We start from the raw sequence: 72,089 nt of genomic DNA, 5'->3' as shown, positions 1-72,089 counted from the left end.
AATTTATTTAACATTTCTCAATTTCCATTATGCGCTGATTAACTGAAGTCTATTTCATTATATTTTCATACAACCTTTTCCCACGTATTAAATAAGTTTTTTAATATTTATTTTATTATTTTATTACAGGTTTCTTTTTTGCATTTTATAACTAAATACAATAGCAAATATTCAATTACAAAACCTTCAAGGACCTTTTTCGTTTCTGAAATAAACAAAAGCACATTAAAATTTAGAAATTTCTTGGGTTCTTTAATATCGCCATTAAAAAAACTTGATTTAAAATTTCTGCGTTTCTGGAATACACATATAAGACATTATTACACACATATAAAAAAAGATTCAATTTTATAATCTTCTTTTAAAAAAAAATCAAAAAAAAAAATAGTTTGATCACTGAATTTCGCACAAAAATTTTCGAATTTAGAACATTCTCCTCTTATTAAATACAAAAAAATCATTACATTAATAGAACCTTCTGCGCTTCTGCAGTTGGAAACCATAAAATGACGTAAGCTACTTAAGTGCACGTGGCGAAAAGAATTCGATCTGTGACCCGCCCTTGATCGTCAACGCGATAGTCATCACCTTCGAAGCGTCTTTAACCGTAATAGGCTACGATGGGTTTTCAATGCATTCCACTATACGCTTTTTTAGCCTTTTACGTTCACTTATGATATTGAAAGTATCATAATTGTATTTGGTGCGGAGCTTATGACTTCAATTAGGCGGGGTAGATGTTTGTATTTCTAAAAATATCTGTTTCTGTTTAAGTGTATGTATGTCTTTGTGGTATGGTGCTTCCAAGAGTACGTGGAATTGTCGTTCTTTGTTGTCAGCATAGACACCTTATCTTTACTTTATAAAGCTGATTATCCGCCAACCCACGTTGACATAAGTGAAACATGAATACCTAACTTTACAATATATGAAACATTAGTACAAGAGGTAACAACATGCAATATTTTTATACATCCGTTTAGTTTCTTACAGTCTATTTCTAGATGCAAACCTTTTTTTTACGTGGGGAAAATCCTTCAAGGATACTCTCCAGCGCGGGGGTGCCAGAGGGTTATGTCAGACTCCTACTGACTAAAAACCATCACGTGTGAGCAGTCGTGCGCCTGGGTGAGGCGAGATGGGGTCGCGCTAGCATTCGCCAAAGGCGACATGCTAATTTACTGTGGCCATATTACGATATAAAGGCTAGTAGCTTTACAAGAAATAACTAACATTGACGTAATAGAGGCCAGAAACAAAGGCTTTAGTCTTCGTAATAAAATGAAATCAACTCAAAATATAGATATTTCATCAAATTTCAAAACATTCACAATCGATAGTTTAGTGATAAATTCAAAATAAATCTAATGTTGCCTTGTAAAGTTATTCTTCTATCTGAGATGTTCTGTAAAGATATTTTACGTTTAATATATTATTTTAAAACTAGCAACATCTGTGACTTCGCTTATTTTGACTTAATATAGTTTTGTTTTGCCCAATATTTGTTTCTTTCGAAATTTGAATTTTTGTTTTTTGTTTTATGTTTTAATAGATAAATTTGTTGATTTATTCGATAATTATATAAATCATGTCACGTTTTTTTTTCGTGGTTACTTTCCATACATTTTTTGAAAGTCGTTATTTATATTGTTTTAATTTTTTTTTCTTAGGTACTTTTTTGATTTTATTTGTATGCAATAAACGTCACAATTTTTTTACTGTTATGTAATTGTGTACAAAATAAGATAAAATTCTTATTATTTATTTTTGTGCCAGCCACACATTAGGGAATTATAAACATTTTCTAATATCATATCAAGAAAGAGTCGGAGACACAGGTTCGGTTCCCGCCCGAACCGTCGATTGTCGGTAGATATTAAGCAAAAAGTATTTAAGATAAAATTGCAATTTAAAAGTAATAAGATTCAAATGAGCCGATAACTTAAATTAGAAATGTACTCTATTTATGAACCCCTCTTTTTTCCCGCTGAGCACTACTTCAGTTTTATTAGTTTGATGTGACATATAAAAAATAAAGATGAATTTTGAACCTGTTCATTTTTAGAAGTCGGCTAGTAAATTATATGTAAGAATGGAATAGATTAAGTTTCAAAAATATTAATATACCTGTGCTTAACAAACAGACACCGCCTTAGTAATGTTTCATTGTAAGTGTTGACGTAATATGCTAATGGTTAGTGGCTCGCGGCGAGAAATGGTCGGCTTTGAATTAAACTCAAAAATAGCCGCGAGCGAAAATCTGAATTACAACCTGAGTTAAAGGATAACACTAGTTACATGCTACGACTTTGTTTGCTTACATTTTAACTGAAAGTTCAATGAATATATTTATTTGTGCGTATTAAAAAATATATGTGTAAGGAATGATATTTGTTACTGACAGTATAACGACGAAATGTCACGTACGAAGGTATTATAATATAAAAATGCATTTGCGAAAAACTAATGTAAATATTGTCAAGTCTGTTTCTATAATGTTAATTTTATTAATTGTCTTTTTAACCTTTTTTTAAAATTTTTTTTGTGTTAAAAATTAATGTTAGGAAGGTTAAATAAAAAAAAAAAAAAAACATTATATTTCTTATACTGATAATATTATGACTGTTTAAGGTTGTATGGTATTTTAGACCTAAAACTAAAAAAAAAAATTGTAAAAAAACACATAATTATTATCAACAACTTCGTCTTATTAGATCCAAAAAAAATTATATGTCTGATAAACTACTTGCTTTTGTAAATAAATATATGACAAGAAAAATCAAATGTTCATTTACAACTCAGCCAGATTTTTTTTTAATAATGATAATCATCATCACAACAGATTATTGCAGTCCACTGGACATAGGGCTCGACAAGTTCGCGCCAAAAATGGCATGAACTCATGGGTGTTGTTGATTTATATATTGAGCAGGAAATTTCTGCTGTGCCCTACCTCATTTAAAATACATATGTATGTATGGTATATACTAACTAATACAGTAATAATAAATATATTTTTTTATAAAATTATATTTGTAGTTTAAGCAATGATATTTAGTTCTGTGAAGGCGTTGATTTATATGAATTAAATTTAGGTTAAAATTATCTGCCAAATCAAGGCGGAGCACACGGTACATTTAATATAATGAGTGATTTATATATAATTGCATTAAATCTTTGCTTTATGATAGCTCATTAATGAAATCAATCCCCTATAAAAACATTGTGTTGAGTATACACTGGTAAATTTACCATTGTAAATTTTGAATGAGGGTTTTTATACAATTAGGTCGGCAAACGAACATATGGACTACCTGATGGTAAGCGGTCACTATAGACTACGAAACCTGCAACGCCAGAAGCATAGCATACGCGCGTTGCCTGGCCCTCTCTAGGAGCTCTGGCCACCTTTTTTTTATCAAATAAATGATGTTAGTCGCTTCGATTTATATACTACGTAGTCATAGTTAGCTTGATAACTTTGGAATCTATTTTTTTCTAATATTTACGCGAATTTTACTTATTATAATGAAACAACTTTTTCGGATTTTGATTTATTTTATCAACCGATTTCTAGCTTTACTAAAATTAGTCAAAAGTAATCATATTCTTAGTATCTCGTATGTGAGGTACATTCTAATCTCATACACTTTAGTCAATGATAAAATAAACATATTATTTTTCTGTAATCGGCTTGATAAATTTGATGAAAAGGGATTATCAACGCAAAGGTATGAATGAATTATATATTTTTAATACTGTGATATTTTGTGCATAATAAAATTTTTAAGATAATCCGGTGCAAGGTACTTTTTCAAGGTTATGAAGATATTTAAACTTAATACAGTATTAAATTGAAAAGATATCTGTAGTTGTAATATAAAGAAAAACAATTTGTTTTTTGTTTACTTGTTGTTATGTCGCATTCTTTTTAGTATCTTTTGAAGAGAAAACAATTCGATTTTTTTGCCGCTTTTTAATCACGATATTTCGGTCTCGCTAAGAATGTCTAAGTTAGGTAGTTTCAAATATCTTGCTTAAAATTTGGAATAGTCTAACTTGTGAAATACCTTGTCCTTACAGAATATAACAGTCAAATCATACTGGTCTAGTAAAGTAGCCAGAGCTGTAAGAAGCTCTGTATTGGCAGCGGGTGGTAGAGTCGGTAACGCACTTGTGATACTTCTGGTGTACAAGTGTCCACAGGCTGCGGTAACCGCTTGCACTGATTTAATATATAAAAAACTGTACTTAGAATTAAATTTTAAAAGCAGAACGGTAAGAAAAGAAATCGAAAAATATGCAGGTAAAACCTGATAGATTGTTTACAACTAATCAACAATGTCATACTGTAAATGGAGATTTTTTATTTTTGTAAAAGCTTTTACTATCGTGGCTTTTTTACATAATAAATAAAAAAATTTAAACCACATAAATTTTAAAATTTTAGAAGAAAAAAAAATACAAACTAACATTAATGTGTTCGCCATAGAGACGATACTTTAATTATATTTATTACCAAACATAATTACCTCATCAATTTTTTTGCCTAAAAAATGTACCCGGATTTTTCAACTCACGCCCGTCAAACATTCCGAGGATAATTTCAGTATATATGTTATATATTAAAAATGTAATATACTCATTATGTAATTTATGTAAATTATTCTAACAAAAAGATGAGTTGGTTATATTTAGGGTTCCCGCAAACTTATTATTTTGAATTTACTTGTATGGGACATAACAGACAATATATACAAGTATATAGTCATATACATATATACGAGTATAGAGCATCGTCTGCTACAAAGCACAAATGATGGCGCGTAATTGGAAATTTCAGCGGAAGATATGATGCACAAAACTATTGTTAGTAAGTTGGTAGCTTCTTCACTCTTTTTTAGCACATTTGGAAAGCGAAAACCGCCTTTTGTGTTTAAACTTTTTTTTAAAACTATCTTTTAAAGATGTAAAAGCAGAATGGAGCATGAAATATTTTGCTCAAATTCTGAATAAGTCTTATAGAAGATCACGACCAAATAAAACAATTCTCAAGAGTGTTTCTGTAAAGAGTGAGAAACTCTTCGTGTTGAAGACTTCCATTAACTAGGTTTATCATCTGGTGGTCTGTCCACTTGTTTTTCATCACTTATAGCTAAACAAAGAATGGAAAAGACATAAAAGAAACAGAGTAAAAAAGAAGATGAACCAATGTAAATATATCTTTTATCTAAGCTTTAGCTTAGGAATACACGCTTGACTGTATTTTTTTAACCAAAACCGGATATAATTAGCCTTATTTCTTATCTATATATAAAAAGAGACGTCTTTATATATGTGTGTGTTTTTTACACCATGATAATTATTATTACTCTGACGTAATTTTTGTCCTTTTTTTTTTAAATTAATCAGGTCCAATGTAACTTCATCGTCTATTATTCCGAATTCACTTCGATTTAAGGACAGTGGATTTCACAGTGTTTTTTTTTGGCAAAAACGTAAGTAATTGACGAATATAGCCTCGTTGTAATTGACTGTAATTTGGCTAATTGATCGTTAGGAAACATATTCTCACCAAAAATAACCGTGAAAAAGTTCTATATTATGCGGTCAGTTAAATAATTCGTTTTATCTCATCTTATCTTTTATCTACTATCAAATCTTTTATTTTATGTACTCTCAATAATGGTTTATCTGAAAATTTAATATAAATAAGTCGAGGTGCATTTGCAAAAGAATAAAAAAGGAGTGTGCTTTAGATTACACAACTGAAGTAAACTTCTTTAGATCCATAAGGCCTACACTGTGTCTTAGATTTACGAAACATAACTGGCTATGAAAGAAAAAGAAAAACTCTCTCTTGCCTTTAAAGTAATACACGAAACGTAACTCTCTATGTCTCTCTTTGTATCTTCACTATCTTATTTCTCTAGTCACGCATTAACCAGCTTACTCCCCAAGTCAAGCGCGGGTAAAGAGGTTTTACTTCAAAAATCTAAGCGCGGAATTTTAACTCAATGTTGGTTGCACTGAATGAAAGCCGCGATCAACGGTGACGATCTGTTAATTCGTTTTAGTAGAAGTTAGTATCATGATTTTTGAAATAAAATATGGCCTGATTCTAAATTGTTCATAAATAATATTTGTTAAAAATAATCTTTGACAGCAATGTTACTATCTACATATTTTAGTAAACTAGGTTTAACTTAAAATTACGTCAAAAACAATTGTTCAAATAATGAAATAACACTTTATCTACACGAAAGATAATTCACTAATAACTATAACTGGTAAAGCATAAAAAAATATTTCAAAATCTTAAGAGATTCTCACGAAATAAGTACACAGGGCTTGTTAACTCGTCGAGCTAATAATATTTTTAGTGTGTTTTTATTTATATTAACATTTATTGAATGCAAAAAATACATATGGAGTTAAAAATAAAATTTAAAATTCATATCAAAATATCATAATAAAAAAGTACTCTTAAATTAATCGAATTAAATTTCTAGATACGTTCTAAGGAGCTTTTGATCAGTACTGGATCAATTATCAATAGCTGCTATTATGATAATCCACATTAGAATTTGTTTAAATTCTCTTTTATTTAATCAAGAAAAATGGCCCCTGGTAGAATTTTTTTCTGTATCGAGGCCGGAAACATACACAATACTTAAGCACAAACGCCCATACCTCGATAGACATCTATATTGCACAATACAAATGTCTGTCGTGAGCCCCGCTCATCGAACCCGCGACCGCCAGCGCAACGGCCAGTGCTGTGACTTCTGTGTCAACAAGTCATCAAAAAAAAAAAGATAAATAGTAGCGCTAAATATTGTAATAGAATCATTATCATAATCTATCGATAGACGTGGCCTACGTGTTTGAACCTCAATGCTGAGTTATGCCCGTTTTGACACTGTCTTCTTCTCTTTTCTAATTATTGATTCAAGTCCAATATCCATAGATGAATAACGACCGGAATACTTCTATAATATCAAGTCAGTGTTTTGACCATTTTATCTAATATATAAAATTCTCGTGTCGCGGTGTTTGTAGTTAAACTCCTCCGAAACGGTTTGACCGATTCTCATGAATTTCTGTGTGAATATTGGGTAGGTCTGAGAATTGAACAACATCTATTTTTCATCCCTCTAAATGTTAAGGGTAGTCCACCCCTAAATTTTTTTGAATATTTAGATAAATTATTTATTTTTATTTTGTTATGATTTGGCCTTGAAAAATGCATACAATCCTAAATTTTCACCCTTCTACCACCAACCCCTATTTTTAAATAGCGTTTAGCGGCAAGATAACGTTTGCCGAGTCAGCTAGTAAGTATATAATTAAGTTTAATAGGAAGTAATTGAGGTAGGGCACAGCAGGAAATTTCCCACTCAAAATATGGAGCAGCCCGACTGGGGTAGTACCTCGAGCTTACAGAAGACCACAGCTAAATAACACTGTTTTCAAGCAGTATTGTGTTCCTGTTGGTGAATAAGGTGACCAGAGCTCCTGGGGGGAACTGGGGATGGGATCGGCAACGCGCTTGCGATGCTTCTGGTGCTGCAGACGTCTATAAGGTACGGTAATCGCTTACCATCAGGTGAGCCGTGCGCTTGTTTGCCGATCTAGCTACAAAAATAAGTATATGACAGCTGACAAAAGATGTTGCAGAATAAAATGTATCCAGCGTTATTACCTTTTATGTCAGTATATTCAAATAATTATTCCAATAACCATTTATCGTATATATTAAGATTATATAAATTACATTGAATTTGAAATAAAATGTGTAGTAAGTAAAGAAGTATTAGCTTTAAATTGATATCATAAAAAAGATTTGGTAGCTCATTTTATTGCAAGGCTTTGAGTAAATAGAAAGGTATTACAAACCATTTGTAAGAGTAGATTATAATCCTAAATGTTTCGAAATTCTGATTTTCTTTTGGCAGTTCAGTAACTACGCATATTTATTGACACGAAAAAGAATAATCAAGGCGTAATAAAAAACGTATTGACTGATTGATGAAAATCAAACATTTCTCACGCAGGATATATTAGGACTTGTTTAGGCACATAAGTCAAGATAACTGAGACGTTAATCTTTTAGCGTATTTTTAAAAACAAGAAATTAACGTACCGGTGCAATTTATAATTTATGACTAATCTATAAAAATTGGTTATTATCATTTCATATTCATACAAAGACTCTGTTTACTTAAATTGTTTTTCTGTTACTCGTATTTTAACTCGTATATTTAACATTTAATATCACTAAAAATTAAATCAGAAGTCTATTCATCTGTGAGATCAAGTTCATCTGTGAAATACAATGATTCTCGACTATTCTTGACAGCGCGATTTAACAGACGGCACAACGCCATCTATTAGTAAATGAAGGAACTATGTACATTAGTCTTTGACTCGAACGCACAACGCCATCTATTAGTAGATGAAGGAACTGAATACCTTATTCTTTATATCAAATCAACATTAATCTTTTACTCACTCTTAAATAATTCAAATCAAATCAAAATAACTTTATTCAAATAGGCTTTGCCAAAACCACTTTCGGATTTTCAAAAGTGATTATGATTATTATTTATACAAGTGAAGCTACCATCAATCCGGCATGTATATTCTGAGAGAAGAATCGGAAAGAATCTCCGCAGTTATTCTTTTGAAAATAATATATAAACTGTGTTTTAGTACAAAGTTAGTAATATCTTTCATGAAATACAGCGCCACAAGTCCACGCCGCTTAGTCCACATATCATTATCACATCTATAATCCTACAGGCTGCATTGAATAATAAGCTTGATCTATTAATTTCTTTTTAATAAACACTTTAAATAAATAATAATAAAGCTATTTCTATATTGTATATAAAAATATTTTTATGTAAATCTTTATATTACAAAATTAGTTCAAATCCTTTCCTCTAAATTAGGAAAATCTGTAAAGGACCAGTGTCAGTTACGACCTAAAGATTTTATATTGTACAAGTTCGGTTCGAATGAACCACGTTCCGTGTGTTTTCACTACAAGACTGGGTAATTACTGTCATCAGAACAACATAATAGATTATAATATTAACCGCATCTCCGCTGTTTCCTAATGTGAACTACTGATTGTTATGTGTTTATCTCATTTAAAAATAAATTAAAGGCAATTTAATTCTATAGGACGCCAAATTTTAACTTAATTATTAAATGAACAGAATTACTTGAAAAACGAAAATTTTGTGTACAATACTCCATAGCAGTTAATCTGTATATGTATTAATAAGAATGTTATGTTTCGGTATAATGACATTTATCATACAATTTTATTTATGTAACTAGCTGACCCGGCGAACTTCGTATCGCCTAACAGTCGATTCTTTAATTTTATTAATTTTTTTTTTGAATTTTTCTCTCCGTAAGAACCATCCTCGTACTTCAAGGAATATTTAAAAAAAAGAATTAGCGAAATCGGTCCAACCGTTCTCGAGTTTTGCGCTTAGCAACACATTCAGCGACTCATTTTTATATTATAGATTAATTACCTACTGTTAGAAATTATATAAATAAAATATTGTTTATTACACAAAGCTACTCTCCTGAAAATAGATTAGTATTATAGTTTTTGTCTTGCTATGATTACTTATGAAAAAGTATTTAAGAAAATTGTGAATTCGAAGATCTAAATAAATAAATAAATAAAATTTATTAGTGAAAAAAAATATTTATTTATCTACGTAAAATTACTGGTGTAGGCTGGGTGAGGATTGCGGAAAACCGGGATGTCTGGCGCGAACTTGGGGAGGCATATGTCCAGCAGTGGACTGCAATAGACTGAACTGACTGACTGAATTTGAAAAATCATTCCATATAATTATATGTATATGGATAATTTAAAGGTTCCCGTCCGATTCTGGACTTATAAACTTTCGCTATACCTAATCGACGTTCACTGGACCAACACAGATCTTTATAGATTGATTAATGGTGGGTTTTCTTCCTCGTAATTTTACTATATTGCATGAAATCGATATATACTAAATTACAAGTAAAGAGTCCATAATTTCGTATCTACATAAGAAGTCATATTTGTACTGAATTAAAATAATTTATTAATATCCCAATATCAAAAGTCTTTGGTCCGTTAAAGGGTACAATTAGAGCTTTCTTCCCTAAGCTACCTTAGTGTAAGCTTGCTCATAATGAGTTCCTTACCAATATTATTATTTAAAAAAAAGTTTGCACTTATGTACCTACGCACATAAGGAGCTATACTTTATTGGCTACGCAGTTTTACGTTGCTGACTTATTTTTCGTTGACTTCTCCAACTTCAAGGTGTCGGTTTTCGTGACGGTGTGCGTGTGCTTCGCAAAAATTTACTCTCATAATATTTCCCTAACGCACCAAAACAAATATAACTTCAATAAATTATTATTTTATTATTATTATTTTATACTTTATTGTACACCACAAATATATTACAAACAAAGCATAAAGATAGTTACAGACAGTGAAGTACAATGGGCGGACTTATGGCTAATATACCATTTCTTCCAGATAACCCAATAAACACCCCAGTTTTAAAGAAAATGGGCTAACTTTAATCGAACTAACTAAAATATGTACCATACACACTCTTCTACAACTCACCTACATGGACGAAAACGCCTATGCCCAGTAGAGGAATGTTACTGGCTGATTCAATCATACACGAGTGATAGCGATTAATTGGACGAGATACACAAATAGTCAGCTTTTACGTAAAAATAGACTTAGATGATCAGATTTTTATAACACTAGGAGTGTCTTAAACTACTGGTCTATCCTACCCAACTGTTAAAATATTGGTCTAGTGGATCTGGTTACCTTATCTACAGAAACACAACACTGTTATACTAAAGGAAGTCGAAAGGAGATCGCAACTTAGCGTCAAATCATTATGACTATGTTTAACGGCATTCAGCCTGTAATATCCCACTGCTGGGCATAAACATCTTTCTCCATGTAGGAAAAGGATTGGAGCTTAATCCACCACACTACACCATTGGGGGTGAGTATGTTTAAATGACGGATTTAAATTCTTCAAAGTAGTCCGCAATAAAATGTATTCTATTGCATTCTACTTAAGACCTATATTTTAAGACTGGTCAGTGCATTGGTCACAGCAACTGGTCACAAACATCTGTATCTTGAATTTCTGACTACTGAAACAGGATTCACCCCTTACTGGAGACTGTTGATTAAGCACATAATCTAATTTAATCTATACAAATATTATAAAGCTGAAAAGCTTGTTCGTTTGTTTAAACGCGTTATTTATAGATAGAAAGTACTGGGTCGAATTGAATAATTGTTATTGTGTTGGATAGCCCATCTTCTACCAAGGAAGGGGACTATTTTATTTTCTTCAAATTAGCGCGGGTAAGACAGCAAAGCCCGGCTACTTAGTTACATATTATGTATTGACCCCGCAAACGTTGTTTTCCTATATATGATATTAACCCCCTTAATCCCTCCTCCCTTATAACTTAGGGGTATGAAAAATAGATGTTGGCCGATTCTCAGACTTACCCAATATACACAGAAAATTTCATAAAAATCGGTCGAGCCGTTGCGGAGGAGTATGTTAACTAACATAACAAATTATTAACTAACACGAGAATTTTATATATAAGATATGGTAGTACTCTTATTTATTGTTTACTTTACTTAAATAAAGGAATCCTTATCTTAACGATCTGTGTTTATTCAAAAAGCCATTTTAACTTGAATCGAAGCCGCATAATACACATCCTTTTATACGTAAAACAATTTCAATTAATAAATGTTAATATCATACAAATATGTATTTAACTAGGATAAGAAACGAATTCAATCCAACAATACCGCATTCATACATTAAATTTTAATAAATGAAAATGTCGTTAATGTTTTAAAAGTTGTAAGGGTTATGTGCGAATTATTTTAATATCGCTTTTAAGTTACTGTTTACGCGGATTAACGGAAAAGGATTTTTATACCTTAAGAGTCGGGTTCGCCTCGATGGTTTAAGAATTTAATTTTATAACAAGGCTTTGCTTATGACTTCACTTGCGTATTATTTTTCACTTTGACATTTATGGTGGATAATGAACTAAGCTAAAAGCTAAACTAACTACTTACAGTGCAACGGTAGAGCAAAGTGGCGTATGAAGCTTTAAGTCTTGTCTTTTAAGGCGTTGTTGTTGTTGATATTGTTGTTGGATTAGCGATAGTGGCTTTTTTTATATACAAATAGATTGGCAAACAAGCGTATGGCTTACCTCATGGTAAGCGTTTACTACAACACCAGAAGCATTGCAAGCGTGTTGCCTCCGATATTCGTGAACCAGGATCTCCGGGATCTATCTACTTTACTTAATACATGAAAACATCATTCATTACTTGAGAGCGATATTATTAAACTGTCGTCTTCTATAACTTATTTGACTAGCCCGTTGGTGCAGTTTGTAGTGGCCATGCTTTCTGTGCCGCGGGTTGCGGGTTCGATTCCCGCCTGAGTCTGGGTGTAATATTTGTATTTATATATTTATTATTTATATTTATAAATAAAATATATAACTATAACAGTCGGCTGTTACCTGTAGCTTACTTTAGGAACAGATGACCGTGTGTGTATAATATAAGTTATTTAATTTATTTATTTATAAGGTTTAGATAATTCCTCTGATACTGCAGTGCCTCATCTCATAAAATTTTTCAATTTTATAGTCCTTACCTTTTTTTAATAAACTAGACTTCGTAGAACACAACAATAGTTTGACTGCAAAATCTATTGTAACAACAAATAAAACGTTAAAACACACAAAGATTACGATTACTCCACAAGTTTACGCCAAAAATAGCGTGAACTTACGTGTTTTGCCCATAGTCACCACGCTGGGCAGGCAGGCGGGTTGGTGACCGCAGGGCTGGCTTTGTCGCACCGAAGACGCTGCTGCCCGTCTTCGACCTGTGTATTTCAAAGCCAGCAGTTATTACTTATATTATTCATATATAATTCATCTAGAATTAATGTTTTACTTAAATACATTTATAAATAACACTATTTGTGCCCTGCGGCTTCACACGCTTTAATTTGAGGGAAAAATAGTTCATGGCCTTTCTCGGCAAATGGGCCATCGGACCCAAAAAGTTAGCGCATCCATCCTGTTCAAATGAAAGTATAAAAAATAAAGTTAAATACATGAAAGAAGTTTTATTATGATCTTTATGTGATTAAAGAAAAGTGTTAATGGGCATTGCTTGAAATTCAGTTTAAATTTCATCTAACTCATATATAAAAAATAACTCTATTTGTATAGGCTTTAGAAGCGCTTATAATTCCTCATTTTACTGTAATAAACATCCTTAAAATTTTATAAGTTATATCAAAAGATTTATAGAGCATATTTCAATAAATAATAAATAAAAAAAATATTTTTGTTTTGTAATTATACCTAGAAATGGAGATTAATTTGTTTAAATCGGAAAACGAACTGATTCGAATTATCGCAACGTAACAATATACCTATTTAGGTGTGTAAAATTTAACTGCTCACATACACAATAAATTTTATTTTTTAAATAATTGCCATGATTTCTATAATATTAATATATAAGTATATAATATAAAATGATTAACGCTTTTGTGTATAGTATTTCAATACAAAACTCTTATTTTTTTATTCAAACAACTGTTCTACATTAAATAAAGTATCAAGATCAAACATTCAAACGTAGCATCTTCATACTATGACCTTTTAGGACGAAGCAATAAAAAGAAATCAACAATTAAAATGCAACGAGAACAAAAATGACAGATGCTACGTCCCTTACAATCTAAGGGAGACCTTACCGTCGTGATGCGCATGCGCATACATGACCGTGATACCATTTTCAGTAAGCATTCTAAGGCAAGGAGGTATATAACCATCAGATCATCAAAGCAGAGCACAGTTCATCGCAAACCTTCCGAGACGCATCATTGGAAATAATATTGCAATATGAAACTGGTGAGTGACGGTGTAATTTCTCTTAACTAAGAAATTTACTATTCAATGAATATCTTTGATTTTTGAGGTTAAGTCATTTCGGTTATTTTTGTACTTTTACGAATTATTTTTTGCTATATAATATATTATTTTTTAAATATTATATATTCCTGTAGGAATACCCTTTATATCTAGTCGGGAAAATGTCCAATATTTTGAATATCATACCTAACTAATATACATAACTAATAACTATATCCAGTATATTATCGAATACTGATTTTACCAACCCCATTTAAACATACAATAAGTCCCCTTGTAAAATTTTTAATGAATAGCAACACCCCAACAACGTAACTTCCGTGAAAATCATGTAAATATATCCAAGTTTTAAGCATATTTGCAAAAAAAGTTGGTTAACGTTTCGTTAAGCTATTTTATATCACTTCAACACCTACTATTAGTGCTATGATTTATATGTAAACTTATTCCAACCCTTCATAAATAGATAATTAATATCCGAATTCATCCCCTCAACTACAATGAAACTCTTAAACACTTCCCGCTTTTATGCGAATTTATGGAAAAACTTTGACCAGTTTATTTTAAATCACTTACAGATCTAGTCTAAGACGTTTGAACTTGTAACAAATTGTAACAATTTCTCTAATTGCCTTTCATTCTAAAATTCTAAATCTAATCACAGAGACTTCTTGTCTCTTCTTCTGTCAGTGAATCTTTATTCAAAGGTACATCCATAACTTAATTGCATAATTAAAATATGCAACGCTTTTAGCATCTGCTACCATTGCATTATAAATGAACATTTTAATGTGTAACTCACGCCTCTAAAGCTTTCTTTAGCAAAATGACTAGAATTGGAAGCCTTTGTCGGGAGTATTTCATAATCCAACGTTATTATTACTTCTTTACCCATTTTAAATTTCAACAAAAGCACGTCGAGTTGTTCGAAATTTCTAAAATGATTCTTTTGTATTTACGTTTAATAGTTTTGAATATGATATTACAAACTTTAAGATTCAAATGATACAATTTTGCCCCATAGCCATTGTACTAAATACGAACAACGGAAAACCAAAAATGTTACAAGTTTAACATTTAAACTTATTGGCATTTGTGGTTCTCGACCTTTTGTTTGAAACGGTTTCAATTTATTATGTAACTAAATTTTAAAACAGAATTATTAGGTATTATTACATATATATATACAGTATGTGAAAATAGGTATTTCACCCTTCTTTCCTTAAGTATACTTTTTTTATATATAACTAGGTCGATAAACAAGCGCAAAGCTCACCTGATTGTAAGCGATTACCCTAGCTTATAGACGTCTGCAACACCAGAAGCATCGCAAGTGCGTTGATGACCCTATCTCTATCCCTAAGCCCCCCCGGGCGCTCTGGTCACCTTACTCACCAAAAGGAACACAACACTGCTTGAAAGCAGTATTATTAGCTGTGATCTTCTGTAAGGTCGAGGTACTACTCCAGTCGAACTGCTCGATATTTTGAGCGGGAAATTTCCTATTGTGGCCTACCTTAGTTAAATAATATACTTCTATAAACATTGATGTAGGTAGGATGTACCATGGTATTATGTCCATCTATGGGAAAATCGTAATTGTTTTCTATTATTAATACATTTTCTTAATAAAACAATTCCATTACAGTTAGTAGTTGCTGCTATCCTCGGAGCCTGCTCAGCAGCCCGCCTTGACAATGCCTACCTCCCTCCTAGAGGAGGCGCAGGTGCAGGATATGGCGCCGGATCTGGAGCGTCTGGCGGTTTTGGATCTGGATTCGGCAGAGGTGGTGCTGGAGGAGCCGGTTTTGGTGGTGCCAATTCTGGAGGATTCGGAGGTGCCGGTAGTTACAACGGCGCCGGTGCTGGTGCCTTCGGAAGTAACGCTGGAGCATTCGGAAATGGCGGTGGTTTCGGCCAAGGAACTGGCGCTGTAGCTGGTGGCTTTGGAGGAAGGAGCAACTCCGCTGATGCTAACGCCCAAATCCTGAGATTGAACAACGAAGTCACAGCCGAAGGATTCTCATACGATTTCGAAACCTCTAACGGTATCAGAGCTGATGCGTCCGGTGTCGCTACCAACGGCGTCCAATCTCAAGGCAGCTTCGCGTACAAGGGTGATGATGGTCAAGACTACAGCATCACATACACCGCTGACGAGAACGGCTACCAGCCCCGTGGTGCCCATCTGCCCACTCCCCCTCCCATCCCAGAGGCTATTTTGAAAGCTCTGGAACAGAACGCCCGTGATGAAGCCGCTGGCATCGTTGATGATGGTAAGTCATTCATCATTCTAAATCTATTAGACAAACGCAAATATTTACGTCACAGTACATCAAAGGTTTTATAGCTGTCTGTCAACACTCTAGAACATAAATCATAAATGTCCATAATAATATGCATAAAGTAATCATAGCACGTGTATTAATATCTTCACGAATATATCCAAAGTTAATTTTATGCGACTTAAGTTCGGCTGCTATTAAATTAATCAATCGATCTTCTGTTCTAGTTTTTTAACCCTTAAAAAACTCACAATTTGAAAAAATCATAAAATACTTGTTCAGTTAAAGAAAAAAAAAAACTAATATACTTGCCAGTATTATTATCTTATTCAAAATATGACACATAATTACGATGCTCTTAAGTCTATTAAAAATCTTCATACAGTTCTAAAACAAGTTATTTCATATCGATAAATTGAGAAATATTAATAGCACGGCGTGATAATAATTTTGCCCGTTCATTATGTAATTGAATCGATACTTATGAAACACTCATACAAGGTTTTTTTTTGGATCCACAAAACATAAGCACCTGTTTGATGATACAAAAAATTAATAAGTCTTGTCTAATGTGTTCAAATCACTCTACGATACTTGACTCTACAAAAACAACTAAGCATTAGACGCGTCGTGATTATGAAGATCGGTGTAATTTCAACTAAATATGGCAAATAACCGTAACCTTGCAATAGTTATAAGTAATATTGATAATAAATTTTGTCTGTGGTTATAAATGCCATTAGATTAGGTATTTACTTATAATACTCATTATAATAAATAGCTAAAATTAAAACTTCTAAAGACAAAAACATTTGATATAAAGAAATAGGTCAATGATATCGTTTTTAATGTTGCAGATAATTTTATAATATTTTCATGGTTACCCTAATAATACATATTATAGATAACAGTGTATATTTCAAATTGCAAAATCATGATTGTTAGAAAATGAACTGGGGCAGGTAGGGCAGAGGTCAGCCTTTAATTGTCTAAGTAAAACCGCAACTGCTAATCACTGAGATAAGTTTAGATATTTTAATTTAACTTTGAAATCATAACGAAACGTCTTTGAAACTTTCACATATTTCTTAACTTAATTTTTTTTAAACAAAATAATTGTATCTGTTATCAAAAGATAAATTAGATTTATATAAACAAGTATTACGTATCCGAAAAGTAGTAAATTTAATACGCTTTGTTATAACTTAAAAAGAATACTAATACATGTCAAAAATCGCCCGAAACTTCTTCGTTTTTTTAACTTGGTTAAAAATGCTAAAATTAAAATTGTAAATATCAAAAAAGCACATTTGAATATTGTAAATATTACGTCAGTCACCAATATCATACAAAAATTGTTCGAATATTGGCGTCGTGACCACTAGCCGTGTTCGAGGCGTGGCGAACGGTACCAACGATGTGTTCACATCCTTTAAAAAGGTTAGCCCTTTAAGTGAAGGTATAGGAGCGTTTGACGATCTATTTGTATTTTCCAATAACAAAATATGTGAGACAATATTATTTGTATCAAGAAACCTTCCCTCTCTTCCAATTATTAAAATAGTTTAAATAGTTAAATAATATGCTTGAATGAGGTGTTAATGTTACATCTAAATGCAAAATAATACTTTTCAAAACAATCACAAGAAACAAAGTATTGTTTTAGTTACCTATAGATATACTATTAAACGAAGTACTGGATGTGTTAGAATGTATTTGACAGTATTTTTAAAATTGTGATATTTGTAAAAAATGAAAATGATGAAAAAAGGCATTGAGAGCCATAAATAATTGAAAAATATCTTATAAAATCTTGTCAAAGATTCTAAACTCGAATGTCTCGTACTAACAAATAACGACGGCTTACATTACTTTCAAAGTTATTCTGAGCATAAAATATAGGTAATAAGAGTAGGTAAGTTTCCACTTTACACCCCTGTTTAATACAAGTCAAATTTTGACTCATCTTTTAGTAATCCTCAAATTTAAAAAAGTAACCGTCGGAATTTCTCATCTCTAACTCTAATAGCTTCATCTCTGCGTTGTTGAATCAATCAAATCTTTAATATACATTTACGAAAGATAAATAGCGTATCTCATAGAAATACAAGATTATTAGATGCGTAATATGATATTACTTCATCTTAATCGAGAGTTCAATGCAGTCACGTCACTAAACACACTATCTATGAATAAATCCTAACATCTCAGTTCAAGAATCATTGAATGTATGCGAATAGTATTAAACAAAGACACATTTCACAATAAATACGTCTTCAAATTAAGGGCTGGAACAGTAATTCTAATATAAGCTCTTGCATGAGAATTCGCATGATGACTGTTTGCGAAACGATGCTCTGCCTTATTTCGCAACACTGCATTTACTTTATACGTATTATCTGCAAAAGGAAAAAATGGCTGCGATAATCCTAAAATCGTATTTAAACTTAATAGTTTATACGATAAATTAGCGAGGACATTATTACTTCCATAATTTCTGCTAAATTATATATATCATAAGCTGTAAAATGCATTGTTTTGTCTTAAATAAGCAAAAAGTTAAACAAAAAAGTATTTTTACTGTCCTTGCATCTTTCGACTAGGATAACAAATTAATATTTAGTAATTAGACGATCGTAAAGTACTACAAAATATTAATTTGTTTAAATGAAAAAAATATCAAAACGATCTGATAAATTCAACAAAATTTTTAAATCTCATGTACTCATTTTTGTTATAAAACAAAATCGCATCATTTAACACACAATTGAACTGAAAACGTTTCGACACGTCCGTTTTGTTAATCCGAGATGCAATCATTTCGTGACAAAATTGTTCAACTCACACACAAGGGAGGTATGGGAACAGCGACACAGTGTAATGGCTATCTCAAGCTTCGTATGTAAAATCTTTCACTTAAACATGTTTCTCACATTTGTTGAGATCGTTGCATGACTTAATACGTGTTAGGAAAGCATTTCTGGACAGATATTTTTGAATAACCATTCCTTCTTACTATAACAAAGCTTTTTCGTATAAGGTTTAGTTTTAAAGAATTCTCAATAAGACAGATTCCTTTAAATGAGAACATCACAATAAATGTAAAAAAAAAACAAATGATTGCTATATAGGTAAGTTAACGAAATTGAAAATTAATAAATCGTTGTTATATATTTTAATTGCTACAAATATTGCATATAAATATGACTAAATCTTTTTATTATTAAAATATCCAGTCAAGGCATTTAGTGTACAAATTTTCGGAATGTAATTCACACGATATTTAAAAATGCTTATAATTAAAATTTATTTCAAGTAAAATTAATTTATTTAAATGTTCAATTAAGCATTGCAATAGACAGTAGAGTCTTACAATTTTTAACCGGGTCAAATCCTTTATGTAATTCTCTCATCCATTGCAGAAATCTCCATCTAGTGCACTATTAAGATTATATAATATTTAATTAAAATGGCTTAGTACAAAATATTTTACAAAAAATTAATTGTTTTAGTGGAATATACAGGTTTTCTTAATATTCGGATTATTGCTGATACTTACGGCTGATTTTTTTTAATAGTTAGACATTTCGATTTTAATGCAAGAACTGTTTTTATTTTGTATCGAAATAGTGGATGGTGTTAGACTGAGATCAATGCGATTAACAAAACCGCCAAAATACTCGCAATTAAGCCTTCGTAATTAGTAAAAAAAAATGATATTCTTGAAGTATATACTAGGGAAAATATTAGCATTTTTTTGATATGACGGCAACATTATAAAAAGAAGGTTAAATTTAAAAAAAAAAGATAAGCTTTTAAAATGCGTGATCGAGGCTTCTTTTAATGATACAGTCTTATTTTTGCTAAGACCACGTATATTGCAAGATAATCGGTTGTTAAATTGCACATGGATATATGATTTGTCTAATTTATAAGGCGCTGTCATCCTATTTAGTACATGTAATAAGGAAGACAATCTCATCGAATTGTTACAACATCGTTTGGAACAATTTACACGTATAACTTGTTTATCGTAAATACATATTATAACAATTGTTTGCATTCTCTTTTATTATTATATTTGAATTACGATATAAGATTACAAGATTTGTATTTCAAATTATTCTTTGATTTAAAAGTTATATTTCGATTTCGTCATTTATTTTATGTGTAATATTTGTGGTGTCATATTTGGGAAGAATTATTTTTAATTCAAATTAAAATGAAAAAAATACTTTATTCAAATAGGCTTCAGAAGCACATTTTAAGCGTAATTTTAAAGTCATAATGATATTTATAGAAATGGATAACTAGGAGACTAGTTCATTTAAGAGCATTCCTATAAGAAGTTCCTTTTTTCCATTCCTTTTTTTTATAACTAGAATTTTCGAAATGATAATTTATTTTATATACTATTCTTGATTCATCATTTCAGCCCATTGCAGTCCACTGCTGGACATAGGCCTCCACAAGTTCGCGCCAAAAATGCTTGAACTTATGTGTGTTGCCCATAGTCACCACGCTGGGCAGGCGGATTGGTGACCGCAGGGCTGGCTTTGTCGCACCTTAGACGCTGCTGCCCGTCTTCGGCCTGTGTCTTTCAAAGCCAGCGTTTAGATGGTTATCCCCCATCGGCCGGCTTCTTAAGTTCCAAGGTGGTAGTGGAACCTTGTTATCCCTTAGTCGCCTCTTACGACACCCACGGGAAGAGAGGGGGTGGCTATATTCTTTGGTACCGTAGCCACACAGCACATCTCTTGATTACTTAGATCTAAAAAAAAATTTGCATACATGCTTACAATTATATCCAAGTTCGTTTTAAGTTTCTAAGGAACTACTATTTTGCTTAAAATAAGTAATACCAAGATAGGATTAAAGTTCCTTTAAAGGACACTATAAAATATTTACACTGCTCTATATAAAGTAAGTAAAAGGTGTGAATTCTGTAAAGGTTACTAAGTTGTGCATCCTATTCGTTTCCGAACGCAACCTTGAATGCTTTCGGAAGAGACTGTGTGTACGGGCCACTAAAATAACGTATTGAAATGAATATATATATATTTTTTTTCATATAGCCTTTACTAATTTATATTATTTTTGAGACTATAATTTTGTGAATATTTTTTTAATAATTGCAATTAATGACCCGCCAATCATTTATTTCAAATATGTTTCTTATTCTAAAGACTAAGATGAAACATACATGTAGCTTCGAAAGAATTAGAGAGAGGTCTTATGTCTATCAATGATCTAATTTGAATAACTTCTATAAAACTTATCATATTAAATATTAATACATATAAAAAGCCTCACAATTACTCCAAATAAATTATTTATGTGATTTTATAGATAATTAATTGCTAGCTCTACCGGCATTCACGATAAAAAAAAAATGTAAATTAAATAATTATTAAAATTACATATATGACGGCTTTAATTTTAAAACAGAGTCAACATGATTGACGGTCGGTAATTTTTTTTAACTGTAAATTGATCGATAATGAAAATAAATTTGAACAAAACTTTATATAATCTTAAATCGCTGGTTTAGGAGCTCCAAAGTAATCATCATAACGATTATACGTATACCTGTGTAACGTGCGTGTGATGCATCGAGAGTAAAATAGACGTGGCGCAATTGAAAATGCTCCAGCCTCGTTATTATTACAACTATTCAAAATGTACTTTAAATGTCGTTTTTGTATTTAACGATGAACTTGACACAATTATTTTTAACAATACAGAATAAGCAAAGAATTTGTTAGTGAATACGTGAAAAATTCAATCCTTTAAAAATAATTTTATTTTTATTTTATTGCAGATTTAATATTAAGTTTTTATTCTGAAACGAAGTCAGCAAATAACTATAAGTAGTTAATTTTAAGTAAATTAATTAAGAGTAAAGTTAATAAAATAAAGTTAAGTTAATAAAATAAAGTTAGTTAATAAATTAAGAGTAAAGTTTAGCTACTTATATTTTTATAGTTGTTGTATCATAGGTTTTATTCTTGAACAATATTATATTTTACTAAAAGTAACTCTCAGCTTGACCCCGCTTCAGGGTCTTATTAACATAAGAGATTTAGTGGAAGTCAAGTTGGCAATACGGACTTTCAACCATCTACATACAAATTTTGACCATAAACATTTTAACACACTCTATGTTTTGGTTTAATATCATTAAACATCTTTTCCAGGCTCTTACCGCGGTGAAGGCGCTGGTTCCGGCGCTGGTAGCTACTCAGGTCAAGGCGGTTACTCCGGTCAAGGTGGATACTCCGGTCAAGGCGGATACTCTGGACCCTCAAACCAATACGGCGCTCCTTCCCGCGGCTTCGGTGGCGCAGCTAATGGCGCATCTGGTTTCGGTGGCTCCGGTGCTGGTTCATCCGGTTTCGGTGGATCCAGTTCTGGTTCATCCGGTTTTGGTGGATCCAGTTCTGGTTCATCCGGTTTCGGTGGCGCTGCCTCTCGTCAATACCTCGCCCCCAATGCTGGCCCCCGAGGCTCTGGCAATGGCAATTTCAACTCTCAAACCGGATACCGTTACTGAGCGAGGGAAAACGAAAGATAATTAGCCACCGTTTTTGTTTAAATCAACATTTGGTATATTCGAAAAGTCCACCGATATTTCGATTTATAATATAAATATATTTTTTTGTGATATCTTTATAGCACACAAAAACTGCTAATTTTGCATAAATATTAATTGATTGTATATATAAGATCAACGCCCTCTGTTGGTTATGAAAAACAACGAATTAAGCTGTGAACTGTTATTGTGATGCCCTGTGAACAAGGCAGTATCAAAGAACTCGGCTTTGCACTGCCGCGTCGACTCAATACTCATTTGTCTATTTACAAAGTCTTTCCGATTTCATCTTCATTAATGATCTCATAACATTTCTATTCCCTTAAATTTTCATTTCTCATTAATTAATATCTGTAGGTATAAGTTCTAGATTTTTAAAGGCTATGTAAATGGACAGTATTAGGCTTAAGACGAAAAAAAAATTAAAAAAAAATGTGTATGTATGTGTAATAATAGTTTATAACGATTGTAAATATGATATGTAATGAATAAAAGTTATAAAGCAATTTATTTTTTTATTTATTAAAAGCTTAGAATTAAAAAGACATCCCTAATTAGTTGTAATGATGGCAGAAATTCCATATACGAGTAATATCAAAAATTCTACGATTTTTCTTTGTTTTTCAAATATGCACTGCCAGAAAATAAAATGACCTTTTCATTCCGTTTGTTTCTGAATTACAGTACCAGTAAATTGAGAATAAGAGCGAATATGCATGTTCTAGGTGTGTGTGCTTCAATTTAGGCTGTATTACATACTCAATGTGTTTTAGTATGAACTAGCTGTGTCGCTACTTCGTTCGCATGGAATTGAACATAAAAGTTATAAAGTTATTGTTCAGTTTGCCGAGTTATAAAATAAATAAATTTATAGAATAAAAGTAGTCTAAATTACTCCTTGCTACATCAGCTATCTGCCAAGTCCCGTCAACATCGGTCCAGTCGTTTCAAAGATTGGCCGGAACAAACAGACAGACAGACAGGCAAAAATTGTAAAAAATGTTATTTTGGTATATGAACCGTGTATCCATATGCATTTACTAAAAAGCGTTTATTACAAAAAGACACTCCAATTTTATTTATTTTATATATTATTATGATGCTTACAAAACGTAATGACAAATGTGTGATGGTTACAAAACGTAATTATCCATATTTTATACGATAATTATGTTTCTTATCATACATAATCATATTATTATTCATACAAGAGTAACAGTAGCTTCAGTTGAAAACTAATAATATTTCCTTTATAATCAATCAATTTAATATACTAAAATCCTATCTAAAATTAACAAATATAAAAAAAAAATTATTGTTCCAAATATACCTTTAATATGAACTTGATCAAGTTTTTTTAACAAACAAAACAATTTTGTTTTACGATACTAAACTATTACTAGAATATTAATTACTTGACTGTAGTTATAAATTAATATTTATTGAAAAGGCAACACGAATTACCTTTAACTAGATAGATATGAATGGGTAAGCTTAGTGACGACATATTTGTTTTTCATTTGTAACATAGATATCAAACAAACTTCAGAAATTAGGTAGCCATAATTATTTTATTTCTAAATACTTTTCAAAAATTGGTATTAAAACATATGATTGAAATAGATAGCTATATAGATCTAGAAAAACACGTAGACTAGAATCGCTTAGTAAATAGTTAAAATATTCAAGAGTTTAGGAAATTAGCGAGAAAAATCCGCGGGGCAGAAACAATGAGACAAATATATATATATATATATATATATATATATATATATATATATATATATATATATATATATATATATTTATATATATATATATTCTGAAATTGTTCTAGTCATTATACAAAATAAATTTATGTAACTAGATTAGCAAACAAGCGTACGGCTCACCTGATGGTAAGCGATTACCGTAGCTTATAGACGTCTGCAACACCAGAAGCATCGCAAGCACGTTGCCGACCCCATCCCCAGTTTCCCCCAAGAGCTCTGGTCACCTTACCCACCGACAGGAACACAACACTGCTTTAAAACAGTGTTATTTAGCTGTGATTATCTGTAAGGTCGAGGTTCTACCCCAGTCAGGCTGTTCCATATTTTGAGCAGGAAATTTCCTGCCGTGTCCCACCCAAGTTAAAGCTCATTATCATTAAGCTCCATTCATATGGGCGGACAAAATTATAATATTAAATCTACCTTAGGCTATAAAATACAGTCTCAATTGCAAGCTGGTGTAACTTTATGAATTAAATAATTTAGAAACATGAAAATCTTTCAACAATAACTTGAATTAAAGCACTACATAATTCACAAGTGCTTGTTCTATTTCCAACATGCGACCTTTTACGAAAACCCACTCGTTTCAACTACTGAATATGTTGGCAACAATGTAAAATAATTATTGGTGTCAATCAAGTCCAAGTGGAGAGCTGGTAGGCTATAATTGACACCTATTTTGTAGAGTTATTGTGTTGTGTCCCATAAACGCTGTTGTCTATTTTAATTTAAGGACGTTAGTTTACTTATAAAGCAATTTATTTATTTAACATTTGGGAAACAAACAGATATACATAATAAAAAATATTAACACAAATTAATTTTACAAAATGCAGCAAAGTTTCCACCAATTATTATTTCATAAAAGCACTCCAAAGTAATGATAAGCTATAATAAATTAATCAACATCAAAAAGTCAAAAAAAAAAGGCCAAATCATCGATATAAAATTCATTCTACATTAAATTGTTTTAATGAAATTCGACAACTGCTTTCTATATTCAGGTAAAGATAAATGAAATAAATCAAAATTCTCAAAATGCTCATTGTATTCACGACAAGCTCTGATCAAAAACGAATTAGCGTTATAGGATGTACGACAAGTTGGAGTATGAAAACACCTCGGATGACGTGAACCAGATATAAATATACAGTTAAAATAATTTAAAAATATTCTGAAATAAAAACGCCTTTGCGCATTTTGGTTCAAGATTTGGTTCAGTATACATACTGCACAAGTTGTGCAGTAAAATCTTGAACAAATTAATATAAAGACGATTAATTACTATCAGGTAGCAAATACGAGAATGTATATTGAACATTATCAGATTGCTGCTATTACGAATTATATTATTTTTATCCTAAGGATTCGCTGCAAAACCTAAATTGAAGCCACATTTTGGATTAAGCTCTATCTCCTTCATAGATACAGCATAAAATGCTATAAAACTCACGATTTTATTCTGCTAAGCATTTAATTGTTATGAAACTATTAAAAAAATCAATTAATTTAACTAGGAAATATTATATAAAATAAAAATAAAAATCAAACACGAATTCAGGTTTTGTTTAAGATGAAAAAAAAATATATACATAACTAGGTCGCCATTCACGCGTCAAGGTCACCTAATGGTAAGCGATTACCATAGATTATAGACGCTTGTAACACCAGAAGCATCGCAAGCGCGTTGATGACTCTACCCCTAGTAGCCCCCAGAAGCTCTGGTCACCTTACTCACGAGAGGCACACAACAACTTGAAAGCAGTATTATTTAGCTGTGATCTTCTGTAGTGTCAAGGTAATTCCGTAGTCGGGTTATTACGGGATATTTCGTACTGTACCCTACCTCAGAGAAATGTATAAACAACATTGCCAATTTTTAGGCTATTTTTTTTTTGTTTTTGTAAGACTTTTTAGTCAAATTAATCTTCTTTAGTCATTTGTGTAAAATAATATTCAAATTTGTCTAGACATGATGAATATTCGTAATGATAATGAACATAACTCACACTAATTTAGATTTAGACAAATTGTACTTAAGGTCATTTTGCTACGCTGTTGCTGTAATTACGCCTAATTCCATTGCCGCTAGGAAGCACGAGTGCCGAAATAGTAAATTATAGTATTTATTATACACAGTAATGAAATGGAATGTTTTAATGTTTTCTCGAAGTTTAATTTTAAGACACTTAACAACTACACACTAATATTATGTAAAATTAATTATTTAAAAAGTAAATTTTTATGATTTTTTTATCTTGCTGAAATAGATATGTTTATTTTTTTTTAATTTTAATTCATCCACTGCTCTAAAATTTCATGAATGTAGTAAATAGAAGAAACACAACACAGATACAATACAGATTATATAGGAGAAAAAAATGTATGACTTATTTGTTCCATTAGAATCATATTTATTACAAAGGGTTTGCAGAATCGAAAAAAATTGAACTAAATAGAGATATTAAAGGGTACTTAATGGGTCTAATTTTTATATTTTTATTTTACAACAACTGTTATAAAATTAACATTTCAGAAAACCCATTGATAATGTCATAATTGTTATTATATGCATTATTATATCATTGTCGAAATTATTTTAAAAAATGTATACAAGATGAAATATTCTATAGATTTTTTCACAAGTGAAGTGAAAGATAAGATGGCGATGATACAGAGTCAGAAAACATTGGCATGGATGGTCGAAATCAGTGTTTCAGTAACCTGCGTGTTTTTTTTTTTGTATTTAAATGTAAATTTGTAGACATATATGACTTGATATCTACTCGCGTTAAATATTTGTTTAATTTTTGTGAACATTAATATCTAGAGGAGGAGGAGTGTCCTCCCGTGACCATGGTTGCTGTAAAGTATCCGAAACGTCGGGAATCAAAAGTTAATAATAAACCGCGATGAAATCCGAAAAAAGTTGTTTCATTAAATGAGTAAAATTCGCGTAAACATTAGAAAACATTAATATCTTTTATATACATATCCTCCACATGTACATATATAGAACTATTCGATTAATAAATTCGAAGTTCACTTCTGTTATATCTATTCTAATATTATTGAGCTGATAAGTTTGTTTATTTGAACCCAAAACCTACTGGAACTCAAAACCTACTGATTCGAATTGAAAAATTGTTATTGTGTTAAATAGCCCATTTACCAAAGAAGGCTATGGCTTTTTTTCCCTCAAATGAACGCGTATAAAACCGCTGGCCCAGGTAGTCGTAATATAAGACACAAGTACAAACATTGTTATGGTTATACCACTTTCATAAAATTATTGTTCTATGTTGACTAACTGAGTCATTATTATAATAATGTTAAATCATACCTAATGATGATATAACGTATGAGTGTACTAATGTCTCTATTTATAATAGAGCTTATAAATGCGTATGTACATCCGTTTAATCATTTAAATAGCTCCATTCATGTGAAATTTTTTAAGAATATTGTTCATACAAAGAACGAGTATACTTCAGACCACACGACCGAAGTAAAGCTCCTTTAGCAATAGGCCTGCACTGTGTTTTAGATATACGAAACAAAACTGGCTATAAGAGAAAGAGAGAAAGAAAATGTGTGGTCGCACCTCTCTCCTGCTCTCTTGTTCCGTTCGCCTCGTTCAGTCACACTTTTTGTAACGCTCTCGTAAGGCATTCATCAGCTTCCGCTTCAAAAAAGTTGAGTTTATATTCTAAATACATATGTGGTTTATATTTCCCATATATTTAACTAAACATATATATATATATATATATATATATATATTATTACTTTTAAAAGAAACGTTTAACTTAGAAACGTTTCTATCACTTTAAAATGGCGCATCTATATTGTTTATTAGGATTAAATAACTAAAAGAGAAACCAAAAACTCGACTTGCCCTTTTTTCGAAACCCTAATAAATACGCTCTTGAAATTTTTACTTCATGTATATTACGGGTATGGTTGCCATAATGAGAAAAATAACCATATATCCCATACTTAAAATATTTTTTGACTCTATTAAAAATTTATTTTTGACTCTATTGAAAAAAATTGTGCATTTTCAAATATTATATTGGTTCAGCAGCTTTTTTTATATAACTAGGTCGGCAAACAAGCGCCCGGGTCACCTGGCGGTAAGAGATTACGCGTTGCCGAGCCCATTCCCAATTCCCCCCAGGAGCTCTGGTCACCTTACTGACCAACAGGAACACAACATTGCTTGAAAATATTATTTTTTAGCTGTGATCAGATGAGGTGTCATTATGATAAGGTCGAAGTACTACCCCAGTCGGGCTGCTCCATATTTGAGCAGAAAATTTCCTGCTTTGCTCTGCCTCATTTATAAAGCTACCAAGGATGCGGACGATGTGGACGAATTCGACGATTTTTCAAGAAAGCATTATATGAATTATATGTTAGAGGCAATCATAATATATGTACTCGTATAACAAAGTTACAATGTCATCTGATTAAAATGCCACAAATGGTAATAAGATTCCAATGCACATCCTTGCCATAAACAGTTATTAGGGATTACATAATCTATCTAGTTCATACCGATCTGGAGGAAGATTCGTGTGACCTCAGTCATCTAGATGTATATGGTACTGACCAAGTTTGGTATGAAATGTAATTACGTAAATGGTATGAAGATGATCGTGGGAGGTTTTACATTTGTACGCGTGTATTCGGACGATTGTTTTGGGGTTAGAGTTGGATATAAGGTGGGCTAACTTCATTCGCATTTCAGCCCTGACGCACACATGGTTTTTTACTATTGTTTAATACGATGTTATTATTAAACTTGCTGATTTTGTTATGACAAAGATGATATAATAGTGAGATGTTATGTAAATAAATCGTATATTATTTACTTAATAAATAAGGCGTAGAATATAAAACAGCTTAAGCGAGGAAAAATAAAGAACTACTTTTTTTCAACCAATTATTATCAACTTGGGAAATAAGATGAAGACTTTTATGATATATGACTTTTTTTTAATGTTTTGACACTCTTAGATTTTTTTTAGATTTGAATCATCATCATCATTCTCATTTCAGCCTATTGCAGTCCACTGCTAGGCATAGGCCTCCACGAGTTCACGCCAAAAATGGCGTGAACTCATGGGTGTTACCCATAGTCACACCACGCTGGGCAAGCGGGTTGGTGACCGCGGGGCTGGCTTTATCGCACCTAAGAAGCTGCTGCCCGTTTTCAGCCTGTGTATTTCAAAGCCAGTAGTTGGATGGTTATCCCGCCATCAGTCGTCCTTATAAGTTCCAAGGTGGTAGAGGAACTGTGTTATCCCTTAGTCACCACTTACGACACCCACGGGAAGAGAGGGAGTGGCTATATTCTTTGATGCCGTAGCCACACAGCTTAGTACTAAATTTCAAATAGTAACGTAAAGAAATAATTTTTATATTTATTGTATTAATTATAGCTGTCGAGTTTTGAATACTGGATGTACCGCCATTGTACATAATTGTCTTTTTTTGTAAGTATTGTAAATCATCAAAAACTTAAATCGAAGAAATAGAATTGACACCCTGCAATTTAAAAAACTTCCATTTCACAATCCAATGATTCGTTGGCGCCGCGGTCCCAGTACTTGTAAACATTTGTATACGCCATACAGTTTTGTGTGTAGGTAGTACGTGTGTTTGCCGTGGTCTGATCGTTTATGCTTGTGTGTTGTGTGTGTTTCTAAACCCATAACGCAGGAGTATTCCTAGTGGGGACTGTTAAGCGTTTAATATTATTATAATTTAAATTTTAAAAATAATATGCGCGAGACTATACATTTTTTATTTATTTAAACGTAAAACAGCACATTTACCGTATTTTTAGTTGGTAATATTTTGTAAATCATATTTTGATAATGCAATACAATACAAAAAAATAACACTATAAGCACCATAGTTACCGTTGCGCTGTGATTAACAACAAACATACATATCCGACGACACGCTAGCGCAACCATAACATCGCTTTATTCCGCACATGGTATACGAGTATATTTGTATTGGTCATTCAGATGTTTACTGTGATGTTTGAGAGCGTTTACTATTATTGTTTTTTTTTATTATCCCATTTATTAAAGCTTAGAAACATACAAGGTACAAAAGTACTTAAAAGTACTTATATTTATAACAAAATTATTATTTTATAGTATTTCCTTACTGGAATGTAACTTTTTCATTGAAAAATAAAAACTCTTAATACAATTTGCACTTTAGTAATATGAATTTTTCGTAATAATATTTTGAAAAAAAATATTAAATAAAAAAATATAGTGAAGAAAAAAAATTTTAATATAATTTCATTATAAATGCGAGTGATTACGATAAAGTGTGTGTACTACCTAACTGTGAAGATGTAGTAAGTCGTCACGAACGCACATTAAGTCTCGAGAAACTGAGAAAATTGCCCGTCGGCTCTTTTAATTGGAAATACATTATTTATAAGATTATTTTATACAAATATAACGTTTTTATTAGACACTTTATCGGTTAAGGATTTAGTGATATGTCGATATAAGTCCATTTTATAAGTATGATATTAATGTTAGTAGCGAAATATCTAATATATAAAATTCTCGTGTTGCCGTGTTTGTATTTAAACTCCTCCGAAGCGGCTTGACCGATTCTCATCAAATTTTGTGTGCATATTGGGTAGGTCTGAGAATCGAACAACATCTATTTTTCATCCTCCTAAATGTTAAGGGTAGTCCACCCCTAAATTTTTTTTTACTTTTTAGATAGATTATTTATTTTTTATTTTATTATGATTTGGCATCAAAAAATATATATAATCCTAAATTTTCACCCTTTTACCACCAACCCCTATTTTTGAATATCTTTATAAATTATAAACAACGTTTGCCGTGTCAGCTAGGCTATTTATAAAATTACTGTACAATACAAAATTTGAACAATAAAATTTCAATCACCTATTTCAGAGTTTATCGCTACCATCACGTATTTATCTATTCGGTTTACGATTAGTATTCGGTCTGTAACATCACACTGGGCATAAGCCTCTTTCTCCATGTAGGAGAAGGAATGGAGCATAATCGACCACGCTGCTCCACTGTAGGTTCAAGGATATATTTAATACTATGAGTAACGATCGCTATCAGCTATTTATGAGAACAGCCGGAATCGACAGCTTAAGCATCCTAAGCACCGACCCACAAGAACAGACATATAAACCGGAAGGAATTATTTGTAGAAATAAAAATATTCATTCGATACAAATATCCATCGAACCCGCGAACCGTCGGTGTTTCAGACGCCTACACGCACAACTATACCTTTGGCTTATAAAAATCAAACTTATATTCTTTTAGTACTTTTATAAAACAATTTTCAACTTGCTTCATTTAAATTGAAGTCATAGCAACAATTCCATCTTAAGTGATCAGTACATCTAAGGTGCGATTAAAATTCCATACCTTGAAAGCAACAATCTAAGACTTCAGTCTTTATTACGCATCGTAAAACAATATTTACATATTTGCACGCAAAATATATTAAACTACATTTTAGTTCATTAGCCCACGTATTGTATGAATTCTTATTTATGTATTCCATATTTTATTTCACATGACAAAACGTTTAAAAATACTATAAACCCAAGGTCTATATATTCAGGAGTGGATCAAGCTTTGGCTCCGGGGGTGTTCACATAGTCGTTGTCAACTCACAAGAAGTTAGAATTTAATTTTGATAATAATAAATACACGTAAAAAGTAAATTAATAAAATAAAAATATTTATAATGTGACAAAAAAAATATATAAAAATATAATGTTTGACAATTTTCATTAGTTGTCCACCTAGGTCGTGGATCCAGCCCAGGGGAAGGTCATGACACCCATGCCCCCTGGATCCACCCTTGACATTATCAATAAATTTAGTTGGCTTACAAGCGATAATAAGTGTAAGGCTTAAGTGTGTAAGGCTTTTTAATAAATGTCAAACTATTCTGTCATATCACAGTATAAACAATGAATATATCATAATGAATGTCATAATAAAACATTTACTTGAGTTTCTGATGTTAATACAAATTGACAGATAAAAAATATTTATCTCTCGATAAGTAATCAGAAACAATATTTAGCTTAGTACATAAAAGAAGTCCTCTAAGACTTGAATGTTTGTATTTCATGCATAACCAATAAATATAAACTGGGTTTAAGACGCAGGCAGAAGTTCTTAAACAATGTTTAGCACCATCCCCCATTAAGTAGATGTAGTCTCATGCCTGTCATAAACGCCTAGTAAATTATATAAATATGCATAATCTAATATATAAAATTCTCGTGTCGCGGTGTTTGTAGTTGAACTCCTCCGAAACGGCTGGACCGATTCTCATGAAATTTTGTGTGCATATTGGGTAGGTCTGACAATCGAACAAAATCTATTTTTCATCGCCCTAAATGTTAAGGGTAATCCACCCCTATTTTTTTTTAATTTTTAGATATTTTTTTTTATAATACAACATTAAAAAATATATACAACCATAAATTTTCAACCCTCTAGATCAACCCCTATTTTTAAATAGCGTTTAGCGGCAAGACAACTTTTGCCGAGTCAGCTAGTATTTTTATATAATAAAAGGTGGGTAAGAAGCGACCAGTCCGAATGATAGCGTCGCCTATAGACACTTGAAACACTAGCATTGTAAGCGCGTTCTTGACCTTAAACCCTTTACTCTTCCCCGTAGCTTTGGCTATTTTACTCACCACAGGAACACAATACTACTCAAGGGTCTCTTAGGGTACTCGATATCCCATTTCACTATTTGCTTATAAAACCCAGAGAACAAACCTCGGTTATTATTCCCTCATCCTTAGACTGAGAAAGCTCTACAGAGGATTTACAGTTAAAAACGAGTCATTAGACATCTTTGCAGATAACCTAGCTGTATTTAAAAAGAAACTATTAGTCATATGATTCCTCAAATCAAAAGCTATGTAGCACTAATATTAATTTACATTAATTTATAATAGTAATAGTTATGTATTTAGTTCTTTATTTTGTATGTATTTTTAAGAGGAATTATATTTATATAGTAGCTGACCCCGCAAACGTTGTTTTGCCATCACACAAAATTTCAAATATTTTTCTCAATTTGATCGCAGCACTAACTGTCGGGACAAACTGAAATTAAAATAGAATAATTTTTAATATTTGATGCTGCGATGGTAGCGCAGTCTACCGAATCCAATGTAAAACATTCCAAAATTAACAACTACTTATAAATGAAAATTTATTTAAATAAACATTTTCCAGTGGACCAAATTGTGAATCTAAACCATCCTCGAATCCATTGAACTCACACAAAAAATTTCATCAAAACCGGTCCAGCCGTCTAGGAGGGGTTCAGTGACATACACACGCACACAAGAAATATATATATATATATATATATATATATATATATAAAGATTTAATACCTTAACTGATTGTAATTTTTTTAACATGTAATTTTGTTGATGGTTCTTACTAAATGAATAAATAAGGGTGTATTATTTAGCTGTGATTAACAAGAACATAAGATTCCGTATGGTTGAGGTCCTTCTCCAGTCGGGCTGCTCCAATTTTATTCTGCTGTGCTCGACCACAATAAATTATTTCGATCGTTAGCGAATATCAAATTTAAAATCTGTAAATAGAAAATGCAATTGTATAGACAATCATGCGGTAGGTTAGTATCAGATTTTTTTAAATCTTTAATTATTAAGTATTTTATTATTATGTTGTATGAATTATAACTATTATCTTTTTCTGCTTTTAAGATATACGCTTCAGCCCGTAATATCCCACTACTGGGCATAGGCCTCTTTCCCCGCGTAGGAGATCAGAGCTTAATCCACCACGCTGCTCCAATGCGGGTCGCTATCAGGTGTACATGATAACAACCGGGACCGACGGCTTAACGTGCTCTCCGAGGCACGGTGGGGAGACCCACAAGGCCTGCACAAACACCCAGACCACGGCAAACACTTGTATGGCCAATACAAACGTTTGTCATGAGCGGGGATCGAACCCGCAACCGCCAGCGCAACAGGTACAATCCATGGCTGTAACCGTTGCGCCAACGCGGCGTCTTTTAAGATATAAGTGGTACAAATTTGTAGTTAACGCTTTTAATTAGGCACTTGAAACTGTTATTTGTTTCTAAATGTTTGTGTGTGTATTAGTTAACTATTCGAGAAAAAAATATACCAAAGTATCATAATATAATATTCTCGGGAAATTTTGTTTAAAGACTATACAAATTTTAATTATGCATAATATACATGAAATTATGCGACATATGTAGAAATTTAAGCACCTTTACATATTAATTCTTCTCTTTTCTTTCACTTTCAATGCCGTGTGGTGTCAGCCGAGTAGAATAGCACCACCCCCTTTCTTCCCGTGGAGGTCGTAAAAGGCAACCGATGGATAAATCTAGCTCAAAATCATCACGGTCCTGGAGAAGGAAAATTTCATTTGAAACCCGGAATGGGGTCTCTGAGGTCGAGAGGGTAGCGCAGAGCTTAGGCAACTCTGCGTTTTTCTTGAAGAGTGTCCTAGGCGACACAGTGTCTGTCTGAGATTGTCTAAATCGTCAGTCGAAATCGAAGATAAGCCTAGATATTTTGCGATAATTCTGAATAGCTGCTTCTCCTTGATTCGTGTTAAAAAAAAAGAGATATTTTTCGAGAGATATTTTCCATTTTTTTAAAACTATTTAAAAAAAATCGGTGTGGAAATTTACATTTTAGTATAATGTAATAGTACTATTTCAGACTTTATGCTTGCCAATTAAATTTCTGTTTTTTTTTTTTTCGTGATTCGTTAAACCACTAAACACCAGTAAATGCTTCACCGTGTTTAGCAATGTCAGCCAACGTACCATATGTATCAATAAAAACAATTCATTAATGGCCAATTGCCCAGATAATTCGTGATCACTTACATGTAACCAGTTCCGTTTCCCACAAATACACGTTGAAAAGGTCAAAACTAATAAAACATACAATTTTAGGCTGGTCGCGGACGAACATAATAAATGTGTTACCAAACTTGTAACTACCGACACTTATGTGAAATATCTACTCAGTAAGATTTAAGCTATTATTATTTCTAAGAAAATATTTGTATAAATCACACGGTCAGGTTATATGACTTCAGTGTGTATTTAGCCTGTTTACTGTGCAGTCATTATTTCGCTACCTCGAGTCTTACCATAATGCTTTATGATACTTGAAGGATACAATTACAATGATAAGTGGGATGTAGGTACCTTTTAGTGATTACGGCTAGTTAAGGTAAGGATATCGAGTTGTAAGATTTTAATTGAGGTGGGGCACAACAGGAGATTTCCTGCTCGAAAAACGGAGCAGCTCGACTGGGGTAGTACCTCGATCTTACAGAAGATCAGAGCTAAATGATACTGCTTGGTGAGTAATGTGACCAGAGCTTTAGGGTGATTTGGGGGTAGGTTGGCGACGCGCTTGCGATGCTTCTGGTCTTGCAGACGTCTATAAGCTACGGTAATCGCTTACCATCAGATGAACCGTACGCTTGTTTGCCGACATAATTATATATTAAAAATATTATGTTCTTTCAGCAGGAAAAGATTGTTATCTTTGTCTGTCCTGTTGCACTGGGGAAGCATATGTGGAGCAGCACGACTGGGAAAGTACCTTAACCTAACATTAAGCAGCTAAATAATACTGCTTTCAAATAATGTTGTCTTCCTCTGCTGAATAAGGTACCCAGAACTCATTGTCGGGGTTACATTTTCAATCGTAAAATATTTGACGATGGATTTAAAAATATACGTATCTTTCTTTATGTATATATTTCTAGTAACAAAAACTATTGAACTGTGTCATTCGTAACTTGAATCATTATTTAAAAATAATTATATACAATATAAGTAATTATATTAGATTCTATTTCTAATCATAGTTTACAACCAGCCTTATGTAACTAAATATCAAATCACGTTTTAATTGATTTTTACCAGTGCTATTAAATGTTTTAACAAGGAACAGACGACCGAAGCTTGTATGGGACGATACCTTTTTTCTTTAATCACGGAATCGACATAATTACATCGGTAGTAAAACTCGTGACGTAGGGTTTCATGATTGACGGATATTTAAGAGGTATCGAAAAAAACATCATTAAGGTATTTAAATCAATATTGTATTTAGATATAATAATATAAGTATAGTGGTAAGAAATTTGTTTAGTAAAATAAATAAATAAACCATGCAAAGCTACTGGCTTTTGGCTACGGCAGTACAGAATTTTTTTTTTTTATATGTCACTAGGTCGGCAAACAAGCATACGGCTCACCTGATGGTAAGCGATTACCGTAGCTTATAGACGCTTGCAACACCAGAAGCATCGCAAGCGCGTTGCCGACCAAATCCCCAATCCCCCCAGGAGCTCTGGTCACCTTACTCACCAACAGGAACACAATACTGCTTGAAAACAGTATTGTTTTGCTGTGATCGAGTACTTCTGTAAGGTCGAGGTACTACCCCAGTCGGGCTGCTCCATATTTTGAGCAGGAAATTCCTGCTGTGCCCTACCTCAGTTAAAGGAATATAGCCGCCACCCCCTCTCTTCCCGTGGCTGTCGTAAGAGGCGACTCAGGGATAACACAGTTCCACTACTACCTTGAAACAAAAATAGCCGATCGATGGCGGGATAACCATCCAACGGCTGGCTTTGAAATATACATGTCAAAGACGGGCAGCAGCGTCTTCGGTGCGACAAAGCCAGCCCCGCGGTTACTCTAGTACAATGCTATTTTATCTGCGTATATGGGTATTGGAGGATTATCGAACTATCTATGAGCAATAGTAATGTTATGACCTTATCCAGAATCAACAAATTATATCTGAAATCGGGTTATTAACTCAATACAATAGATTTTTAACAAACAAAATAACATTATCATCTATTTAGAGTTCCTAGATCACAATAAACGTCTCGCTTAAAAGGTTTTTAACGGACTAGTTTTAATCAGGCGCTATAGATTTGGTCTTTTATTCAAAACTAGCTATTGCCCGCGGCTTTGTTCGCGTAGACTTTGATTATATTTACTAAGAAGTGCTAAAGAAGTACCTAGTTATTCATCATCATCATCATTTCAGCCTATCGCAGTCCACTGCTGGACATAGTCCTCCACAAGTGCCTTCCAAAAATAGTGTGTACTCGTGTGTGTTGTCCATAGTCATCACGCTGGGCAGTCGGGCTGGCGACCGCAGGGCTGGCTTTGTCGCATCAAAGGCGTAGCTCTTTATGTCTACGAGGATTGTTCAAGTCTCCATAATAGGTTTATATGCTTTTACACAATTAAAAGAAAATTTTGAACTTTTTGAAGGGAACATATAAATAAATCTCTTAAAATGTAAGTTGAACTCGCTCTTAACCGTGTTTTTAATTGCCCAATTTTAATGGCAAATGTGAGAATTTAACTTGTTCCGGTATCGGTAACCGCACTTCCAATGTCAAGGCAAGCCCTTAGCCCTGCTGTAGTTAAAATTACTGTTAATAAAATTTTATGTCTTTTACAAATAATTATTACAAATAAACTTAATGAAAAATTAAGAAATAATTTTTGTTTCTAATGTTTACGCTACTTTAACTGATTATAATGAAACAAACTTTTTTACATGCCCGACGTTACGGGTACTTTACAGCGACCATGGTCACGGGAGGACAAAACCTAATAAACCGCGATAAATTCCAAAAAAGGTCGTTTCATTATAAGAATTAATTTTTATTCACAAACGTTCTTTGTTCAGGATCTGCTCCGATTCTAAAATTATTGTTGTATTTGAATGCATTTTCCACCAATTCACTGTAGAATAGATTGGATTGAGTTTCAGACCTTCTCGTATAAATGAAAAAGTCTATAAGTTCCGATAGCTTCGTGCAATTCAACTTTAATATAGTATCCACTAATAATGGAATATCTGTTTTTCGGTTGAATCAGGTATTTAATATAGGCATTAATGTTTTGCATTTCTTAGATAGAATAATCCTTAAATGTTTTATTTATTTATTTATTCAGCTGATGTCTGTACTTTAGTACCGAAATATTTCTTAAAAAGTACATTTTATTTGCCAACCCTTGGAGAGCAGCGTCGTGGACTAAGCTCTGAGCCTACTCCTACATAGAGAAAGAGTCCAAAGACCAGGCCTTGGATGTGTGTAGGTAGGCATGATACAGGCGGAATTGAAGTACATTTTACGTGAATCGAATTATTTGAATATTTTCAATAACAACATCCTTTATTTTCCCAATTTAAGGGCAAAAATTTAAAAAATCATTGAATCAAGAATTAATTGTCTTCTAAGTTAAGTTATCAAGGACGTGTTATGTCAACAAGTATTAATAGAAGATTAGTTCATATAAAAACATCGAGCAAATAAGATATCCGTTTAAGTTATAGATACAATAAAAATTATTGAGAAAAAAATAAATAATAAAAAAAATGAATATGAACGAATTGTAAAAACTTTTTAGATAATGTTTTTCTTGGAATATAATCTCAGTATAAAAACTATTTCTAAAGTCTAGCCTAGTAAGTTAGAAAAAACTCAATTGATTTTTAAATAATATATAAATATAGAAAAATCAATTAACAAATCATTGGTCATGGACGATGATTGAAATATACACATCGTAATTGAGTTGTATCGGCTTTTTTTGAAGTTTTTTGTATGAACTTGTTGAACTAATGAAGACTTGTACAATTTAAAGTCTAAATACTTTACGGATTTCGAGTTTCGTTAACTTTAAAATTATTCTTTTGAGGTGAAACAGACTACAGTTGATTTCTCTGTAATTTTCTCAGTGTTTATTTTAGTTAGCGCATCTCTACTATTTAGTTCATAATGATGGCCAATCAATTTGAAATAAATAAGAAATATATACAACATACATACACGGTCATCTGTTCATAAAGTAACTTAGTACTTGTGTTATAGGTAACAGCCGATTGGCATAGACTTTACTCCAATTTTTTTTTCAATAAACATATATATTATACTAGCGGACCCAGCAGACGTTGTCCTGCCCGGAAAACAGCTACAAAATTTGATAGGTTACACATACATACCGATAGCAGCGCCACCTAACGGGTCCAATTGAGATAAAAACTAGCATATCTTCTAAGTTAGACAAAATTACATATGCTTACAAAATTTGATAAAAATTGATTCAGTAGTTTCAGAGTTACATACCGATAGCAGCGCCACCTAACGGGTTCAATTGAGATAAAAACTAACATATCTTCCAAGTTAGACAAAATTACATATGCTTACAAAATTTGATAAAAATTGATTCAGTAGTTTTGGAGTTACATACTGATAACAGCGCCACCTACCAGGTGCGATTGAGATAAAAAACTACCCTGTCTCTCAAGTTGGACCAAATTATAAATGCTTAAAAAATTTGATAAAAATTAGTTCAGTAGTTTCGGAGTTACATACATTTAAAATTTTCATTGTTAGCACCCACTCCCGTAATCCTTATTGCGCATGAGTTATCCTGTAATCCGCTCATCGATCATTTCTACATCACATATAGGAGATCGTATCAAATTTGGAATCGATGGTTTAAAAACGGGAATTTTCCATTGTTAACGCCCCCACAACAATTTAATAGGTAATGTGAAATAGCTATTTAATACCATTTTTACTGTATGTAAATAAAATTAAATGTGGTCTATGAATAAGATCAATTTAATCATTAATAACTTACGTAAAATGCGCCCTAATATATTATTTAACATGAACTTTATTGAATAGCAGTAAAGTTCAAATTGACTCTACATTTTAGTTAGAAAACGTTTGTATGGGAAAAAGAAAAGGGCAGTTTTTAGGGTTTTCGCGGAAATTATTCAAATTTTTCTCGCTGTAAAAAGCATCCTTGGACTTCAACGAACATTTTGAAAAAAGAATTGGTAAAATTGGTCTAGGCGTTTTTAAGTTATACGTTTACGAACACATTTTACGATTCATTTTTATATATAAGAAGATTATACTTTTAATCCCTATTTCATCCCCTTATTAATCTACCCTAGATTGTGCACTAATGTATATTTGTAACATGCATATTTATTTATTTTTAATCAAAAGTGCAACAAAAAATTTACATGCCCCTAACCTAGGGGCATGTAAATTTTTTGGCAACCGCCTGGAAGAGATCGCTTTTCAGCGATAAGGCCGCCCTTTGTACCTGATGATACTCTGTTTAAGTCCATTATATGTATTGTTATGTTGTTATGTTATGCTTCTAATTAAAAAAAAAAACTGATGGCCAGATTGTATGACAAACTTTGAACTCCTATATGACGCCCTTGTAAGTATAATTTTTCAAAATTTTGTAGCACGAAAAATAAACAACCTTTGTAAAAATTTCTTCGAGTCTTTAGACAACCTTAATCCAGTATTGTTAAAAAATTCGCTCTTATCGAATGTTTACTAACTATTAACAACCTCTATGGCAAGCTTGTAGCACTTCCCCTAGACTACATTGAACCGGTCCCAAAATCTGTTCATAGCAGATTTTTACTAACTTTAAACTACATCTGAGACTTTTCAAACTTGAAGTACAAAAATTGAAAGACTTTCATACAAACTTCTGACAGCCCTCGCGCTTCATGCGCTTCAGGCTGTAATATCCCTCTGCTGAGCATAGGCCTCTTTTCCCATGTAGGAGAAGGATCAGAAATCTATCCACCACGCTGTTCCAATGCGGGTTGGAGGATATATTCCCTACTATGCGTAACGACGGCTACTAGGCGTACATGGTAACAACCGGGACCGACGGCTTCGACGACGAGGACAGCACAAACACCTAGAATAAGGCAAACATGTGTATGGCCAATACGAATGTTGCCATGTACGGGGATCGAATTCGCAACCGCCATCGCAATAGCCACAAACCAGTCCTATGACAGTTGGTCCAACGCGTCGTTGATAGCCCTTACATAACTTTAATCCGCTCCCAGCGAAAAAACCGTTTTTAGCGAAATTTTTCTAACTATAGACTAAATCTAAGTTAAATTTCAGTTTGTAGAATAAAAATTAAGGACTTTGATAAAATCTTTCGGGGCCTCAGACCTTCGTAATGCGGCTCTGACACAAAATTCATTTTTAGTGGACTTTTTTAATAATTATTAACAACCTATTTTCCAAGTTTCAAGCTTCTAGTAATAAAAATATAGTATTTTATAAAAATTGTCGACAGCCCTTAGACATTATTAATGTGGCCCTTTACAAAGTATGAACTATCTCTTTGCCAAATTTCATGTTTATAGCATAAAAAATAAGGATTTTATAAAAAACTTTCGACAGTCCACCATTATTGTCGTGAAATCCATTTTTAGAGAACGTCTTAGAACCATTACATATCTCTCTGCTTCTCTGCATGCTGCCTTAAAATGACTTTAATGTGGTCCTGTCATAAAATCCGTTCATAACGACGTCTACTAACTATAAACTACCTTTGTATCCAAGTTCAAGTTAGCAGCACAAAGAATTAGGAACTTCTATAAAATCTTTCGAGAGTCCTTAGACCTTCTTAATATGACGCTGTTGCAAAATTAGTTCTTAATAGACCTTTATTAACTATAAACTACCTGCTTGTTCGTCTGACGTCTACTAGCCATTACATATATCTTTGCTTCTCTGCATGAGCCTTAAGACGACTTTAATGCGGTTCTGCCCTAAAATCCATTCATAACGAAGTCTACTAACTATAAACTACTTTTGTATCCAAGTTCAACTTTTTAACACAAATAATTATAAATATCTAAATAAATAATTTTCGTGATGAGTTATTGGCCTAAAGATATTGTGTATATAGAAGATATATAACTAATGCTTGCTTCTGTCTATTACATATATTAAAGCATATGAATAGTAAAGACATTGTTTAATAGAACTCAACAAAGCTCATAAATAATTAAAAATTTCTTTCATAAAAATAACCCTAACCTACTTTTGTACAATTACAATGAGAATTAAAAATTCAATTGAATCATATACTATATATATTATATCATATACTTATACTCCAAGCAGACGTACAGGCACACGAATCTCTTTCAAGTTCCCCGTTGTGGCTCAAACTATAGCAGGAATTCAATAAGATGTCGACTGTCACGACAGTATAACAAGTTGTTTTCTGAGATTGACCGTTTTTCCACATCTAGAAGTTCCTTTAAAAGGGCTGTAATAGAGAAACTTGCTAGCACATATGAATAATCTAGACAGTCACTTATCCATACCCACACCCACTTACATACAAATACACAGGCATACACACTCACAAAATTACATACACGTCTACGCATTATTGACCATGGATATTTTACATTTTATATATTTCTCATTTTTATTGTAACTGTGTTTTACTACCTCAACTCAACTTTGTCTATCTTAACTGTGTAACTTAAATAATGTAAATCCGAAATTAGCTTTTGTTTGGATGCTCTGTATTGCTTCAATAAACATAAAATGTAGCTGTGGATTTTTGTAAAAATAAATAAATAAATAAATCTGTTAGCGATTGATTCAAATTTTCGTTACTTTTTTGCATGTACAATTTGAAACGTGATGTTTCATAGCATTTTCTAAGCAAATTACCATATCTCATTTATTATTATTTTTATTGGAAATTTATTGAAAGCTTCTACAGTAAACGTCTGCTGATTAATTATCTAAATTGTATATCTAAATTGTTATCACAGTTTGGAAACGTAACGTATACCACGTTTCCAAACTCATTAATTTGGTTTATGGACAAAAAAAATACACGTAATGTCTAGGAATATAAGGTTTATGGTTAAGCCTTTAGGTAAATTAACTTATTGTGCTTAATTATATTTGATAAGGACATTTTTTTATACTTTCAGATTTTTTAGACAGTGTTAGTATTACTTATAACAGAAAAGCAGTGGAGATGATTTTTAACTATTTTTTGTTTGTAATAAGTCTAAAAGTACCGAATTCAGTTAAACATAGGCTGTAAACATTTACATTACCGATTAATCCGTAAATACCCCAAAGTGTGTTTTATTACCATTACTGAAATAAATACATCATCGAATCTTGGAAAAAAAACTATTAAAACGGTTTGAATAAAGAGACTAAGTATAGTAGATATTTTTTAATTTTAATTTATGTTACGTTATTCTCATTAACTAGTGATCTAAAAAATACGTATACGTGACCCACCACGCATCTACAACTCGCTAGCAATCCGCAACTTATAAGCATAAAAAAATTCTTGCAAAATTCAACAAAAGATTCAATTCACGATTTTAATAATGTTCTTCTATTCACGAACATTAACTTAAGCACGTTCGAGATCGTAGCCAACAATGCGATAAGGCCTAAGACAGCTTTCATAATGAAATTGATTATTACGATTAACTAAAATTCATTAATCCATACCCTTGAATCATTTTGACAGACGAGGTCATTTGAAAATATTGTCGGCTAATTACTCGTCCATGCATATCATATCATGGAGATGTTTTATTATCTTCGGCACAGAATATTACGTCAGTATACGAGCGAGATCTTCAGGATTAGGATCAGGTCAAATGGTATATAATAGGTCAGTTTGTCTCGTAGCATCACAGTTCAGTGTGAGCTTCACATTTGGCAGTACATACACCGACCAAAAATGAAACTGGTAAAATATTATATGTTACATAAAACCATTTGTTTTAAGCGATATGTATTTTATTATAACATTCTATTTATTCCTTGATATTTGAGTAAATCACACAGATTTTAAAAGAATTTTATTGAGGTCGATTCTAGTAAATGTCTATCAAAAACATTAATTCTTCAATCCTTAGATTTAAAGATATTATTTTTCACACTAAAAAATTAATGTTATTTTTTTTATAGTTTGTTGTTGCTGCTTTGATTGCTGTAGCCTCTGCTGCCCGCCTGGAGCATCTCGAGCGTTCCTACTTGCCACCTGACAACAACAACTACAGCGGCTTCAATTCTAACGGAGCTAAAGGATTCGGAGCTAGCGCTGGTACACAAAATGGTTTTGGTGCGATTGGCTCTCCAAAAAACGGTTTCGGCAACGGTCATAGCTCTGCCAGAAATGGATTTAGTGGCGCCAGCAATAATGGTTTCAGCAACGGCCAGAACTCTGGCAGCAACGGTTTTGGTCTGAATGGACACAGTTCCAACGGCTTTGGTCCTTCCAGTGGTTCCAGTGGATTTGGTGCTAATGGCCATAGTTCCAATGGATTTGGTTCTTCTCAAGGCTCAAACGGTTTTGGCGCTAATGGACACAGCTCTAATGGATTTGGTTCTTCTCAAGGTTCAAATGGATTTGGTATTAACGCTGGAGCCGCCGGTAAAAACAGCGCTTTCCCTGGTGCCACATCCAACCAGTACCTTCCTCCTGATCACGGACCCTCTTCTGCTATATCCAACGGTTTCAATGGAAACGGATTTTCATCCCAATGTAAGAATATCTCTTTATCTATTTATAACCGTTTTTAAGTCTCATTTTGCCCGGTACAAGCCCTACATTTATATCAAATATGAGTTGAAACTTAATTTACTTACACTGATCAACTGCAGGTTGGCGCGTATATATGATCAGATTTTTTTCTATTCAAATTATTTCTTAAGGTTTACGCCGAACACATTATAGATGCATCAGACACATTTACATTTCAAATACAGCATTAGTAAATTTAAAAATGCAAGCCCGGATTTCATCTAACTACCATCCTTTACCACTTTTCTATTTTTAAACATAAAACACACATGCGTAATGTAAGAATTACAACTAATATTAATGAATTTTACTTTTTTGTTCACATTTGTATTTTGTTTTATAGCTTCATCAGGTCGCTTCCCTAGCCAGCAGTACAGCCTTAACTCCGCTGGCTCCAGCTTCGGTTCATCCCATGGATCTGCCGGATCTGGATCATTCGGATCTGCCGAATCTGGATCATTTGGCTCTGTCGGATCTGGATCATTCGGATCTCAAGCACCTTTCGGTTCTCAGCCGCAGTTCGGAGCAGCCAGCCGTCAATACCTGGCCCCTAAGTCATCATCCTTCCAGAACATTCCTCAACAGTCTTTCGATGAGCAAACCGGCTACCACTACTGAAAAGTCAAACAATTTGCTTAGTTCATGATTGTGTTCAAACATGTAATTCATATGTAATAAATGATATAATTGTATTTTATATAATCGTTTCATTTCTCAAAAAATAGTTTAGTTTATATAAATTATAAAATAATTATATAAAACAACTAAGTTAGAATGCACATGCATCATATTTGAGATATGGTCTTGAGTATTTATGACAAAAACCTCGAATAGTTCTTAATGTTATTAGAAGCAGATGTTCAAATTATTTTGCTATAAACTAAATTAAACCAGTTTCAAACAATGATCCATGTCGAATTATTTATAACCGTGATTAATCTTGATTGTAAGATGATGTAAAATATTTTTTCTCGTATTATTTTACTCAAAATAAAATAAATAGTATTTTTCCTAAGTCTAGGAAAAATAGTGTAATTTTCATCATGTGTGTGTCGCCATTACAGTATTTTTAAAGTTATTTATTTGTTACTGTAATAGTATATGCTTCATTATGAAGTTATTATGTCGTCAAATCATGCCATTGATTGGTATGGATGATAATGTAACCATCAAATAATTAAATTTATTTTGATGTTTTTTTTTTAAATTAATTCATCTTTTATTATAAGACACTGCGTTGGCGCAACGGTCACAGCTATGGATTGTGCCTGTTGTGCTGGCGGTTGCGGGTTCGATCCCCGCATATGACAAGCATTTGTATTGGCCATACAGGTGTTTGCCGTGGTCTGGGTGTTTCTGCAGTCCTTGTGGGTCTCCCCACCGTGCCTCGGAGAGCACGTTAAGCGGTCGGTCCCGGTCGTTATCGTGTACACCTGATAGCGATCGTTACTTATAGTATGAAATACATCCGCCAACCCGCATTGGAGCAGCGTGGTGGATTAAGCTCTGATCCTTCACCTACATGGGGAAAGAGGCCTATTCCCAGAAGTGGGACATTATAGGCTAAAACGTCATCTTTTATTTTATAAAATTTTTGTGTTCTTACAACCTTACAATAGATAATATGATAAATTTTAAACATCGTGTCTTTTCCATTCTGTACTGAGTAACTGAGGTAGGGCACAGCAGGAATTTCCTGCTCAAAATATAGAGCAGCTCAACTGGGGTAGTACCTCGACCTTACAGAAGATCACAGCAAAATAATACTGTTTTCAAGCAGTATTGTGTTCCTGTTGGTGAGTAAGGTGACTAGAGATCCCGGGGGGATTGGGGATTGGGTCGGCAACGCGCTTGCGATGCTTCTGGTGTTGCAGGTGTCTATAAGCTACGGTAATCGCTTACTATCAGGTGAGCCGTACGCTTGTTTGCCGACCTAGTGACATAAAAAAAAAAAAAATTCTACGGGAAACCAGCCAAATCATTTATGCCACTTTAACGCTAAAACCGTTAATCATCATACATATAATAAAAATGTAACGGGTCGCTGTCTGTACATTTAAGATATATGAGAAAAAACTTTATTGGGACCTTTATCAACGCAAATAGGACCAAAAACAATGATCAGAATTTTTGTCTTTTTGTCTGTGCTTTTGTGCAATCTCAGAAACGGCTCCAACGCAAGTTTGTTTTAAGTTTTAAAAAGTCTTAACTGACGTCTTAATATGTTTAATGGTATTTATTATCAATTTTTCTTCCTTAATAATATGTACATGTATCGTGTCCAGTACCCAAAGGTTATCTGGTAGAAATCGCTGTTTAGCGATAAGATCGCCTTTGTACATCTTGTATAGTATATTTCTTTATATGTGTCAGTATTTTGGTGTACATTGAGAATAAATAAAAAAAAAACAACAAAAATAAACGGCTTATCAGATTTAGGTGTAGTTTTTACTATATATTGTGGCAAGGTTAGCTTAACATTTAGTGTTCGTTTCATGTCAATCGGTTCATAAATACAAAAGAAATGCCAATTTAAAGAATCGCGTTGAACATGAAAAGTCACTATTCCACGCGGACGAAGTCGCGAGCACAGCTAGTAGTAACTAATAAATAAATAAATGAATGAATTTTAAGTTTTACATCTATACTTACTAATTTTATAAAGCTGAAGAGTTTGCTTGTTTGTTTGTCTGTTTGTTTACTCGAATGCGCTAATCTCAGAAACTATGTGTCCGATTTGTCTTTCAGTGAGTGAGTGGGTTAGATTGCCCATTTATCGAGGAAGGCCATAGGCTATATATTATTTTAGAACCCCTTTTTCTTGAATTGACGTTGGTTAAATAATTAAAATTTATCCACATGTTCGGTTATAGACCATTACTTGGGGGTAATATTTTCTTGAAATCTCTTTCATTCAAGTTTAGTTTTAAAGTCATCAACAAACTCAAAAATTACTTGACGGTTTTTTATGTGGTTTTTAATGTTTCATGTGGTAGATATATATAGTTATTAATGAGAGAAATTTTTGTTTTTTTTTATGTTTAAGTGTATTCAAAGTTTTGTGTGAACTGATCGTTGGTGTAATGGTCGCAATATGACTGTAATTATAAAAAAGTCACTTATCGAGCCACTAGGAGCTTCTGTGTAAAAAATTGCCTAAATGTTTTTAAAATATAGCTTAACAGTTTATAGAGAAATTGAAAAGATATTTAGATTGATACAGAATTAATCCTTATTAATTTAAATATATTACTTGCCTTTATATTTTCAAGCCCATTATATCTTCTCAAATCATATTATAATTTAATTAAATATCTTTGGAGTTATTACAAAATAAAAAAGTCCGCGCTGCGACCTTCGCTTTCTTTTTAGTCGGAATGTCTATTGCTGTTGGCCCTAGCAGAATTCATAGTGCTCGGTCCGCACTGTCGTTAAGATTGTTATAGACAACGGTTGCTTAGCCTGCTCAAACCTGGAGCTGATTGCTAACATACAATAAATAAATAAACCCTTCACATTAAACGGCCACACTAGGATGCAAATCCGGTCTGTTCAGAAATACACGCAACGCTGTTACCTAAAACACATAATATATAAATATAAGAAACAGTCAGCCGTGTGTATATTTTAAGCATTTTTATATAACTAGGTCGGCAAATAAGCTTACAGATAACCTGATGGTAAGCGACTAACGTAGTTTATAGACGCCTGCAATACCAGAAGCATCGCATCGCAAGCGCGCATCGCAACTCTATTCCCGATCCGGAGCTCTGGTCACCCCACTCACCGCAGGAACAAAGCATTGTTTGAAAGCGGTATTATTTAGCTGTTATTTTATATAAGGTTGCAGTACTTCCCCAGTCAGGTTGCTCCAGATTTGAGCAGGATATTTGTCCTACCTCAGTATAATAGTCATACTAAACATATTTACTAATTTGTAATCATCATCATCATCACTTCAGCCTATTGCAGTCTACTACATAGGCCTCCATAAGTTCACGCTAATAATGGCGTGAACTCATGTGTGTTGCCCATAGCCACCATGCTGTGCAGGCAGGTTGGTGACCGCAGAGATGGCTTTGTCGCACCGAAGACGCTGCTGCCCGTCTTCGGCCTGTGTATTTCAAAGCCAGCAGTTGAATTTATAATAATTGTAAGTTAATATAGATATCGACGTACTTAAGTACACACAGTAAGATAGGGTCTGTTGTCCTTGCATTACAAGACTAATAAGATGATATCTCTCCTCATAAGGACTTTGTGATCTTATGATGGTATACGAAATTAGGTTAGGGCTATATAACTAAAAGTTCATCTCGAATTCTTAGCATCTGATACGTGATAGTTTCATTTACCTTCAAAAATAGTTTACGTCTCGATAAACTAAAATAGGATTTCTTGTATCGTTGTCCAGAATAATGAACAGCGTCTAACGTCGTAACGGAAGTACAACGTTCACGGGAAGTGGACATAAGGTGACAATCAAAATACCAATTGTAAATCATGCGACGCGGACGTTTTTTATATTAGATCTTCTTCAGGCATTCTTTACATGTAGTGTTTAATTGACATCTTCATAATTCTATGGTTAAAATGCATAATCATATAATGTTTTATAAATTTTTCAAAACTTTCAAATCAAACGGATTTATAAAATATGAAAATGTACATATTGTTACCTTGATAAATTTAAGTGGTATTGTAATTGTCAATTATTAAAACATTTTTTTCCATATTTTGAGCAGGAAAGATTCTACTGTGCTCTACCTCAGTTAAATTCATAATACATATATGTTATATATGTAATATCTGCGCAAACGTTAACATTGCTATAAAATTTATAAACAAAACAGAAAAATGTTTAAATTAGTATTTATATTAATATTACGCCATCAAATGCTTAAATGAAAATGTTCTTCAAGTCTCATTATTTTACGAGTGTGACCAATTGTTAAGAGCTACTTTAAAAGTAGCACAAACATACACACAGGCTAATTATGTCTTTACGTACGTTCCAAATTATTTCGTGTGCCCTTCACGTGACCTTGATACTGTTAAAAGTTCGTGAGCTTCACATTTTACACACGTAATGTAAAATTTCTCAATAGCGTCTTGGTAATGAAAAGAGACATCCTCTTTTTATCCGATTACTGTATAGCAACAGTAATGATTATTATGTTCAAACAGTGCAGATGTTTGGTGAATGAATTTTTTTGGATTAAAACATGAAGCAGTTAAATTCATTAAATTATTTATGCTAATATTATAAAGTTAAAAAGTTTGTTTGTAACTAATCTCAAAAAACGGATCTCCATTTATTGGTATTGAGATTTTATACCTAAATATTTTTTAACCGCCACCACCTTCGGTTTTGTTTTATTCTTATTTTTAACGGACTTCTTATATATATATTTATGTATGTCCGGGGATAACTTCGTCGTTTATGAACCGATTTTGATAATTCTTTTTTTGTTGGAAAGAAGATATCTTAAGTGTCGTACTATGATAAGGAAACCAGGATCTGATAATGGGATCCCAGAGGAATTGAGAGAAACCCTCGAAAATCCGCATAATTTTTTACTGGGTGTACCGATTTTGATGGTTTTTAATTTAATCGAAATCCAATGTTTATCATGTGTTCAAATTTAAATTTGATCGAGATCTGATTACAACTTTTGGACTAATTTTTAATAACGCGTATTTACTTGACTATTTTTTCGTTTACCTACGTTGTATTACTTGTCGATGTAATTAAAGTCGGTTTTTTGTTTGCCAGCAAACACAATTCCTTACATATATACTTATAAAGTAGCAGAATAATAAATATATCACGCGCGATTAGTGGCCTTAAATATACAAACTCATTAATTTTCTCATGAATTTTGAATTTACCGTGTATAATAACTGCTTAACAGGGGTACCACGATATCATCAAAGCTTAAAACCATCTTCAATAAATAAAAAGAAAAATTTGAACCTAAATTGATTAGCGAATAAACGGGCTAGCTATATAGCTTTGTAATTTTAATAAATTAGTCCACATAAATTTTATATCATTTTATAGATAATTGCTTGCTCTACCGGCATCCATAACTAAAAAAAATATGATTGCTTTTGTTTTTGTAAATCAATTAATTATTATAATTATATGTATGGCGGCTTTAATTTTGAAACAACGTCAACATGATTGACGGTTGGTAATTTCAGTTTCAGGCTATTTTTTCCTCAAATCAACGTGGATGAAATAACGGGGCCCAATAATATTAAGATGATAAAATATGTAGATGAATATTGTTATTTTCCTATCATTCATATTATTAAATACAACGATTCAGCTTGTAACAGCCCGCTGCTGGGCGTAGGTCTCTTTATCTATCTAGGACAAGGATTTGAGCTTAATAATAAGATGACGCGTTGGCGCAGTGGTTACAGCACTGGCTTGTGACTGTTGCGCTGGCGGTTGCGGATTCGATTACCGCACATGGCAAACATTTTTATTGGCCATACAGATGTTTTTCGTAGTCTGGGTGTTGTGTTATTTAGTCTCTCCCCTATGAGCAACTATCGCTATCGTGGGTATATGATAACAACCGGGAGCGACAGCTTACGTTCTCTCTGAGGCACGGTGGGGACACCTACAAAGACAAGAAAGACATTCCAGACGAAAATATATATTTATACACATACAAATAACCATCCCGAACTGGAATAGCACCCGCAAACCATCGGTGTTTTAAGCACCTACGCGCACCACTACACCGAAGTGGTTGGTAATATTAAATACAAAATATATGAAAAAAAAAGATCTTAAAATGGCCTTCACATAGCAAGGAATGATACCTTATTGAACAATATTCGTTTATTTCACAGAAAGTTACGCATCTTCAAACCTTCAAGGTTAACTGAAGTCACAATGTCGCCATTAACAGTCTCTTTAATTGTTTATTGAGTATTTTCTTTACCTATATAAGTGCATCCAAGTTATGACCTGGCACAGTGCAACTGATCTTAGTGATACAGATATACAATTCAAAAATAACCAACAATGAACAAACTGGTAAGACTTTTATAATTTGTCTAATATTTTTAAACAAACTCCTCAAAGTAATGCTAATTTATATTTGAAGTTACTAGAATATAATATTAAAAATGTACCGAACTTCCAGAAATAGAATATTAGTAATTATTATATATAGTATAACAATCACTCTGGTGTCTGGTGGCTCTGGTTTTAGAAGGTTTGTGGGTTCAATTCCAATGTTTCCTTGGCCGTCTTTGGATACGAACTCAAAAATATGGAATAAAAAGATCTTCCTACCAGTAACCAAGCGAGTCTTTATTTGATTTTATTAAATTTATTATTTCATGTGTATCAAGTATGTGTGTGTTGTCTTATGGTTCTAAGTAATACAAATTCCAATAACTTCTACCACAAAGGTAAGTCGATACTGCATCAGCTCAGCCTATTGCAGTCCACTGCTGGACATAGGCCTCCCCAAGTTCGCGCTAGACATCTTAGTTTTCCGCAATCCTCATCCAGCCTACACCGGCAATCTTACGTAGGTCGTCGATCCAACGGGCCGGAGGACGTCCCACACTGCGTTTGCTGGTCGCGGTCTCCAAGTCGATACTTACGTTAACATTTTTTTTCTTATGCGTCAGGTTATCGTATCTACGATTCTGGGACTGGCCACTGCAGCTCAACTTCCCTCAGCTACCTATCTTCCTCAAAGATTTGAATCAGGGTCAAACAATCTAGGTGGCCTGAACGGTCAGGGTTCAGGTAACACCCGCCCTCAACAAGCCTTGGAAAGAAATTCAGCGATATTAAAACTGGATCAAGAAATCGGAGAAAATGGTAAAATGAATACGGTCTTAAAACTCATTTATATCAGTGGATTTTTTTATAATCTAAGGGTTGACGGACTTTTAAACTGTCTTTTTGAAAAACAAAGCAATCGTAAGACTACTTGCTAAACCATTTTTTCTACGCATTTTTTATTTTAGCGACCCCAAAAAATTAACGAACAATAAAAATTATTCAATATATATCATCATACAAAGGAGCAACCCTAATTAGATTTAGTCCAATTATGAAATTTATGCTTTTTAGTATAATAATTATAAAACAATTCATATTATAATTACATAAACTTTTATAAAATACAGGTTTCCGCTATTCTTATGAAACATCTAATGGCATCCAAGCTGAAGAAGTTGGTAATGCAGGTCAAACTAGAGGAGCATTCGCTTACAAAGGTGATGATGGCAAGGTTTACTCCGTGACCTTCACAGCTGGAGAAGACGGTTATAGACCCCAAGGTGATCATCTTCCAGTACCTCCACCAACTCCTGAGGAAATCTTGCTGGCTCTAAAGCAGAATGAGCAAGATGAAGCTGCCGGTATTTTTGATGATGGTAATTATTCTTATATTTTTTGAATTGGGATATATCAGCAAAAAAATCGATTGTGACTAATATCTGTGAATGATATTTTTCTAAAAAGGACGTGGGCTTTTTAAGTAAGTGATTGGAATATAAAAGTTCTAAGGTTAAATAAAATATTCTTAAGTCTCAGTAATTAAAATAAGTCCCAATCCTAATCCTACTTTAATTTTACGTAGTATGGAGATGACAATTTTTTTTTTCTCTTCTAACAGATATCGCCTCTTCAGTCACTTCTTTCTTGGAGATTTTTTCTTCCACACTATGCATGACTATAACTAAAAGAATTTCATTATTTGTTACATTAGTCATATGACAGCGCCTACAAGAAATTAGTCTGCAAAATACAGTGCTACTGTTTATTGATCTAAATTTGAGTAAAGTTTTCCTTGTTTTAATGATTTTCATGATATTTTTTTTTATTCAGGTCAATACCGTCCAGACAACGACCAGGCTAAGGGTGGACAACAGTTTGGTTCTGCCAACCGTCAAGGAAGCTTCAATTCCAAGTCTGGATACAACTACTAAACTAAAGCTGTGATGTAAATGTGTGTATTTTGTAAATTAATAAGTAAATTTTCAAGTTTTGATTACACATTTGCCTTATTATTTATTTATGACACAACCTTTGATTTATTAATATAGAAAAAATTGAATTAATCTAAACTGATTCCTTCTTCTGGGTATTTGCTATTAACAAAAACAAATTTATTATGTTTTTATTCATATTACTAACATTTTTATTTTAATAAAATTGTATTTAAAATTTCGAAATAGGTATGATGTTTGTATTTTAGTACTCGACTTTGAATTCATTGTCAATTACTTATTAGCGCCTATCAAAGTTCGTTAAGCAAATATGAAGACCAGATGTTTTGACTTTTTTTCTCTACAAACTGATTTAAAATTCACTGACAAGATAATTTAAAATTTAATTTATCAAAAATATTGCAAACCTATTACATCAGTTTTTTTTACTTAAGCATTGGAAATTACATCTTTCATACGCCTAATTCTTAATGTGATAGGAGCGTTTTATATTTTATAAGCCGTTTCAATTCAGCTCGGGTCTAAGAATTACACACACACACACACACACACACACATTTCAGCATATTGCAGTCCACTGCTAGACATAGGCCTCCATAAGTTCGCGCCAAAAATGGCGCGAACTCATGTGTGTTGTCCATAGTCACCACGCTGGGCAGGCGGGTTGGTGACCGGCTGGCTAATAAAGCCTAATAATAAAAATTAATAAATTATAACACATAAGCTAAGAATTAAAATTTCCATTTATTCTATCTATCTGTTAAATTAGTATTGAAATCGCAAAAAAGCCTCAAAGGCCTGCCTTATTACGCCTGGATAATATTAGTGGCAAGTTTTAGAAAACTGACTGTTGTTACTATGTAGCATTAGGAGTAGATGTCTGTTACGCCTGTAGTAACCGGCTGTCACAGGTTAAAGTTCTGCTTGCTTTAGATACTTGTAGAAAAAAATGTTTCTGGTTAGGGCGCGTATCCTCGTATGTCTCACCATCGCACCTTGTAGTAAAATAGTTGGTCATAATTGTTATCATAACTATTTGATAGTGGCCATTGTTTATTTATTTAATGGCTTATATTTACAATTACATTAAAAACATGTCAAAACTTTGACTTGAAAATGTGCTAAGACAGTCTTAACACCAATTGTGATCTGTTAAAAATAATCTCTTTCAAAAGATCCTCTGTTCTCTTTCTCCTAACTCGTGTTAGGAAAATTATCCGCCAAACCACAGTGGAATGTCGTAGTGGGTTTTTCTCTAATCCCTTCCTATAAAGAGGCCTTTTCCTAACAGTGGAATATTACTGGTTGATTAATTCGATCAGCTTGTGAAGTAAAAACTGAGTACGTAGTACACAAACAAGCACGAATTTAGGTGGTAATGTGTTTGGCAAAGTTTAAAATTTTTGGGGAACTAATTATCAGCATTAGCACCCATATCATCTCCTTATCAAGGTTCATTAAATAACACATATCTTCATTTATCTCGTGTGTCCGTTTGTTTACCAATGCCTGAGCTGTCAATTACTCTGTACCTCAGATTTTTTTACACGAATAGTTTGTTAAACAAATATGCGGCTCACCTTATGGGAAGTGATTACCGTAATTGATAGACATCTGCAATACCAAAAGCCTCGTAAGCGCTTTGCGGACCATACCCCCAATCCTCCTAGGAACTCTGGTCACCTTAACCACAACAGGAAAACAACACTGTTTGAAATCAGTATTATTTAGCAGTTAGCTTACCCACAACGTTACGTACTGTGTGGCTACGGTACTCAAGAATACAGCTACCCCCTCTCTCTCCGTGGGTATCGTAAGAGGCGACTAAGGGATAACACAGTTCCGCTACCACCTTGGAACTTAAAAAGCCGACCGGTGGTGGGATAACCATCCAACTGCTGGCTTTGAAATACACAGGCCGAAGACGGGCAGTAGCGTCTTCGGTGCGACAAAGCCAGTACTGCGGACACGAACCCGTCTGCCCAGCGTGGTGACTATGGGCAAAGCACATGAGTTTACGTTATTTTTGGCGTAAACTTATGGAGGCCTATGTCCAGCAGTGGACTGTATAGGCTGTAATGATGATGATGATTACTCACAATAGGAAAACGACACTGTTTGAAAGAAGTATTATTTAGCTGTGATACTCTGTAAGCTCGAGGTATTTCTACAGCCATGCTGCTCCAAATTTTGAGCAGAATATTTCCGACTGTGCCCTACCGTATATCGACTCATAATGAAAGGAACAACCATTACCGACAACCACATTGTGTAGCTATTTGGAAAAAAATACATTTTTACTAAACCCACTTCCAGACTATCTTAGTCAAAAACCAAATTATGACAATTTCACGTAATAATAAATTTTTAAATATTTTATTATAAGCTAGCTTCTATCTTAATCGTCCTAACCGATCAATTTATTTTATTCCTTCAATGTAAATAGAAATAGCTATATTTAGTTAAATACAGTCCTGGATTAGGCTATAAACTATTTAAGCAATTGCTTAGGACATCCCGTTTAGGGAGACGACCGAGAAAAAAAAGACGAGCATGCAAAAGTAACGGCAATTTCAAAATTCGGTATAGGTACATATTCTACCTAAGATAGGTATTCACTTTTTTTTTCAATTAATTCTTTGTAGTTAACTTAAGGATAGGGGGGCCCACGGGGGTAACTTGCTTAGGGCATCGAGTTACCTTAATCCGGCACTGGTAAAAGATGTAAAAAGGTACTTCTGCCACAGGAGAGGCGATAAATAGCAAATGTACTGTATAAGGTCATTGTAACGCAAGGCTGTATCGATTTACCACTAAACTTTTGCTTTCCAAAATCGATTTGAGAGCATCGTAACCTTAAAGTAACTTATTATTTTGCATACAGGAAACTGTGGTACCAAATAGTTCCAAGAGTTCGCGGTAATAAATACGACTACTAAATAAATAATAAAACACAGTATTTCTTTAAAAAGTTTCTTTCTTATTCGTCTCTGCTGCAGAATTTAGGTTCCGAATCGATGGACTCTTCACTTTTTACTGTAATTAATTAATTAAAACAAATATTTTTTTTAAATTTGTATAGTGAAGATACAAATGTGCTTTTAAAGCCTATTTTAATGAAGTCATTTTTTTATTTTCATTTTAAAAGAAGTAATAAGTTGGTTGATTTTCTTTTGGTCTGTTTATTAAACTCAAACTCTAAATTTTTTTTATTTGAAATTAAATTCAGTCAAATCCCCTATATATTCTTTATGTTAAGAGTTGTCTTATGAGTTGGCATAAATTGTATATACAGGTTTTCAAATATATTTTTTTCTAAATATGTAATTGTTTTATATTTAAGTAAAAGAAAATGGTTTAAAAATATAAAAAAAAAAAACAAAAAAATTATACATAAAATATTTTTTTTTATTCATAGAATAAATAAAATCTAACTTTCCATTATTTATGGATTATTACATCTACAGAAGTACAGATTATTATCACATTATTTTGTATTGAACGTAAGCTAGGGTTGTTTCTAGAGCCTCGTTTACACTTACATAACATACAAAAATCAACCTGATAAAAGCACACAATATAAAGATGCCCTTAATTAGGATATTACTCTGGCCGAAGCAAGCACCGTCTCAATTGCTCCTACATATGAACACGTCACTTCATCGTCTAGCATAGAATAAACAATACCCTCATACACATATCCCTCCAAAACCCAACAAAATAATAGAAAAAAAAAATCAAAAACGGAAGGTAGCTTTAAAAATATCTTCTTTCATAATTCATAAACTATGCGAGAAAATATTTTTACAATAGACCATGAAGTAAGAAATACATTTAAAAGAATTAGCCTCTTTGATTTTAGCTCACTCCAATAAAGTCTAATTGAATTTTGTTTGTTCCTCTAAGTGTAAACCAGGCTTACGAGAGTTTTTAGTCAGATTTAGAATTTGTAGGGTTGACGGAAACCAGCTTGCGCGCGCGCAAAGTTTTGCTGAGGAACGAAGGTGTTGGCAGAAGGAGCGCCACCGTATTTGGCGGGGTTGTATTGACCTGAAATAGAAAAAAAATAGTTTTAAATAATGTAAATAATATCAGTGACTAGCCCGTTGGCGCAGTTTCTAGTGGCCCTGCTTTCTGCTTGCGCGGGTTGTGGGTTCGATTCCCGCCTGAGTCTGGGTGTGATATTTATATTTATATATTTATGTACGTATTATTTCCATATATATTTATTTACAAAATATTTAGCTATATCAGCCGGCTGTTACCATTAAGTTACTTACTTTAGGAATAGACGACTATGTGTGAATGTTCTTAGATATTTATTTATTTATTTAGTAATGTAAAAAATGTCAAATAAATTTGAATTTAGAAAACAGTCTTCTTTTACCCATATGGTCATATCTATGCCAAATTGTAACGTTAAATTCACGTTTTTTTTTTTACCAGAACAATTTCATCATTATTACTTCTCGCAAGAAATTAAACAATAGCCAACATCGAATAACAAAAAAATCAAATTCAAAAAAAAAAAAAAATACATCACCTATCATTTTAATCTATTATGTTCTCACGAAGAATATTATCAAATAATACAGCTTACAAAGCCATAACTTCGAATTTGCAATTGACATTAATATAAACATCAAAATATGCATTATTATGATAACAATAATAAATTCACAATAATTTAAAACTAATGTTCCCAAAGGTTTACAGCTACTTAAATTCATACAAAATTTGACCTTATGATCTTTGATATAAACATCATCAATTGGAATAAAGTTTTGGCTGAATTTTCCCAGACATGTCATCCGGGAAAGGTCATGCACTTAGTCATTATGTTTTGATTGCGTCTTAGAGTCCATTACGTTAGATTTGTGTAATGCCTGGTTTTACTTATTGAATAAAACATTAATTTTTATTAACTAAATTTAAGTTAACTTGTTACTTGCATTTGAATGAGCTCTACTTCAATCTTAATTAATCTTTATTACATACTTTATATTACTAGTAAATTTACTTAATTTTATATTTTCTTCTTCATCTATAGTAGTATATAGTATCTATAATTTACCGTATTATATTTGAAGAATTGTTTATTAATAATAATGATTGAATCGACATAAGCTTTTTTTGTAAATCCTAACAACTTAATAACCGCAACAAGTATGTCCCCATTTTTGCACCCACGATCGTCTATGCATGCCTTCCTCGGCATTGTTAAGATAAAATTAACAATTTAAACATTACTCAATTCTATGCGTCTTGTGAATCCATTGTTATCTAAAGAAGTAATTGCTATAAACGCCGCGATACAAACTGCATCAGTGTGGAGAAATTGCTAAATCCTCGAAATTTTTGACGTTCTAATTGCAAATTTTTCGAGGAGGTAAATGTTAATTTTATTACATGAATAAGAGATATTAGATTGAGATACAAAATTAACTTGAATGTTCTTTAAAATCTTAAGCTATTGTTTTCATTAAATTTGATATGTGTCCATCAATTCATGTTTTTTTACTACGATAAACAATCAAGAAATTATTAAAAAGTAATATTTACGCACCATCGTCAATGATGCCAGCTGCCTCATCACGAGCGTTCTGTTCAAGAGCCTTCAAGATGGCTTCAGGGGTAGGAGGAGGGACAGGTAAGTGAGCACCCTGGGCTTGAACTCCTCCTTGTCCAGCTGTGTAGGTCACGGAGTAGATTTGACCGTCATCACCGGTGTACTGGAAGGCACCTTGAGCCTCAATACCTTCGACCTGAAATTTGATATTATAACTATTTTAGTATACACCTTCACTGTAAAAGATTTGTCTTTTTAATATTTTTGGCCCTTCCATTTTTTCTTTAAGATTATTCGGATTAATAAATTCAAAAAGAGAAAATTGATCCAAGGATTCTACAATTTGCTGGTGCATCTTATACTAAAATAAATTAATTTTTAGCTATGCAAATTAACAACATACATTGCAAATAATCTAAAAAAGGTACATTTAAGGAAATTTACATACTAGTGCAGTATATGGAAATTGTTACAGAATTTTAATCGATACCTCGAATTGACGGATTTTAAGAGAACGAAATTCAGATGAATAAATTTAGTCGAACAGATGTGATGTTGCATAGCATTATCATAAATTAACCTTGAAGAGATTTAACTGGTGAAATGTAAATTGATCTTTATCTCGACATAGACATCATTTTCACAACGTGAAGCAATATTTGAATATTAAATTGTGGGTATTTTCCCTTTTGAAATATACATAATTTACGAACGAGTCATTTTATCAAATAATATACTATTATGCAAAATACGAATAAAAGAAGTTTGTAAGAAGCATCTTTAAAGTTCAAGTTTGTGTTAGCGCAACATCTGAAATCTAGAATAGCGGTGAGTGATGGGTAGTCTAAAAATAGTAAAGTTTTACACAATGATGACCTTTTACTAGTGAGTTCTGGATGACCGTTGCCCTTTCGACCGGTGATTGTATCAACCGTGTGTATTACGAATGGGATCGGCCTGAAGTTCTAGATAATGTATAGAGGTCGAAGGTAGTGTCAGTGCATAAATTAGTGTTGCATCATGTGTAATATGATCAAGCAGTTTAGTTTTAGTAATTGCATTTTATAAGACGATTACAGTTTGATCAGGGATTTATGACTAACATTTAAACGTCTCATTATATTTAGTATTTATGATATGATATTCGTTCGTCCAACGACGACGCTTTAGTTATTACTTAAATGTCAATGAAATTTTGATGACAGATCATAACTTGCAAAACTTTGATTCATCATTACAGCCTATACAGTCCACTGCTGGACATAGGCCTCCACAAGTTTACGCCAAAAATAACGTGAACTCATGTGTTTTGCCCATAGTCACCACGCTGGGCAGGCAAACTTTGATTAATGGGCCGAAATTCATGTAATTTTTTTTTCTAACATACATCTTACTAACTTAAAATATGTTAATTTTAAACTATGGATAGGTGGCCTTAATAACTAAGCTCGATTTTTGAAAGTCGATATAACTACCAATAAATTATACTACAATTGATGTACCGATAAATTACATTATAGTTACTGTAACAGACTAATTGACATAATACTGTTCTTTACCTAATCTTCGACTGTAAATTATGTTATTTTAGATTTACTAAAGTCAAAAATGTGTTGAAATTCAAACATTTGATTTTACAAACTGCCAACTATTTTAGAGTAATTAATTAATTTTCAAATTATAGAATTCTAAATTTTATAAACCAACAAAGATTTCATAAAGGTCCGCAAACAAATTAAAAATCAGTCCTGTGGTCACCGACCCGCCTGCCCAGTATGGTGACTATGGGCAACACACGTGAGTTAACGCATTTTCGGCGCGAACTTGTGGAGGCTTATGTGCAGCAGTGCACTGTGATAGGCTGAAGTGATGATGATGATGAAATTAAAATTATTGTATTTTAACTAAAGTAAAGCAACAATACCTCACGTCCTTGTTCCTCAGCCTTGATGCCGTTTTCGGTTTCGTAGTTAAAACTGTAAGAGTCTTCCTTCACGTCAGAGTTGTAAGCCAAGATACGAGCATTTCTCTCGTAGGCAGCCTGTGGCCGGTTGGATTGTTCCGGGTAGGGAGAGAATGCGGCGCTGGTGATGCCGAAAAGGGCGGTGGCGATGATGAACTACGGAATAAACAATGGAACATTATGTTAAAAAAAAAACATTTAGATACGACATAATCAAACTAACTTCACAACTAAACACGAACTAGAATAAATTTGAAAAAGAATTTGAAGATGTTACTGAAAATTTAAATATGTTAATTGATTTTTAAAATAACAATTTGAATGATGATTCTGTTAACGAATTTCTTGAGAAGAAAAGTTAAGTAGAAACACAAACGACTGACTTAAAATTAGTCGAGACGGCAAAATGTCTTTTCCCAACATTTATTTATCAATGAGTACTTCCGGTGTCGAAATGTTCACAGACTTATATCTCGAAATTCAATGTTTAACCGAAACATGATAAATGAAAAGATAGAATTTTGCTACCGTTCACATAATTAATCATTCACACGTATATTTATCTCAAATGTAATATTCATTGTCTTAACATTACCATTACTCACAACCCTGAACAAAGCGGTTCACATGATACGAAATTTTTTGTTAAAGATTTTAAACCTACGCTGCTAATAATTAAGAATCATTTTTTTTGAAATATTTCTTTAAATATAATATTATAGTTCTCAAGAATAGTTTTGAATAAAACTTTATAAACTGATTAAAAAAGTTAATAATTAGCAAAAAATATGTAATTTTTTTTTTTAATTTTTTTTTTTCCATAAATTATTTTACAGAAAAGTTTTAAATGAAACTAAAAATTTAAATTATAAAAAATAAGTCGTACAAAAAAAAAAATAGAAAAGACAGCAGTACTGGGAATATTCAGTTATTTTTGCGACTAATCCTTGATTTTCTCAATAAGTATTGTGTTCAAACAGATGTTCAACGTAAACAATATAAGAAACTGCATCTGAAAATTTAATTTAAATTTTTTTATTTAATAGAGTGTAACTTTGATGTTTTTGTGTAGTCTGTCATCTACATTTTGTCAGAGTTAATTTATTACTGCTTAAGATGCAATATGGGCATATGTCTACACTATACATAAATTACCAAAGATTACTAAATGTCAACCTGTTACAAATCAAAACATCGCTTTTTTTGACTAAGCGATAGTTATTTTAGAAGTCATATCTTTTATAAACAATAATAAGCCAATTATTGTGAAACGTCTTTCAAAAATTCAAAAAATATATTTAAAAATAAATTTACTGACATTGATTGATCATTTTCTTTCTGGAAACGATTAAGAACAAAAACGGCTTGATATGCTTATAAAGCTTGTGTATAGACTTAGCATTTTTGAAATCTTTGCATGTAACTTTTTTTATCATTTTTTTTTAAATAACAATCAATCAATGTACTTAAAACATATTGGATTAAAACAAATAATAATTACTATAGATAGATTAATGGATAGATTAACAAAAAAAAACTGAAACAACCCAAATCCTTAAGTACACTGAATTTGTTATGTCTACGGATTAGTATAACAATCGATTTACTTATTGTCTTTGTATATAGATATTAACTCACCAGTTGCATGTTTGTGTGTTAGATCGGGTCGGAGGTGATCACACGAGTGTCGATTCAATCTCCCATTCGTCTTCTATATATACGCGGCGCGGTGGTTACAAAATTCATTCAACATAATAATGTATAACTTTTCCCAATAAATGTTTGAACTTTAGAAACTTTTTTTGCGTAAGTTTTTTTATTCTTTTTTTTAATATTAAGTAATTTGTACTATCAGATTTTTTTTCTAGGTATTTGTGGATAATACTTGTAATACCTTGTGGGAAGATTTAGATGTCAAGGATGGTGGTATAACATTCTTAAACGCCACGGAAAGAGATTCCATAATGGTTTACTGTCTGTTTATGTAAATTATTTTCTACATAGCAAATGAATGTGGTTTAGATTTTAAGTAATTTTTATTAACTTGTCAGACCATCATCATCAGATGATTTTTTTTATGATTTGCAATATTATACATTTTTACAATTTACAACTTAATTACTAAATATTTACAGATAGTTATAATACAAAATATTATAATGTCCGCGTAGAATGGTGCCAAGAATGCTGACAGCGTTTTCCCGTTGAATCGCTATTCCGATTTTCTGGGCAAAAAATGTGCCAGCCCTCTTGTCAACAGTTAAGGTAAGTAATAAGGCGAGGAGTTATCTCATTTAATAAATTTATTATTCTAGTAAAATGAATGTTATAAAAATTGTTTAAGAATAATTGTTTTATGAGTCAATTATTACCTGAAATAAAGAAATTATTAATATTGTTAATAATAATAATTATTATTAATAACGAAGTAATAAAAGATTTTTTAGATTACAAAAGTTGTTTTAGATTTAATATAATCAAATTATTGTTAAAATTATTTAGTTGTATTTGTGTTATAAGAATTGTTTCAGACGAATCGTTTTACGGGTCAATTGTTACCTGAAATAAAGAAAATTATTAAATTATATTAAAATGAAATATATATGTATATTTTTTTCATTTCTTAACTATTTATAACCTAATCTACATTATTATACATATATGTACAATATACTGTTTTCTTTGTTTCGTTAATCTTAAGTTATACTTTAGCATTTGAAATGATTTCAAAATAATTAATAATGTCTAAGTCCTTTATTAATGTTCCATTCGCATAGTTATGATTTAATGTACACAATTAAATGTGAAGCCTTAAAAATAAAATAAAATTACCTTAGTTGGTTAGTATTTAATAAAATTTTAGTGTATTGTTCGTCGTGTCAAGGACTTTATAGACGCATTGAAATGCAAAAAAAAATTGATATTCTCAACAATCAACGATAGTTTTGTACAAAAATAAATGGTTAAATTAATTCGTTTCGTTCTTTACCACCAGTTTATAATAAAACAACGCGGTGGGTTAAATTACAAATTATAAAAGGAGATGTGAAGTTTGACTTTTAAGTACGAAGCAGTACTATTATTTACTGATCGCAAATAAAAACACCAATAAAATTATGTGTAAAGTTTAGTTGTCATTAACGACTTAATTTAGTGGCAGCTGGTAATGTTAATTAAATTTTGTAATTTACAGAGACATTAACGTAAACGTAGTTTAAAATATTGATCACGGTTTGACCACCGTACTTTTAGTGGTAAACTTGTCATGACCTTGACATAATAAAGTAAAAGCTTGCATAGTAATTTCTTTGTACTCGTGATAAGAAATTACCTTGCAAGAAATTTGTTGAATTATTAAATATTCTTCTGATCCTGGTAGGGTTGGCAACGCGCTGACCCAAACTCGCTCCCGATTCGTCGTGAAAGGCGCGGTCGGCGACGCAGGGCCTACCTGATAAATCGGGGGGTATATTGTCCTCATTGCATGGTCCTAAGAGGGGAGGCGACCTTTGTGTTCGAGGGAGCCTCTCAGACCACGCGACGAACCCTTAAGGCAACCGTTAGCGGGATCGCGGAAGTGCAACTGCGTCCCCCGTGATTCTGCCCAAACATGTTGAACGAATACTCCAGATATTTTAGTCCGTGCGAACCGGACATACCCTCCAGCTCCCTTGGGCTGGAGGCATCCGTTAGAGATATCCTCTCGATTAACAAAAAAGGGTTGACAACACGCTTGCTACTGGCGTTGCAGAAGTCTATAAGCTACGGTAATCGCTGACTGTCAGGCGAGCTGTACATTTGTTGCCGACTTGTTTTACTATAATTATAGCTTATGCGTTTTCGAGACGATGTGTTTTTTTAATGGTAAAATCACTACTTAATTTACCGAGCCACATAATACGGCTCTCAAACTATGTTGTGTTCGTATGGTGAGTAAGGTGCCCAGAGCTTTTGAGGTGGGTCGAGCTAGGATCGACATTCCACCGATGCTTCTGGTACTGCAGGCGTTCATAGGCTACGGTAACGCTTAACACAAGGCGAAAAGTACGCTTGTTTGCCATCATAATGAATCAAAAATTAAATTTTCTCCTTAATGTCATCATGAATCAAACAAAACAGTATTTAAAAAAATTATACCCTTAAATTTTCATAATCATCCACTAATGTATAAATAATCCTAATAAATAAATATCAAAATAAATTAACGCAAAAAGAAACATTAAATTAAAATATTATTATAAATAAATTGACGAAAATGCATAATTCGATTTTCCAATTTAAAATTACAATAATTAAGCCATAATTCACATTTCAATATCATGTTTCCAGACACCCGATGAAATGACTGATTGACCGCAAGAGGTCAAGACGTATTGTGAAATTGCATTTGAGACATTAATTTATGTTAAAAATATTAGATTATGTCGTGTGTAGGCTGGACGGGACCTTGAATGACAAATAATTGACCACTTATTAAAATACGGTGACAACTTTTCCATTGCACATGTGTGTGACGGTCGGGTAAGCGGCCCAACCCAAGAAATTTGAAAATATTAATTATTTATTAGACCCAGAATAAATAAATAATAAACGCATCACACTGAACGGTGCCCAGTATGATTATCTTCTGTGTCAGGGGTCCAGAAACACACACAATACACAATCACAAACGCCCAGACCACGGCATACTCGTACATCTGTATGACCAATACAAATGTTTGCCATGTGCGGGGATCGAGCCCGCAACCGCCAGCGCAACAGCCACAAACCAGTGCTGTGACCGTTGTACAAGAAATTTAAGATGTTTTTAGTCAAATAGAGTTCAAAATCATTTTTGATTGTCATCAAAAAACTTAAATTAAAAAAATATATATATTATATAGTCAATGTTAAAATGCCAATTCGGGATGGCGCGGCGATTCTGCAGAGGCTAGCCAGCATGTAACTCTGCAGAAACTCTTTTAAAATAGATTTGACATTATTAGCGATCACAATATCTATTAAAATTTAATCGAACTAAGATGGGCTTTTGTATTTCTAAGACATTATAAAGATTGCCTCATTTTAAAATCTTATTGCTACTCACAATTTTTATATGAAAACAATTAAAATGTTGATGTGTATAACGACGTAACTAGTATTTCAATAATAAAGTCCTGTGTGATATAAATTAGTAGATAATTGTACAAATCTATTCAAACATATTCAAATATTCGGCAAAAAATTATAAAAAAAAAAATATTTTATAAAAATCTACAATGTCAAATCTGTGTGAACTATGCAATATTAATTTAAAACATAGTTTTTTATTTCAAGTTATAATATTAAAATTAATTTTGTCTTTGAAGGTAACCTTGGTTCAGTAAAATATTATAAGATAAAATAAGTTAAGAGTGAACAAGAATTAACTCTACCGTTCTTGTCAAAAGGCATACAGCCATTTGAACAAGCAGTGCGTAATTATAGATTTTCGGTCAGCTTATTTAATCTCTCTTTCTCTTTCTTCAGCCTATCGCAGTCCACTTCTAGACACAGGCCATCCCAATTTTACACCAAACATCCCGGTTGCCATCCCGACAATCAAGCCTTCATCTGTAATATTACGTAGATCGTCTGTAAAATCGCCGTATTAAGATGTATATTTTTATGTCTAAGTAGAATTGCTTTATTATAATTTACCGTTTTGAAGTTTTTAGAGGGTTTGTGCATAAAAAACATCGCTTCAAAAATGGTTTTGATCACAAAAATGTAGTTCTAGCAGCCAATTAACCATTTGAACAAACGCTTCCTTCTTCAAAACTTTAAAAGGCTTTGTTATTCATGATAGTGGCATTGTGATAGGCGTCTTTATTTTTAAAAAGAATAACACATTTATAGTTCAGATTAATTACCCAAGTCAGACCCTTTTTAACTGAGGTGGGGCACAGTATGTCCTCAAAAAGAGTAAATAGTTCAGATTAATTACCCAAGTCAGACCCTTTTTAACTGAGGTAGGGCACAGTATGTCCTGTTCAAAATCTGAAGCAGCTTCAATGGGGAAGTGCCTCGACTTTACAGAAGATTACAGCTCTAATAGTGTTTTCAAGCAGTTTTGTGTTACTTTTGTGAGTAATACGACCAGAGCTGTACTTAGATTAGGGATCCTGTTACCTGCAGATTCGGGACCCTCCAATTAAAGCGACTGAAGGCTCACGCAGGGGTTTGGTCGGTATTGCACCCCCAAGTGCTGACGCTGATATACGGTCTAGGACTGCCTACCCAGGTGTTCTGGATATCACCCGTAAATGGGTTTCTCTGCGATACCAAAAGTTGTACTTAGATGACACAAAGGCAGGACGACGGAAAATAACAGTCACAAACCAAACATTTTATTACAAGTTACAATATTACGTCAAGTAGTCATCGAAATTAGTTTTGGACGCAGAGTTTGAAGTAAGCTGAAAGCTTTTCTATTGTTACACTAGCACCAACATTGTATTTTATGTTTTTCTAATTATGTAGGCTTATTTGACTTTTGTTAATTTACCTGTTAGGGAAGTATTTATTTTATTGATGTGAAGTTAGTGTTGGTGAATTTGTTGTAGTGAATGGAAATATTGCAATTCATATATGTATGTATTTTGTTACTGTTTGTGTTTTGTTTAACAATATTTTGAATTGAGACTGAATAGATTAGAAGCAGACTGTAAAAGGTTAGCCTTTTGTCCGGTAGTAGATCAACAGCTCAATTTGGGCGAGAACAGCTTTAATTGACTGTAAATAGAATGTCATTGCACTTTTAGACTTGACTTTGTTTAATAGGCCTATATATGTTTCTGATAAACTAAATAACGTAAATATCACTAAAGCCGTGATCACTTTTGGTAGTTGGATTTCAATTTTTTTTACTGTATTATCTCTACTAATATTGTAAAGTTGAAGAGTTTGTTTGTTTGTTTGTTTGAACGCGCTAATGTCAGGAACTACTGGTCCGATTTGAAAAATTCTATAAGTGTTTGATAGTCCGTTTATCGAGAAAGACTATAGGCTATATATCATCACGCTAAAACCAATAGCGGAGCATCAATGAAAAATGTTTCAAAATCGGGATTTTTTTCCTTTTAAAAGCTTCCGCTGCGTGCGCTGCGCAAACAATTAAAGTTTCGCGAATTATTTATTAAAGTTAGCGTTAGCCCAAAGTAACTATTCCACGCGGACCAAGTCGCAGGCAGAAGCTAGTATATAATAAATACTTCAGCACGATCGTCTCTTCCTACGGTGTCTAAGACTTGAAGAAGGAATCAAACCACAGCCCTTCTCTTGGAAGGCAGGATTATTGCCACCCGCGACAACGAGTTAGTCATTCATTGCAAGGTATTAAAAATCATTACTCCTATTAAGTTTTCTTATTAAGAAGATTTGAGGGTGAATTCATGCTGTCAACTATGCTAACTTATGTAAACAAAGAGCTACTTATATGTTATTAAAAAGAATTAAGTTATATATACATATATATATTTTCTTTTGTATAAAACAAGTTTGTCAAACAAGCGTACGTCTTACCTGATGGTAAGCGACTACCGATTATAGACGTAGATTATAGGCGTCTGTAACTTCAGAACCATCGTAAGCGCATTGCCGACCCTATCCCCAATTTCCCCAAGGAGCTCTGATCACCTTACTCAGCAACAGGAATACAGCACTGCTTGTATTATTTAGCTGTGATCTTCTGTTAGCTCGTGGTGCTGCGCCAGATTTTGAACAGAAAATTTCCTGCTGTGCCCTACCTCAGAAAATTAAATCATATCTATAAAATCTATTATAACTACTAATTAACTAACCAACCATTACATAATACCCCATTCAATAAAGTTATTCAAATGAGCTAACGAACAGACAAATTATCCAGTTTGTTTTATACTGTTATGTATAACAATGGCCTCTTCTGACCTACTGTACCATATTTCATTGCAATTGCTAAATAATTTTTGTTATATAATTTCCGTCTAATGAGCTTTATTACTTTATAATATTCCATAGAACTTTTTAACATTGACTAACCCGTTGGTGCAGTTTGATTCCCGCCTGAGTCTGGGTGTAATATTTGAATTTATAATTGATTTGTAAGAAAGTATTACTTATAACAGTCGGCTGTTACCTATAAAACAAACATTGAGTTGCTTACCGTAGGAACAAACGACCATGTGTGTACGTTGTAAGATATTTATTATTATTATTATTATTTATTATCATTAAAAACTTTACATACATACCAACTATCGTTGCGAACCTTGTACCGCCATTTTTTTTTAATTTTGAAATAAAAATATCGCGGGTAGTAATCGAAATAAAATATACCCTGTATTTTAAGTTGGACAAATTTATATATCTGTGCGAACAATTTTTAATATTGGACCAGTAGTTTCGTAGATTAGCTGGGACAAACATCGCGACACGAAATTTTTATATATGTATGTAGAAAATACTGCATGTATGTTTTCATAAAACTTAAATAATAGATATATAAAGGTTTACATCTTTTTTACATTTATGGAACAAAAGTAAAGATTTTATTGATATATTGACGGAGTAACTGATACACCTGTTTTTTCGAAGACTAATCTTTGATCCTTCAGTTCTTTCTTGACACACAGCAGGCAAAAAAAATATTATATTTGTATGCCATAAACACAAACAATACTATTTTTGTGCCCTTATACTTAGCGCCCAAAAGTAGTATAAAATTTTGTGTCAGGGGTCTGAAGACACACACATCACAAATGTTACCAACATGAAATAACGACCGCTCTGGTGTGATGGTGTGTGTGTCGTGTCGGCGGCGCCTAAACACCGAAGTTCGTGGGTTCAATACCCGCTCGGACTGGATATTTGTGTTTATATAAATATTTATTTGGTCTAGTTGTTAGTCCTTGTGGGTCTCCCTATCGTGCCTCGGAGAGCACGTTAACCTGTCGGTCCCGGTTGTTATCATGTACACATGCTAGTAGGGAATATATCCACCAAACCGCATTGGAGAAGCGTGGTGGATTAAGCTCTAATCCTTCTCCTACATGGGGAAAGAGGCCTATGCCCAGCAGTGGGATGTTACATGCTAAAGCGATAGTAAAAAAGCAAAATTAGAATCACTCGAATTTTACCTTTTTATTTATTTATTACTACTATAACTAGAGTGGCAAATAACCAAGCTACACATTTTTTTTTTGTCATCGCAGGGGAACCCATTTACAGGTGATATCCAGGATGCCCGGGTAGGGATTCCTAGACCGTATGTCGGCTTTAGCACTTGGTGGGCAACACGACCAAAACCCCTGCGGGAGCCCTCAGCTGCTTTAAATGGAGTGTCCCGGATCTGCAGGCAAAAGGCAGCCCCCCCTCCCCCCTATCTACAGGCTGGCCTCGGCGAAAAGACCAGACTTTTCTTCCATGGGGACTGTCCGGCTCACCTCTGAACCATACCGACGACGCCATTTCTAGCAGGACCTACACATACGGTACACATACAAGCTACACATACGGTACCTGATGGTAAGTGCTAGTAGCTTTCCGTCTGAAAAAGTATCTTAACCTTACAGGAGGTCACAGGTCGGGAGTAGTATCGGCAACTCGTTTCTGGTGTTGTAGGCGTCTAGAGGCTTACGATACGCGCTTATCATAAGTTGGGACGTAAGCTTGTTTGCCGACTTAGTGGTAAAAAAATCAGTCTGAACACCATAACGGGTTTTTGCAAATACTGCTACGTACAAAATAGTCTACTCACCGGTAACAAAATATTTTTTTTTATTATTATTTAACTTTGACCTCGTTACAAATTACCTAACATCGCCAAGATCTTTGCAGACAAAAGACTTTCTATAGGTCAATAGGCAAACGGATCGAGTGTATAATTTGATAACAAAACAAAAGTCCAATTAACATGTTTACTATCTTACACAATTATACAGATTAACATCTCAGCTGTCTGATATTAGTGTATAATTCCATAATGTAATTGTGTAATCCTGTCATGAGTTTATATGTCTACTGCGCACTGATGACGATATTTTAAAGTACCAATTATAGATTCTGTATTCATTATAATAATTATTTGTGATAATTATTATAATGAGAAGACATTCATCTATGTATTTGATAGCCTAAGCCTACCTTTATTTTTAAAGATATTTAGTTAAACTTTTGTTATTTTTTATATTTATTTTTCTTTTTTAAATATTTCCATTATTAAAACATGTCATCACATCATCATCACTTCAGCCTAATACAGTCCACTGCT

General features: G+C 32.8%; 4 protein-coding genes across 4 annotated transcripts; 3 read left to right on the top strand and 1 right to left on the bottom strand.

The window, feature by feature from the left end:
• Positions 1-13,983: 13,983 nt before the first annotated feature.
• Positions 13,984-23,447, top strand: LOC123661887 (pupal cuticle protein 36-like). Its single transcript, XM_045596822.1, has 3 exons — positions 13,984-14,043; positions 15,713-16,340; positions 22,547-23,447. Exons 1-3 carry the CDS (start codon positions 14,035-14,037, stop codon positions 22,900-22,902), a joined length of 993 nt encoding a protein of 330 aa, XP_045452778.1. The 5' UTR covers positions 13,984-14,034; the 3' UTR covers positions 22,903-23,447.
• Positions 23,448-44,447: 21,000 nt separating this feature from the next.
• On the top strand, positions 44,448-45,990 carry LOC123661430 (ATP-dependent RNA helicase glh-2-like). The gene is made up of 3 exons (XM_045596391.1): positions 44,448-44,456; positions 44,678-45,254; positions 45,637-45,990. Exons 1-3 carry the CDS (start codon positions 44,448-44,450, stop codon positions 45,909-45,911), a joined length of 861 nt encoding a protein of 286 aa, XP_045452347.1. The 3' UTR covers positions 45,912-45,990.
• Positions 45,991-52,946: 6,956 nt separating this feature from the next.
• On the top strand, positions 52,947-54,333 carry LOC123661342 (pupal cuticle protein 27-like). Its single transcript, XM_045596305.1, has 3 exons — positions 52,947-53,151; positions 53,463-53,711; positions 54,166-54,333. Exons 1-3 carry the CDS (start codon positions 52,947-52,949, stop codon positions 54,264-54,266), a joined length of 555 nt encoding a protein of 184 aa, XP_045452261.1. The 3' UTR covers positions 54,267-54,333.
• Positions 54,334-57,674: 3,341 nt separating this feature from the next.
• Positions 57,675-63,508, bottom strand: LOC123661350 (cuticle protein 3-like). Its single transcript, XM_045596319.1, has 4 exons — positions 63,458-63,508; positions 61,781-61,975; positions 59,854-60,052; positions 57,675-58,337 (listed from the first exon to the last, which is right to left on the bottom strand). The coding sequence occupies exons 1-4, from the start codon at positions 63,464-63,466 to the stop codon at positions 58,228-58,230; spliced, it is 513 nt and encodes a 170-aa protein (XP_045452275.1). The 5' UTR covers positions 63,467-63,508; the 3' UTR covers positions 57,675-58,227.
• Positions 63,509-72,089: the final 8,581 nt, after the last annotated feature.

The sequence above is a fragment of the Melitaea cinxia genome, chromosome 17, assembly GCF_905220565.1.
Source record: "Melitaea cinxia chromosome 17, ilMelCinx1.1, whole genome shotgun sequence".
NCBI lineage: Eukaryota > Metazoa > Arthropoda > Insecta > Lepidoptera > Nymphalidae > Melitaea > Melitaea cinxia.
This window is presented reverse-complemented; position numbering and strand designations above follow the sequence as displayed.

What these genes read in the sequence shown, in the direction of transcription:
- LOC123661887 (XM_045596822.1), top strand. An exon ending in CGCTGGCATCGTTGATGATG is followed by an intron (nt 16,341 to 22,546) that starts GTAAGTCATTCA and finishes CATCTTTTCCAG; the next exon opens with GCTCTTACCGCGGTGAAGGC.
- LOC123661430 (XM_045596391.1), top strand. An exon ending in AAACGGATTTTCATCCCAAT is followed by an intron (nt 45,255 to 45,636) that starts GTAAGAATATCT and finishes TTTGTTTTATAG; the next exon opens with CTTCATCAGGTCGCTTCCCT.
- LOC123661342 (XM_045596305.1), top strand. Translation starts at nt 52,947, where the DNA reads ATGCGTCAGGTTATCGTATCTACGATTCTGGGACTGGCCACTGCAGCT. An exon ending in TCAAGAAATCGGAGAAAATG is followed by an intron (nt 53,152 to 53,462) that starts GTAAAATGAATA and finishes TATAAAATACAG; the next exon opens with GTTTCCGCTATTCTTATGAA. An exon ending in TGCCGGTATTTTTGATGATG is followed by an intron (nt 53,712 to 54,165) that starts GTAATTATTCTT and finishes TTTTTTATTCAG; the next exon opens with GTCAATACCGTCCAGACAAC.
- LOC123661350 (XM_045596319.1), bottom strand. An exon ending in CTGAGGAACAAGGACGTGAG is followed by an intron (nt 60,053 to 61,780) that starts GTATTGTTGCTT and finishes ATCAAATTTCAG; the next exon opens with GTCGAAGGTATTGAGGCTCA. An exon ending in AGCTGGCATCATTGACGATG is followed by an intron (nt 58,338 to 59,853) that starts GTGCGTAAATAT and finishes TTTCTATTTCAG; the next exon opens with GTCAATACAACCCCGCCAAA.